Genomic DNA, 72,089 nt, shown 5'->3' with positions numbered 1-72,089 from the left:
CCAGCTATGGACTAAGTCCTATGGCCACAATATTTTGGCCTTTTTCAGTAACTGAATCCAGCGAAAGATCTTCCCCAAACAAACTTTACTCACAGCGATCCCCAGAGGCTCGGGGTGCAGGGTGAGTCATGCGGTTTGAAGCCCGTTCTTGGCTGGCCTTCACACTCATGCAGGGGGTAGCGATGCTAATCAGCCAGGGGGGAGGGGGGAGGGGGGCGTGGGGCCTTGGGGGGGGGGGGGGGGGGTGCTCAGCGTGCATCAACGACCCCTAGTAGCCAAGCACAAAGAGTCAAGACCAGACACCTCCGAAACTTAAAATGCTTTTTTTTAATTTAAAAAGTAAGTCCTTTCTAAATGCATTGTACCGCACTAGTGAAATGATGCATGACCCATAATGAACTCTTTTAAATATGCAGTATGTATCAGGTGACAAATGCACACACCCCAGCTGCTTCCAGTGTGGTGGGATACCCCAGAGTTTTGGACTCTGCAGTGGAAACTTGTAGGGATATAAATCAAATCCACATTGAGCCTGCTCCACCGAGGTTTACAATGGAATTCAGCAGACAGTAAAATATAAATCAATAAACTAACGAGAAATACATAAAGGGGGCTTATGATTTTCCACCTCGGGAGTCCTGTAAAATATTTAAGGAAGCTGTAAGCCTTGAGTAAAGCCTGAAAGACGAGCAGGAACAATACTTGCCATCAATAATAATTCCGGAGTCATTTAGCTCTGCTGGACCATCTGCCATGAGTGTGCCCCATTCATCAGATGCCATCAGCCACGTGGAAGACCATTGTATTGTGGAACTCATGTAGAACACTTGGAAATATTATTAACAATGTATAATGCAATATACATTTCAGCATTGTGATCCCTGTAGCAGAGAGAGTCTGGGAGGACAGAGCGGCGACTGGACTGGACAGATCAATGGCACATTGAATCAGAATCCGTGGCAGCACTGTGAATGCTAGCAGTTACATCACATCCAGTCAGTCCCTTCAGTGTAATGAGAGAGACCTGTTTAAACACGCCTCCTGTCCACAGTCACCCTATCTCAATATATGAACCACATTCAGGGTTTCAGATATCGGCTCCTCAACGCATCCCTGCTACTGACATCGCTGAAGATGCAATCATTCATTCTAATGCCCTTTGCTTTTATATTACAGCAAGCAGTCAGTCAGGTTTCCGAGCAGAAAGAGTTAACCTCTTGTGAAGTGCACACCACTGCAGAGAACAGTGGGCTCTTAATTCAAACTAAGATGAGAGGTTTACTCACAGCACTGTAATTACCCTCATCCATAGTAATATGGCTTTTGGTTTTCATCTCTAGCCTGATAAGTAAGCATGCTTACAGAAATGCAATACTGTACTGGCACAAGCCCGAAGCTAGACAACCTTCTCTTACAAAGACATAATTGATATTAAAATATGCATTCTGCTTCTCTGTGTTCCTCCCCCCTTCCCTCATCCAATGTGATTCTATACGCCTGAAGTTAGTCAGTTCTTTTGCTATTTGTCACGAGGAAGTACATCGCCAGCCTGGAGCGAAACCCAGAGCTGAACCCACTCGACGCTGACCCGGGCGTTTAGCCTTTTCCAATAAACATTTATGAAAAGGTCAGCAAATGCCTTGTGACAACATGCAAGCGCATCCCTCTCTCCCCCAGAGGGATCATACTCCTCATACCTCTCAGATCATACTCCCAGCTCCCAACACGTGTCACCTGTGCAGCATCTCTACAAAACAAAACACAAATATTAAAGAGGCTGTAAAACTGCATCTCAGAAGAGCATGACGAAGGTGCAACAGGATCCACTGCCTGCAGTGATTTCTATCAGGGCTCGGCTTCATACCTTTTTCACGTGGTTTGGGCATCACACCGTGAAACTGAGAGTTTTGTTTCACATGCAGCGCATTGAAAAGGTGTGCGCTCATCAGTGTTGCATTTTTCTTTTCATTTTGTGCAAGCATATAGCAATTTGCATTGCGTCTCTCTATTCACTGTGTATTTATATCGTAGTTACATAGTAAATACATGTTCACTTACACATAATGACAATGTTATTATGCTGAGTTGCAATGTACTTCACGTGTAAATATTTTTGCACGATATATGTAAGTACACAACTGTATCAGAAAATGGTTAGGGTTTAGAGTTAGGGTTAGGGTTATAACGTATCAAAAAATGAACACATTAAGTACATTGTAACATTGTAATTATGTGTAAGTACACATGTATTTGCTAAGTAACTACTATGTAAATACACAGCAATTAGCAACACTTACTGTTGTCTTGGCAAAAATAACAAATAAAAAAATACACACACACATACATACAAAGATAGTTTGGCTGAAAAAAAAAACGCAATCAGTTCTGGTTTGCTGTCTTCTGGTGAAACTGAGAATGTGTCCCTCTCCGTCCATCACTGAATCAGCGCACCAGGGTGTCCCAAGGTGGCGTTCTTCCTCTTGTCACTTTGGAGGTCCCACTCTCTCTCCAGGAGCGCGCGTCAAGCCCGCTCCGGCTAACTCCAGCAGACAGATGATAATAACAGTAAGAGGCCTCTCCTGTCCTGTGTCATGCCTGGAGAGATTAGTTCCCCTTCGCAAAACCGAGGTAATTTTCTTTCTGAAATACATTTGTAGAGGGTACAGTTCAGGTTAACCGGTTCGGGAATACAGAATATTCAGCATGCTACCGTGTAGATATTTATATATTAAAAAGCACAAAGAACAACAATACAAAAATAAACTGGAAACGGTTTTGTTACCTTCATGCAGATATATATATATATATATATATATATATATATATATATATATATATATATATATATATATATATATATAATTATTCTAGGTGATTTGCTGGCGTGTTTGTTTGTAGTTTCGGCAGTATTTAGGTGCGCAGGCATGTAAGCTTGGATGTTTGTTTGTATGAAAGATTGTGATTATTTTAACTTGTGAGTTGGGTTGGAGGTGAACAGTCTCACATGTGCTAGTTTTCCCAGACAGGAAGATGTATCAGACTTCCCTTCCTGGACGTGTCACTTCCTTTCCTCTTTCTGAAGTATTATTCTTCCACAGTGACCACTCTGGGTCGTGTAACATTACATTTATTTATGTCTTAGTTATTTAAAACCTCGCCAACTCAACCATATTTTGAAGTTGGGAGTTTGTTTTTCTTCTCCCTGAAAATGACAATTTTGTTTCCTAGAAAACATAATTCATCCTGTTCCATTAAATGTGCATGTTGTGTATTTTTCTTCTGTTAAAACAAATGAATGGCTTCAGACTGACGACAGGAAATCCATGCAAATGAATAAATTCATGAATAAATCTAAATGAATAAATATAGAAATGTGTTCGTATTATTTAAAGTATGCGACTTTTATGAGTGTGAAAGATGATGCAGAGAAGACTAAAACAATTTCAAAAACTTTAAAACCGAATCTTTTTTCTGGCTGTTGTAATTCTAGAATGAAAAGTTAATGCTGCATGTCACAGAAGAGCTGGATTTGTAATTGATTTTACCTACACAACGGTGAAGTCAACACAGACCACAAAAATATCAACGCCAATACTTAATCTGCATCAAATAGTATGATTATAAGCATTATTAAAATACTGTATTAAAAATAATTATGATATTATAAATAAAGCAACCATTTAATTTAATTCAGTGAGCAGCACCACAAGATTAGGCACAAATACATTTTGTGATGAAAAATACAAAGGGTGAAGTTCTTCTCTTAATAAGTGTTCCTACAGTAAAGCTCAGGAATTATATGAAGGTGTGTTACACTACATAGGTGCAGCTGTTTGCATTACGCAGTGCAGAGTTAATAATACCCAGCAATAAACAATAGGAATAATAATAATAATAATAATAATAATAATAATAATAATAATAATAGAAACAAATTATATATTTTTCTTTTATATATATATATAATTTGAAATCCAGATAGATGTACATGTGTACAGCATGTATGTATGTATGTATGTATGTATGTATGTATGTATGTATGTATGTACTGTATGTATACTGGCACACCAAAGTGGTTTGTTTTCCAAATCCCCCAATAGGCTTAAGATGTATTTTGTTTTGTTAAAGTCCTTTCACATTGACCTGTTGTCTCTGAATCTTCCAAAGCATGAACTAACAAACAAGATTTTCCTGAGATATTCAAACAAACCTTCCCTGAATTCTTTCAATCAAACCTCGAGCCAGGACAGGGAGCGCCCTGCGATTCTTTTTCATGGTTTCAGACTTCATTGGCTTCTAAATGAACCAGCCTGGGTTTGAGTGCTTTATTTCATTTCATTTCTCTCGATAAACAATAGGAAATTACAAGTCACATCCTAAAGCATTGCTTTTTGTTACTGTTTGAAGATCAGTTAACATGCAGAGGCTGTCCCAAATGCAATTTTACATCCACTTATGGAAATTCGTTGTAGCTTGACCATTTTACCATTCAAACCAATATATGCTCTTGAAAAAGGTCTGAGACCTCAATTATATCAAAGGCATTCTGTCCCCCAGCTGTAACATTAGCTGACAGCTTTACAGAACTGTGTCAATGCTACCCCCTTGTGACCAGAACAACTGAATCTGTGCTGCTTCAGAAAAAAAAGAAGAAAAAACATTGCTTTGTTTCTACTGCACAGGCTCAAATAAATAACGTTGCCACCTAGACAGCGAGTAAAAGGTTTCTTTATTATTATTATTATTATTATTATTATTATTATTATTATTATTATTATTATTATTATTTTATTTTATTTTTTTCATAAAATTGTATGTTCAAGATATATATTTCTGCATATATATTGCAATTTGAAATTCATGTTTAGTATTAGGATTGCTGTTCAACCCCACATGGAAATGCATATTTAATAACCGGAATTCATTTCTTTTAAAATGTATTCTGCACCTACAGTAAAGTACATATATCTTTCACAGTATTAAACTCTCATGAAATCAAATGCTTGGGTAATATGGTTCATAACAGTTGCAGTCTTTATCATACAGATGCTTTTTCAAAGAGGTATTTGTGTCCAGAGAATACAATGTGAAATCCATGAAACTCACTTTATTCTGACATTTGATACTGTAGCAGAGATTATTTTCTTTTGACTGCCTTAGGTATTTATGTTTGTATGGGTGCACGTGCGTGCATGGCGTGTGTGTGTGTGTATGTGTGTGTGTGAGTCTGTGTGCGTGTGCGTGTGTATCAATCACACATACTGTTACTGACACTGTTCAAGATCCCTCTTTGATAGGAAATCAGGAAACAAGAACAAAGTCAGATCCTGTTTCAAGACCTCACTTTGCTCTGCTTTTGGAACATTGCCTGATTGAGTTAAGAAAAGGACGTCTTCTAATGAAATACAAAAAATATCAAATGTGACTTTTCTGTAACTGTCAAAAAAAAAAGGAGTTCTTCTGAACTGGGTTTGCCAAAGGCCTCTCGTTTTATTTTGGATGTTCCTTCAAATGCCAGTTTTGATTGAAAAGACTGCCTTTTTCCAGAAGTGCAGAACAACGCAACTTTCAGTTTTAAATACATTATCTTGGATTTCCCTTGTGATAGATTAAAACCTAAATCATACAGTAATGCACATTTACCCTAACCCTAAATCACAGAGTAATGCACATTTACCCTAACCCTAGATCATACAGTAATGCACATTTACCCTAACCCTAGATCATACAGTAATGCACATTTACCCTAACCCTAACCCTAAATCATACAGTAATGCACATTTACCCTAACCCTAACCCTAAATCATACAGTAATGCACATTTACCCTAACCCTAAATCATACAGTAATGCACATTTACCCTAACCCTAAATCATACAGTAATGCACATTTACCCTAACCCTAAATCATACAGTAATGCACATTTACCCTAACCCTAAATCATACAGTAATGCACATTTAAACTAACCCTAAATCATACAGTAATGCACATTTACCCTAACCCTAAATCACAGAGTAATGCACATTTACCCTAACCCTAAATCATACAGTAATGCACATTTAAATTAACCCTAAATCATACAGTAATGCACATTTACCCTAACCCTAAATCATACAGTAATGCACATTTACCCTAACCCTAAATCATACAGTAATGCACATTTACCCTAACCCTAAATCATACAGTAATGCACATTTACCCTAACCCTAAATCATACAGTAATGCACATTTACCCTAACCCTAAATCATACAGTAATGCACATTTACCCTAACCCTAAATCATACAGTAATGCACATTTACCCTAACCCTAAATCATACAGTAATGCACATTTACTCTTTGTGAAGAAGACCTCTGCAGATAAAAAATACAAGAACGTGCTGGGTTTTGTTTGTTTGTTTGTTTAGCTTCACACAAAAAACACAACAAAAAACAACGACAAAACATAGACAACAAAACTATAAACTTCTATTATGCTTTTTTTTTAGCCACTTTTTTAAGTTCCATAGCACTCAATAAGATATTGTTGTTGGGGAAGTATTATTGCTATGATGAATTATTATTTTTTGTGTATGAACACACAAGGAATCTACCTCAAGGTAACGAGTGATACTCACAAGCCCAGTGGCTGAGATGACAATTGATTGCATAATATAAACCATCAGGAAAGAGCGTCAGTATTTAAGATTTCATTTTCAGCAGTACTACAGTGCAGTTCTAGCGGAAGGTCCTGTATAACAGCTGTGTTATCTGGTACAATGCGAGGGCACCCTCTTGGTTTTGATGTAGTAATCATAAGCTTGACCTTCTCGGCACTCCAGCATTGACACTTCCCATTGACTTTACTTCAAGCATATCAGCCAGCCTAAAGCATTTCATTAAGTGTGTGCTGGGTGCTCCAGTGTCAGACAGCTTGATTTGTGCACAGCAGCATGCCTTAAATAGGGAAGACCTCTACCTACTCTACTATGGAAATTATACATGCAATCAAATGTCTTGATATAATAACATGGCTTCAGTAACAAAATGCTGTTTTAGTTTTACACTGAAAACAGAAACCTATACGAAACTGTACAACATTTACTGTACTAGTATGTTTAATACACACCAGAATGAACATACAGTAAAAAATCTATAATGCAACGTGATGTGCATTTTTATACTGCAACAGTGTGTGCAAAAGTGTACTAAATTATTATTATTATTATTATTATTATTATTATTATTATTATTATTAGTCGTAGTAGTAGTAGTTGTACTAGTAGTAGTTCTATACATTAATAATATATTTTTATGTTTGCATCTGCACTTTTAAGAATCAGCATGTATGAAATATGGGTGATACAGAATATAGGTAGAAAGTGGAGAAGCACCTATATATTCTAGCTGTCATTCTCATTTTATTTGTATATAGTAATTGTTCAAAGCACTCTGGGTTCAGGTTGTACATATACACATGTAGCCAAAATCCATATTTAGATTTATTGCCGGTAACTTTCCAATGAAAAATATCCCTGCTTGTCCCTTTGTGTTCTTTTCATTTTCCTGTGGGAGTTTCAGTCGGAGCAGCCTAGCATTCCTTCAAGCTTTGGAAAAGAGTTTTAAACAAAGCTCAAAGCCAGAGAAAAAATAGCACGCTGTCTAACTAACTGTTTCTTTCTGTACACACACACGGGAAGAAATGGCTTTGTGTTGCCAAAAGGTCCCAGGGGTGTCCTCTGTGCAACCACGTACAGTATAATGCACAAACATCACAAATTCATCACCTGAAACACAGCACCGCTCTCTTTGAAGAGTTCTCTCTCTCTCTCTTTCTATGGGAGAAGGGAAAGACACAAGTGTGCTTGCTGAAGTGATACCAAGCCGCAAAACTGTCAGGATCGTATAGTGGAGGAGTGCACTTGTTTTCAGGTAGTGCAATGGTGAGGAACAGCACAGCACACCAAGAAAAAAATGAAACAAAAAAAGCAGAGCACTGAAGTTCTGAATCAAAAAAGTTTCTGTTCAGGCTGAATAAAATGTGTCTGTGTGTGTGTGTGTGTGTGTGTGTGTGTGTGCGTGAATGCGTGCGTGTGCGTGTTTAAAACCTGTGTTTGTAGTCTCATAAAATAAAAAAAGAAATATAGCCAACAGGATAAGTGATACAATCTCATCCGAGTCTAACCTTTTGAAAGAGAATTAACTTTGTTTTAACATATATATATAGTAAACATACCAGAAAACCAAAACCAAAACCAAATGTTAGGTAACATTTGAACACCACTAGCTCCGTCAATTCCATCAGACACATATCCTCAATATCCACCCCCAGTATCACAGACTAACTTTTACCATGTCTGCAGCACATTAGGCTTTGTTTATTCAAGTGGGGCTTGTGCGCATCGTTTATTTCATGCCTTTAAGCTCCTACTCAGAAATAACATGAACCTGCTCTCTGGTTTCAGATTCCTAAAAAGACAGACGTAAGCATCGTGTTAGGAAGTGGTAATTAGGACTATTTTAAAACACCTTTATCACCTTTCCCGAATGTTTAATTTCTTTACCGTTTAACCCTGTTATGTGTAGGATTCTCTACTGTTGGCTTAGATTTTTTACCGTGCTTACTAACTATTCGTTTTACGATTATAGGGAAGTATTTCAGTGATGCACTGGCCTCGGAAAGCTAATATGCTTCCCTAACCTCTCACTATCCGCCATGGGGAGCCTTTCCAGAAGACAGTTTGTAAGCCTGGTCGATAATAATCTAAGGAGGAACAGCAATAGCAATCGTACAGAGCCTGCTCCTGGCAGTCACTACTTCAAGGCATGCTTGTGATTTTTAACAATGCATGGAAAGCCTGGAGAGTATCATTGTGTCCTTGCCAAAGAAGTTTGTAATGAAAGCCAGCACTCTAAAGAATCTTCTGCAGCAAAAAAAACCCTACATTTGGATTCCAAGCTCAGCTGGATACATGGCAAAGCTCACAAAAATTCCAGACAAGGGCTTTGTTGAAACAACACTTGTCAACGCCCCTGAGACAGTCCCTCCAAAAAAGAACTCCACTAGTCCATAAACACGTGTGAGTTGAGTACACATCACTGTTTTACATGCTACCTGAATGGATCGTGTTCCATTTTGACACACAGGGCTAGCCACTCAATGAAATGCCTAAGTTGTATAGTCCTGATCAGGTAACACTATTGGGCTGCATTTTTTTACTTTGCCAATGACAACTATTATTATGTGTTTATTTAGCAGACGCCTTTATCCAAGGCACCTTACAGAGACTAGGGTGTGTGAACTATGCATCAGCTGCAGAGTCACTTACAACCAAGTCTCACCCGAAAGACAGAGCACAAGTGACTTGCTCAAGGTCACACAGTGAGTCAGTGAGTGAGCTGGGATTTGAACCAGGGACCTCTTGGTTACAAGCCCTTTTCTTTAGCCACTCCCTTGGAGTAAAAAGCCGAACCACCATACACAAAGACCTTGTGAGCTGATCGTGCAGAAGCAATATATTGGAAAACAATCTTCTGCAGCATTCTGCATGGCATAAGCATAGTAAAGTGCACTATGGGACAAGGCAGCATTTTATATAAGGGTCTCTATGCAGTATATAACAGAATAAAACACTTTTCGAATGTTTAGTAACTAATACTATATTGGCACATTTTAGGTTTTCGACCCCTGCACATTTTAAGCAGTCATTTCATGAAAGCTATTTCATGGGACTATGCCAATGCCATAACTGGAGCCGAGATACATTTTTTGTTCTCAGGCTTTAAAATTCTGAAATCCTGTCGGTAATATGACTCCCTCTTCCGCTGCTGTGAAAGAGTCTGTTGATATACGGAATGCACGTTTGGCGGCACACCTTGAGATAAAGAAAGCCACAAAACCATACAGTGTTGGAATGTAATGCTCTGCCCTCAAGCACTTGAAATCTTGGGAACTCATTTTATAAAGTGTCTTCTGCACACGATCCCATTGAGAAGCATTGCAGTGGACCGACTGTGAGCTTTCAGCCTCTGCGGGAATGCTGGGTCAAAAGGACCCGACCCGGAGGACTACAACAAAAATCTTTATCCTGTTAAGTGTGCAGGACTAGCCTTTTGTTAACCTCTGTGCCCTAGCTGTGCTGTAGCAGTTTAAGCCAGAAGCCAGCAGGGGGCAGCAGACCCAGTCCTCCAGGGATTGCACCTTTGTTCATGTGAGACACAGTTGCTATAGCAACAATGCTGAGATCACAGCAAGGCAAAGGAAAACACAGGGTATTAGCCCTGGAGTCTCTTATTAGTGAACTATTCTACATATACAGCATGCTGTGATATACTGTGCTGTTAGCAGGCAGATAGGAAAGAAATGGATTTGAATTGATTGTTTTTAATGGAAAAACTAAACTACAAAGAAACATTTTTAAATAACATGTTTAAGTGTACTTGCCAGTGCTTTGGTTTTATATCGCTAATTAGAGTTGACTAGCGAATCAAATGCAATCTGCAATGGGGTTATTTGGCATTGTGTGTGCATTGTAATCCTATACCAGTTGTGCCTGGCAGGTACCTGATATTTGATACATTTCATTGTATCTGCAAGTTTACGAATTCCCTTCATTGCAGTACAGAATTTCAATAAAACAGTTTGTAATGAATTGGCAGTAGCATATACTATAGTAAACTTCAAAGAAAACATATGAATCCATTGCTGGTCCTTTTTTTTTAATAATACTTCTTGCATCTAACGAGGTATAAACCATAATTCTAATCCATAAAAGAGTACACTGGAGAACCTTTTAAATGCTTTTGAAGCGGATTTATTCAAACAATGCAAATATCGTTGGCAAGCTTGCCTTACCGTACATTGAAATGACTTTGAGCTTTAAACTGTGCATGCATTCATAAACCCCATTACTGAATCAGGATACAATACACTTAAACAACTTCTGAATAGCCCATTCGGGTGCCATGAGCAATCTGATATGTCGCTCTCCTCCAATTCTAGACTTGATTCCGTTACACACAACAATTGTTTGCTAATACAATAAGGTTACGCTGTTAAAATGTTGCCATAGCCCTGCCCAATTGTTCTAGCAATAGATAGAATGTTCCTTCTGCCTCGCCGACCCAAAAGCTGGCTCTATCATAGGAAAATAGCAAAGGCATTAGAGTCTGATTCAACATGGAGACTCTGATTAATGATAATGTAGGTTTGTACAGCGCTGGGGAGTAGACTACTCTTCTAATAACAAGCTGTAGTAAGCTTTGACACAGATACACTGCGGTCCCCTGAAGTTTTCTTACAGTACCGTTTACCTAGAGCTGCTCACTGTCAGTGTATGTTGTTTGACAGGCAGAATGCTGAAACTTAAGTCTACTGTTTTGGTGGTTCCTGCCTATCTGACCATCAGAATTCAATACAGAAAAATAGTCTATAGCAAATAGCAATGTCAGATCTGTGTTTAAAAAGTGTTTAAAACACCCTCAACGAAACAGAGAGACAAGTTAGTTACCCTTGTCGTAGTTGGTTCAGTGAAAAACACAGTCGATAACTTCAATTTTCAACGATTTCATTAGAATCTGGATGAAAATAAAACAGGAATTCAGCAAATGAAAATATTTAACCAGCTACCAGCTATGAGGCCCGTTCATGAAACTTTAACTTAGGAGTTTTTTTTGTTTTTTTTTAATTGTTTTGGGGTTTTTTTGGTCCAATTCTGCTATTAAGAACCAAATGAAGTTCATTAAATTGTTCTGCATTTGTTCCGATAGAAGTTTATTATATTTTGCAACATTAGAAAAAGCAGCTTTGCACTGGAGAAACGTCACATTACCGCACAGCATTGTCATTCTGAAATCCACCACTCCATTGTTTTGAGCAGAGTTAAGCTTCTGTAACAGATCCAGTGCAGTTCAGATATGTAAAATAAGCCCCACAGCCGTGCTCGTGTCAGTCCAGTATGACTTTGACAGGGTTAAAGAGAAGCGATGTGACCAATCTGTTTTACCCAGGAAATTGATTTCTCTTCAGTCAGGGCTGCGAGGGCTATCGATTTCACCGGCTTAGCACTCAGGAAAGGCAAAGCTCCCTGCTGGGATTATATTGTATTATTATTATAGGCAGAAATCAGGACACTTCCAGCTTGGGGTTGGTAAACTTCTTTTTTTTTAAATCCTAATATAAATGTTTTTTTTTTTTTTTTTAAATCCATCCAGATTACTAAAAGGCATGGGACTGTAAACTGTAAATCGGGCACTGCATGCTAGAAATAAATACTGCTTGAAAATGAAAGACTGGGCAGTTACTTAGAAGTAAGCTGAAATGTTAGCTGAAAGCAACTATAAACTGTGTGTGTGTGTGTGTGTGTGTGTGTGTGTGTTTAAAAAAAAAACATGCTTAGCCAAGATAAAAAATAACAAATCTAGAACATAAGAATGGCAAACTGCAATATACCGTGCTAAACTTTGATAGGGCACTCAAAATAAATGCACAACTCTCCTAAAATGGCACGTAGCAACCCATGTGAGTGCCCTACGAAGCTATTCAAGTTTAACCAGGTGCTGAAAGGTGTGATTCCAGCAAGCTGCTGCTTATGAGAAGCTGTAGCTTGCATGGCACTCCGGCTTGTCTTACTGCTGAGCTCCAGGATCTGAGGAGAACCCTTGCAGATCGCTCTCTGCTTCACTTCTGTACGTGGCAAGCTGATAATCAGAGCCTAGCCCACATGACTCACCTTACAGTGACTGACTGCACTTGCAATTCATTTCAACTGCAGAGCCCCGACTTCTTATTATGAGAAATGCATGACTTATCCACAGCGCAAGGTGTGATCAGCCGGGAAGCCGTCGCACTGGGGAGACAGTAATCAATAAGGAATTGTCTCTGGTAGTTTAGTGAACAAGTTACCACGGGGGGTGGGGGGGTTAACAGGCAGATATTAATAGTGTTAATGGAAATCTGCACGCTGGCTCAATTGTGTACTGAGATGTATCCTGCAAAAACATTGCCACATTAAGCACTATGCATAATAACACTGTAATAATGCGTAAGTAGACATGCATTTACTAAGTAGCTGCTGTGGAAATACACAGTAATTGGAGACACTTCATGGAAGGTGCTAGCGGATATTCTTGCTTCAGCCAGCAATGCAGTGCTACCCCTCCAGCACTGATGCATTAGGTTCCATACAGGATATGATAATACGAGACTCGCTTGGAGCTTATAAAAAATGCATAAAAAAAAGAATAATATAAATGGAAAGCCCCAGCTTTGTGTTTTCCAGCTCTTTCTTTAACCTCAAATTCTTAGGGGAATTTAAGCAAACAACATTAGTGGCAATCTAAAGTTGCCATGTCATTGATTATTTATAACCTTATAACACTATGGCTTCCCCAGTGTAGCCAGCCAGCCTTGATAAAGTGATCATGTTAAATCAAAACTATAATATATATATATATATATATATATATATATATATATATATATATATATATATATATATATATATATATATATACCAGCAACTACCCAAGCAACAAAACCTGCTGGTGATTATTGCTAGTCTTATACCACTTGGTATACCTTCAGTATCTGTCAATCAGAAATCACAAATAAATTATACATGACTATTATTATTATTATTATTATTATTATTATTATTATTATTATTATTATTATTATTATACTTGTCTTATTAAACTAATAATTCAGCCTACATTCTCTCCTTTCTCTTCCACACAGAGCACTGAAACCAGGCTCCTGGCTGGGTATCATGACTTTCCCTGGCCCGGCTCTGTAATGAATGATCATTCTAATTGACTAGGGTCTCCCTTTGGGAGGTCTGTCTCGGAGATATGGAAAAATGAAGCAAAGTAAAAGTGATTGAGACTCTGGACGCCTCTCCCCCCTGTGAGGTACAAACACAATACAAGGTAGAAATTACTAAGATCATATTTTCACACCGCAATGATATATATATATATATATATATATATATATATATATATATATATATATATATATATATATATAGATAGATAGATAGATCGATAGATCGATAGATAGATAGATAGATAGATAGATAGTCCTTTGCCACATGCTACGAGAATGTATGTAATGGTCTTCTAGCTGTACAGAGGAAACCATGTTTTAGAGTCTGAGAAAGCAGCAGGCAGCTTTTACTGCCCATCTAGTGCAGAGTAGCAAATACAAAACACAATAAGCAAATACGAAATCTAGCTCTATATCCTGCCATCATTTGCAATATTAAAATAGGACTTGTTGGTGTCTGTTTACTACATTCTGCCACAGTGCGATGGTTTTCATTTTCTTTATATTCCAGTTGGTTTGTGTTGCTATCTGCTGGGACACAAGCCTCCTCTCCTTGCTTGCCACCACATTAAACGAGACGTTACACTCCCACTACTAACTACTCTGGGTAGAAAACAGAAAGATTTGTCTCTTGCTCACAGCTGGGGATACACTAAATGCAGTTTTTTTTTTAATGTATATATTTGATCTTAGTCTGGATTTGATCTCAGGCTTCAATTTTTACACATGGATTTCTAGGGGAAACGTAGCCAGATCACCTTCCTTCACGGAACAGATGGCCAGTAAAGGGCAGTGCTGGGATTGTGTGGAAGTCAGCGATTTCAGGAGCTCCTCTTTCCAGGTGTGTGTGACCCAGGCATCTTAGCCAGCACTTTTCACACTGGTCGCTTTGACAGGGGAATCGTTTTACAACATATTGAAGGCACACATTCTCTGTACTCTCTGTGTAAAAGTATACAGATTTACTGTGCTGTAACTGTGCACAAAAAAACCATGAAAAAGCCTATATTCATTTGTGTATTGTGGTTAATTGTTTACTGTATATCATTCCATGCATTTCTGCACACGCTTTATCTCTCCACTCATTTTAAAACCAAGTTCTACTTTCAGCAAACTGATTTAACATTACCAACACATTCTACTCTTACAGGATTCTTCTTTTAGTTTTATTAATCAAAAGAGTCTTCTAAAAACATTCTTTAAACTCATGAGCAGCGGCGCGGGAACAATTTTTAAAGTGGGGGTGCTGAAAGCCATTAAACAAAACTGTAACCCCTGTATATGATGGAAGCCATGCAAAGTCAAGTGGCCACACCCCCAGCACCCCGAGTTCCAGCGCCCCTACTTATGGGTTAAAAGGATGACATGGAACGGACAGGAATGTGTGATATTTGTTCGCGATCAGACATTTACATATTCTGATTTAAAGTATTAAAAAAAAAAGAAAACAAGCAACGGACCTAAAGATCTTCAACAGGAGGCGCTGTGATAATGCTGCTTATTTTACACTCTTGGTTAGTGGAGTGTATGAAAGTGTCTCCCTGCTCATGTGCCTGAATGCTGGGAAGTATAGAGTACAATCTGTTTTTTTGTAAGCCACAGGTTTATGACACTTTTTGCTAGCTGCATTCATCAGATGGATTGATAGTTGCAGGGACAGAGTTAACTCTGAGCTGTCTATGTCCCTTAGGGTCTCCCGGGTGAGATGTTGATAAAGCTACAACACAAGCCGTCTTTTTGGTTGCCGTGGCCAGTCAGACGTACACGAGCACCGGGGGAAAACCAACCGACACATCCCCGCGCCGCACGCCATTGTGACAAACACTTACTGGAAAATAATAAAGTGGCAAAATAATTCTGCATCGGACACACCTACCGGAGCAGAAAGAGCCTGCAAAAGGAAGGCACCGTCTTGTATCATCTATCTTCCTTAAATAGCTAAGCTGCGACAAAGTGGAAAGAGAAATGATGATAAATGTTCAGATATATTTAGTCTGTTTCTGCATTATTATTATTTTATATATTTTAAAAAAAATAGTAGCATCACGTGCACAAGTCTTTATTACAAATTAGCACTTCATTTTCATAAAGCGGGTAATGAAAGCCCATATTGTGATCTAAATTAAAATGGGCATGTGAAGGGTCAACATTACGATCGCTACACAAAGACAGATCACCAGAGGGCCTTCTGCAAGCCTTGTATCTCATTTATAATTTATTTTTTTAAAGTGTATTTTTCAGACGGCGAAAGAAACGCAGCTCTGGATTCTTAAACGGCATGCCATCGTTTGTTTCACTGCCTCGTTTCAATATGATGAATATCCCAGTCATTTATTTGTTCACAACAAACCAAATAATTGTGGATCCGTGAATTTCGACGCAATTAATCAGCGTTTTACAGCGGCAGACTGCCCGGCATTGAGCAATAAAGTGTATTAACCTTTGCTTTAAACGAAGACTTGTTTATTTAGAAACTGGAAAGTTATTTGTAACCATTCATCGGTATAATCTGAAACTGAGGAATCTTTGTTTTATATGGAAGTGTCTTTCTCTATTTTGCCCAGCGACTGGGTAAATAATAGTGAGCATTCCATTACATTCCATTATATCTGACCCAGAGGAGTTGCTCTTGAGAAATCAAGTCTTTTTTGGCAACGCACCGCATTTATATTGTCAGTGGAGTTTATTTTGAATAACTGGATGGTCCCTGAAGCAGAACAAAGAAACTGCTGTACGAGGAAATGGACAATTCAGAAGGATTTGAAGATCTCAGGGAAGTGAATTAAGAACCATTCTAAATTTTACAATGAGCTTAATTAACCACAGCAGTATGATACTGTACATATAGTCGATTTACAGCACATTTCTCACTTTAGAAAATGTATAGATAGGGTTTGAAAATAGGCTAATATTTATTTATAACACATTTGTTTTTAGGGGAAGATTTGATCAGCTATAAACCCCACTGGGATAGGCTGCAGCAGTCCGAGTTTCTTTTTAACGAGAACTTACTGCAGCTGATCTCGACAGTATTGACAGGGATAAATCAGGTGTTAATTTATGCATTTCCAACTTCTCAAACTGGGTGACTCCTGTGATTACTGCGTCAAACCGGGGACCCTGCCACGGGTCCTGCGATTACTGCTTCAAACCGGGACCATGCCACGGGTAAGGCATGGCGGGCATCTGCGAAAATGTCTTTTCACTGTACAATACTAAGCACATCCCTTAACACCAGGCTACAGCTGGGCAGACACAGCAGGAAATGATAACAGGGCGGGCCTTCGAATGTGCAGCTGCAAAGGGGCCCCAAGGACAGGCTGCTGATGTTGAAAACAGAATATTAGGACTAAAAACTGTCTTTTTAATTTTTTATTTTTTTTTGTTGCCTATACCGTGACTGCATTTTAAACATCATTAACTCAACGATATACTGTTTAGTAACGTAAACTTAATGAAATTGTTTGACTAGAGGTCCCTAGTCATTAAGCCTCTTCATTTAAAAGGGGACTTGCATAGGTGTGGGGCTGTATTAAATAGGGGTTGTTTCCCAAAGAAGCAATGACGGTCAAAGAGAGAGAGACACAGAGACAGAGAGAGAGAGAGAAAAAGAATCACTCTATCCAAAAAAAACATTTGCTGCACTGATATCAAACACTGGATTAAGGTTACTATTTATCTCATGCAAGCCAAGTTGGCACTCACATCTGGCGCTGGGTACTTAGTGCAATTATTTATGATTTCCTCCAAGATTTAAAAGCTCTTCGCCGGCCTTGTAATGCAGTAACTGATTGCGCTACTAATGTAATTAAGAAGAGATTATGATGTCCACGTGGCACACCAGATGGTGGCATTCAGGCACAACTGGCACACAACTGCACAAGGGCAGCGAGGCGAAAGCAGCTGGAGCTGCACAGCTTCCAAACACCGAAACAGAGAGGCCACGAGACGACCTCGCTCCACTTCAGCACTGAGAGAGAGAGAGACAGTGGTCAGGTGACTGCCTACTTCAACACCACCGTGACCAGATAACCTGCCTCAGCTACAGCCCTGAGCAGGGGGGTCCATTACGACATGGTCCAGAGGCATCGGTATACAGTGTCCACGCTCTATTTTAATGATCTTAATACCGCCACCCTTTATAAACCTGATTATAAACGCAAACCGCATTTAATTGTATTTTTTATTGTATGTAGGGTAACACTTTATATTAAGGTGCTACTTATTAATGTTTTATAAATATAGAATATATGCTTAATAACTATGTTATGGGGTGTTAATAAAGCATTAGAGATGGTTTATAACCATGCGATAGCCATAGACGGAATTATGTTTAAACATCCCAAAGTACAATAGGTGGCTAAAAACTGTCCCCTTTATAAAAACGTAATTCTGTCTATGGATATCACATGGTTATAAATCATCTATAATACTTTATTAACACTTTATAACATAGTTATTAAGCATATATTATATATTTATAAAACACACTTAACAAAAGGATATAAACAGTTATCAGTAAAATATATTATGAAAATATGGGCCTATGTGATGTTAAAAAAAAGAAAAAAAAATCACACGAGATTGAACGTGGGCACATTTTTTATCGAGCTACGATTGTTATGTAATGTTCCGCTTTGAAGGTAGGAGTGGCTCTTGTGAATTCAGAGTGGAATGCCGGGATGGGATTATATGAAAGATTTATAAAGGTTTATATGAAAGATAGGGTTGCACTTACAAAGGTAGGTACTTCTTCTGTGATACATTTTAAGTGCCAAGAAAACAGATGGTGTAAAAACATATTTAATCATGTTTGGCAAAGAAAACACAATGCAGGAAAAGAGGATGAGGGAGAAAAGGAAAGAGAGAGAGAGGGGGGCAGAAGCAGGGAGAGAGAGAAGGAGTGCTACAGAGGCTCCTTTGTGAATTTTGCATTAGGCGAACCCAAACTGACCTTTAATTAAGAAAAAAAAGAACAAAATAAACTATTTTGTAGTTAAAGCTCTTTTCACTGTCCTTGGGGCACACTAAATGGTATGCTTTCTGAAAAGCTATTATAGGATGGCCAAGAGATGCAGAGATTTTATATGTTTGCAGTTTAAAAAAAAAAAAAAAAAACATTTGAAATCAGGCTTGTGCACTTTTGTCCACACTGGGCTCATACTTATTATGAGGGCAAAGATACATGTATTTCCCAAGTTGAGACTGCACAATTCAAAGCAAGGTCCCATGGCATGTGGCAGTAAGTTACACGACATACAGTATAGCAAACTGTATAAATATATAAATATATATAGAAACTGCACAGTGTTTCAAAATGTTGTTAGTCTTTTAACCTGGTCTTACCATCTGGGTAATAACAGACAACCACATAAACAACCACTATACCAGAAAATGTTTCCCACTGAAGGAATCACACAAATCTGCACACGTCTTTTCCTATTTCTCTTTTGCTAGATTGCTCACACATATGAAAGGTTAATATCTAAAAAAAAAAAACAGCATTCACACATTGCACTTAATGAGAGCATTGCAAGATTTTCACACTAAATACAAGGGGAAACTATGTACAGGAAGGTGCAAGTGTACATTTCATCATGAAGGAATATTTTTGCACCTGGTGTAGACTGACATTAAACATACCTTTGGGCTGATGATCTGAATCTGTTAATGTGTTTTACAAGTTGCAGAATGAGGTTGACACCAGTAGCTCACCACCTTCTCAATAATTACATGATTACTTTAACAGGTCTGCTATTTGCCTACCTTTTTTATTCTGTCAAATGTATATATAAATATTTTTTTTGTTACTCCTGACATTTTATTTTAGAAGCCTTGGTAACACCTGATTATCTGACAGGCGACCTACAGTGTTGAAGGCCCTTTAAAACTACAAGAACAATTAACAGCTAAATTAATAATACATTTATTATAAGGGAAAAAGACTGCAAGCACAGTTCAGCTTCATACACGCATACACAGTTAGGCAAGATATGTAAGACAGGCACTCATCAGTGCAAGTGAGAAAAGCTACCTGAATCTATGGCAGTGCCTGAGCTTTCCCCCAGAAAATCAGTTCATTGATCACCATCTGCTTTCTGTTTATAACTAGGTGTTGCATTGTTATGTCTAACAGTAATGTCTGAGCTATATGTGTGGAAGCTATATTAGTGACGCACTCATTTGCAGACATCAAGTTAGTTTCTTTACAAATGTATGCTGGCTGCAATGCAACGCAGGGTTAACTGTGCACAGCCCTGTTAAACTGCCAGCTATCACCCAGCATCAAGGAAAGTAACTTGGATAAGAAGTAGGGTAGATTACTCTAATCACATTACAACTAAATAGGATCTGCACATCTCCCGTCTGTTCTTCGGGGTCAGGCAGCCTTGTTTTACCAGATGAAAGCTTTAGTTTTTTTTTTCTTCTCAACGTCCTGCAGCGAGTCTTTGGTATTTTTAACACGTGGAAAGTTCTACCAGGTGTTATTACAGATGATCTCTCCCAACCAGATAACTTGTTTCAACTGCATGCAACCTGGATTTTCAATTATAGGTACAGGACTCACGTTCCATTATGATATTCAGCATAGGCACGGTTTACTTTAGTGATCTAAACACTATGAATTGAAACATTCCTGTATTGAATTGAACCGTATTCTTGTATTGCATGCGGTAATGTTATTACGTGAGGCTGGGGGTGTTATTTATATAGGAGTATTAGTATTTAGTTCATTCCTTTTTGTCAAATTTTGTCCGATTGTCTACAACATAATTGTTCTTAGCAAGTCGAGCTCTTTTGAGAGTTTTTATCTTTTTTTTCTTCTATGTACGGTAAGTTTCAAGAACCCGAGCGAAGCGAAACTCCCGAGCCTCCAGGCACGTTTAGAGGATCAATAAGTATGCATACGAAATAAAATCTACAGGCTGGTCTGCAGAGCGACATGACAGAATCCGCTGGGGACTGTTGCTTAAGCAGGAAATCATTAAACGTTAACATGAAAACACAGAGTAAACAACACAAACGTGCTTAGGAATCCGGGTGCAATTATTTCGTATTTAGCACAGTACTGATACTTCTTGTCATTTGCAAAAGGTAGATTGCAATTAAAGCAGGCACATCGACCATGGCTTCATATCTTACTGTGAAGCATACGGGCTTAAATTAAAAGGTGCTCCTAGCTGATGTCTCAGCTATACAAGGTGCAGGCAGTTGTAGGACTGACACATTAAGGGCACATGATGGTATGTTTATATAATGCAACAAGATACAATGATCATTAATGATGGGCTATTTAGTTAAAATGCAGATGTCAAATGAGATTGAGGGAGCATGCGTTGATATCAGCTATAACAAACATTTTCTTCATCATTCAAGAACTATTGCGTCAACTACAATTTGGTATGATGAACCGCAATCGTTGCATCCCTGTACGAGTTATGTAATGGAGTATCGTGGTTATTACATTCGAGGGGAGCTTGCAATCCTGCAGGCAGGGTTGCGGTCAGTTCCTGTTGTTTTTTTTTATATTCCCATACCATTTCCAATTTCTTTTTTAAAATCAATTCCCAATACCAAATCTGTCGACGGAATTGGAATCGATATTGTAGCAACATAATAACTGTTGTGATCGTTCCACTGCTTTCATTTGAAGCCAATTTAACTGATGAACAGTGATTCCATTTTAAGTGATGTGTTGCCACTGTGAAAAGCTAATTTGAACACAATACTGCTAATTACAATAATGATCAATGATGTGCTGGAATTGGCTTAAAAAATGGAATTGGAATTGATTTTAAAAAGGAATTGGAAATGGAAATGGGGGAAAGGGGGTGTTGACTCTGCCTGCAATTATTGCTTCTGCAATTATAGAGCTACAGTGTGATGGATAAGCTGAAATGATTACAGTAGCACGAGGGCACCACAAAGACCACAGACAGATGGGTGCACCACAACCATGTCACAAGCAGCAGGCCATGCAGTCTACCAGGCTAACAATGGGAGAGACTGGAGTGCTGAGAAGAGAGCTGCAACAGAGGCCATGGATCCCTTTAAATAACAGCACTGGCTAATTCGTTGATCTAGAAAATGGTTATTTTGTTTTATTGATTCTCCTATTAAGTGCTTGAACAATGAGAAAGTTTAACAAGGTTGACTGAGGAAGAAGGCATGTGTTTTCCTGTAGGCAGATTTTTCTCAAATACAGAGGCCATTGGGGTGCATGCAATCACTGCTACAGTTCTGTAAATAATAATAATAATAATAATAATAATAATAATAATAATAATAATAATAATAATAATAATAATAATAATAATACAAGTTAAAAGTAACTTCACTTTACTACAATGTCTTTTTTGGACGTTGCTTTGGAGGAAGGATGGTGCATTTTAACAAAACAGCTGTATTCATAAAACGTGGGCCATTGTGCTAATTCTGCTAAAAAAAAATATATAAAAAATAAAAAAAATGATGTGCTTGAGGTACTAGGAGATACTGCAACAGGATGATATGTGCCCTAGCCGGGATTATATAGAAATGTGGCTTTATCTCTTGCTGTATCCGGATTACCGGTGTCGGGATGTTTATTGTAGAACCACATCACCGAGTCTTGCCCAGATCATCACAAAATGAATAATGCCAGTGAGCCACTCTGCTTCTCTACTGCAATAACAGCAACACATTCCCAGAGAACTCCATTCTCCTGCTAAAGATTATACATCCAATCAAAGTGTAATAATTAAAATCAATAAATCAATCAATCAATAAATAAATCAATAAATAAATAAATAAAATAAGATTTTTTTTTTTCAAGGAGCTAGCTTTTGAAATCCCATTTCGATCCATTAAATCAAGTTTGCCGTGCATGAACCCCTCCTTTTCTTAAACTTTTACAGAAGGGTTTATGAGTGTTTTCTCATATTTCAAAGCGCCTTCAAAGCATAAGAAAAAAAAACTTAAAAAAACATTCCATACAAAGTTGGCAGATTTAGTAAGAAATAAATGATATGTGTTTATTTCTAGTTTTGCAATCTTATAGGCGGGTGTTTTGTCTCCATGTTACAAAGCAAAAGTCTTTGCACTTACCTTTTTGGTATGTGGCAACAGACCAGTTATGGTCCACGTCAACACTGTTGCTCAGCTTTGAAAAAGCAAACAGACGGAAACACAAGTTTATATATATTTTAAAACGATGGTCTGATTTTGGAGTCACCCCATGTTTCATCAACTTGTTCATTCACCCAGCGTGTACATTTGGAGTATCGAGAGGTTACCTGTCAGCGGCAAACCGAGGACTTGGAAATGACAATCAATTCTGGCAAATGACACGAGAAAGTGCATGCTTGTAAACTTGCTGCAGGAGCCAAATGAAAATAAAGTCAACGGGGCAGATCCGGGTCGCAAATAATGGGACAAAAAAATAAATAATAATAATAATAACTTGACATTGTTCTACAGTGTCACCCTTTGTTATATATATATATATATATATATATATATATATATATATATATATATATATATATATATATATATATATATATATATATATATCCAGAATGAAACAAAAGCACACTTGGCCTACACAAATGCATAACTTTCAAATCAGCTAAACGTTTTGATAGATATATACACTATAATCAGACATGTTATTATTATTTTTATTATTATTATTATTATTATTATTATTAATAATAATAATAATAATAATAATAATAATAATAATAATAATAATATGAAATATGTATTGTAATACAATTCTAAATATAAATAAACCATATAAAACATGTTTGTTCTCATATTTAATTCATTTGCACCTCATTTCAGGGGCGCTGGAACTAAGGGCGCTGGCTTTGCATGGTTGCCATCATATAGGGGTTACAGTTTTGTTCAATGGGTTTCAGCACCCCGACTTTAAAAATTGTTCCAGCGCCTCAGCGTCATTTACATTCCCAGGTCAGGGGTATACTCAAGAGCTGCGATGTGTGACTGACACACAATCAGTCTCGTTTGATCTATTGTGTGCGGCGGCAAAGCAGCAATTCTACTTCACCAACAGAGGGGTCTCTGTAAGCAACTCGTAAATGTCAGCTATTTCGTTTCAATAGCAGTCTCTTTAATTGTTAATGATTTCCAAAAAGAAACAAAAATAGGGATTACTAATCCCGAAAGGGACGCAAAACCCGTCGCTGTGACTTGAGAGAAAAAACAGGGAGAAAAGAAAAACAAAAACAGGCCTTGTTGTTGTGAAATTAAATTGTTGACTTCACTGGGTAAGAAACAGACGATGAGTTACTGTTTTGCCTGCTGCTTTCTTGCTCCTCTCCTCCTCTAGCGGGGGTTGGCTGCCCCCTTAAGCTTCCCTTTCCCTGTCGCTTCTCCCCGCTGGAGCCTCTAAGCGAGTCCGTGGCTGCTTCTGTCTCTCTGCTGCTCTTGATAATGAAAAGCTGCTTTTGTCTCAGAAGGAGGGATGAGGTGCCGCGAATAACAGTTAAGTCCGATTAGTTTAAAAAAAAAAGAGATGTGTTTCAAATACGATTTGTTATTACATTTTACACATAAAATATGTTTGTTGTCGTAGGCCGTTCGGAGTGGCCTTTTCTATCCGATGTAGCTGTAATGTTTTGTTTATCCCCAGTGCCTCCCCGGTAGCTGTCGGTGTTTATGGTATTTTGCTCGTGTTGTGTTTACAGTGTGTCATTAAGTATTTCATTGTGTTTGTGTTTCATGAATGCTGCCCTTATTATTTATTACCATTGCACACTGCCGTTGTCAAACCTCCCGTGTACCGTGTTTAATATTTAAATTATTCGTTTGTATCGAGTAATTCTCATTATGAATTGTTATTGTTTGTGTTTATCATCGGTTCATTAGAATTTGACTTTTATTTAAACATTAAAGATTTTCTTTTGTTGTACGTTGCATTGACACATACATTTAAATGAAAAAAACCAAATCGCAGTCACAATTAAGGTTATACTAGCTATAAAGGGTGTTCTCCAATTTGTAAGACATTTACAGGATTATTATATCCTGCTGTTGAATCACGTTCAGAGATTTATACAGCAGGGCAGGCCACATTGGCATTAACTGCAGTAGCAGTCAGTACTGTAACGTTACTGTAAGTGGAAAATTGTGGGGCTTCCAATATTTAAAACCATGTCTACATCAGGATTAAACCCAACACAAATGTGTCCAGTTATGTGATTTACCAACAGAGCCTTACAATTCTGTGTTTGTTTATTTATTTTTGGTTTCATAGTTGTTCCTTTGTTTTGTTTTGTAATGCTACAGTATCATGAGCTTTGGTTGTCTAATATATATATATATATATATATATATATATATATATATATATATATATATATATATATAAATATATGCAAGAGCTTTTTCAACAGAACAGAGCAGCATATAGTACATATGCTGGGTTTTGTGCATTTTAAAATCTAAATCTTTTAGACTAACACGCAAATGACTGTTGCTAATGTGGTAGAGTTGATGGACATCCCAGAGGCTTGTAATGCAGTTAAGTGAAAAAAAACAGATTGGCCAAAACTTTGTCATCTGTGTTGTTAGGATAACCTATTTTGTTTAAAATGAATAGGCACAAAGTTAGGCCAATCCCACGTTTTTTGTAATTTCTGTTTTGCTGCTAAGTTTCAGAGTGGCAGGCAGGTTTAGTGTGTAAACAAACTGGATTATCAATAAATTCTGCTTCATGATTGTGTAGCTATAGAAGTGTACAATTTAACATGGCTGTGGAACTCTGCGTCCTTTACCTAATTCCTGCTTGTCAGTAAGGATCAGTGCCTTAAACTGAAACCCGCGTAATACTATCAGGAAAATCGGACTGTATTATCATTCACTTCTAAGTTAATTTTCAAGCCCTGGCTGATCTCTCAATAATTCTCTCCAACTAACTTTTGTAAATACAAAGAATTCTGCCATACAGTCGGCCTAAATGACTGTAAATTCAATAAACCAAATTACAATAAATCCAGTAAGACGTTGAATGCAATAACTCTGTGAATCACTTGAACCGTAACTTAATAAAAAGTACAGCAAGTAAACCACTGTCCGGACACACATTTCCTCACCAGTAAAGTCATTAAGAAACTTCAGTCCGTAATAGAATTGGTGGACATAATGAAGTTTAGAAAGTATACAGAAAACTGCTACGTGTTCTTAGTGGGTGATCAAAGCCGAAGGATTCTGAATGCCTGACAATATCAAACTCACTGTCGCTTCATTCTTTGCAGCCTATTTACAGCATTTGGAGTACAGCTGCTGCATGGCAATTTTTAGTAGCTGGCAGTGGTGCTGTAACTAGACAGTATACTGCTACCGAGAAGGGTGAAAGTTGATGGGCATGCAAGTGTTTGATTAATAATGTGACTTTACAGTAGAGGATTTCACTCTCCTCATCATTTCCAAGACTTTGAGCTCCTCAAGTAACACTACATTAAGAACAGTAAAATAACTTATTACCTAATTTCAGTGGTTTTACACTGAAATAAAAATGTGCACAAATATGTTATTTTACCAGTATGCTGTTTTGAGTGGTGTCATCTTGCATATACTACGATATTTGGCGGAAATAAAGATAAAATGTAGGTTGTTTCAGTTGATTCCATAGTTGGGTGGACCTTTTGAAATGAAAAGAACTGCTAGTACATGTAATGGCAAAGAAGCTTACTGTAATAACAACACTACTGCAATTTTTTCTAGTAATATAAGGTGTCAAAAGATGATGCACATACCTGACGAGGCGAAACAGTATTTACTTTTTTATAGTTTCTACTCCAAATAATTCCTTAAGTAGTTAAGGGTTACCAAAAGAGTTTATAGTCATTTCTTTGCCATGTGTTGAATGACATGCTGGCCGTTTGATCCCTTCCATTTAAGGCTTGCTGTTCTTGGCATGGCAATGCCCTACCAGCCAGGATGTGTGTGCTCCCACAGCTTTGCTGTTAACATCCTGCAGGGTGTGATGGGAAGAAGTCATGCATATCCTAAAACTGGAGACAGGTTTGAGTTCCTGAGCAAAGAACCGCACAGTGCCCTGAGTGAGACCAACTGTATATCAAGGCATCGTTAATTATAATACCCTTTAGTAGATCTGAATACGTACGTAAAATACACTAGCTTTCAACCGCAAGTCTCTTCTTCAGGTGAGAAGTGGAAGCTGAGGTATTTCGATGCACATCGCTCAGTCTTAGAAGTTTGTTGCACGGTACTTGCTTGTTCACGAGTTTGCCCAACAGTTATGAGATTAAAAGGGCAGAGGCATTTGTATTGGTATTGCGGGTATTTGAATTGCTTTGCTTGCTGAAATCAGCAGTTGTGCATGTGCTGTACTATACCGTGCAACCCTTTTATCAGAGATTGTGTTCAGCAAGCCCTGTCCCTTTCATAAAGATGGTAAGTGTTATCACCCCATTGCCTTTGGGAAGATGGTGTTTAAAATGAGTGCCGTTCACAGATGATTTTTGTAGATCTGTAATAATGGGAAATTAATAACTGCAGCACATTTTAAACAATTAAACTGAGGTTTTGTTCAGTTTTCTATTGAGTGTTCGAAGCCCTTTGGGATCAGAGATATCAAGAATGTAATTAGATAAAAAAAAAGGCTAGAAAACTGGGTTAATTTCATTTTTTAATGCAGTTGATTTCGTACTGTGTGCATCGTGTAGGTGGTAAACCTATTAAATGAAGGGTTAGAATTTAAAACGCCTGGTTCGATGGCCGTGTGGTATCTTAAGGTTGGATAGTGACATGAAATTACTTTACTGAAAGTGAGCAGATGAAATAGATCAATGTTTTCCTTTCTTGACATACTATCAATCCCATCACATAAAGTATTTATATTCAGAAAACACAGAATAACCACTTCAGTTAATAAACAAATTTTATTGACATCTTTTGCTTTGTCTTTATTTTATTTTTGTATTGCACTCTTCCTGATGTCAGTTGATTGAAAATTAAATAACAGCGAGAAGTTCTGAGACGCATATTCAAACAAACATTACTCAGTGTATTCGTAGGACAAAATCTGCTTGTTTGTTTAAGATGAGTATACCAGATTGTACAACGATAGCAAATGAATACAGTATCGAGACTGCTAAGATGAGTGAAACCCATGAAAAACCCATATTCAGCCCAGCACATTTCACCTTCCTAGCTTTCTGCATTTAAGATACCAGCATGTTCATTGTTAAGCTCGTGGAACTTCATCCTCTTCCTCTTGTGTTGCAGAACCAACCAATGATGCCTGAAATCCGAGACCTGTCTGAGGCTTTGCCAGAACTGCCGATGGACCCGATTACTGGAGTCGGTGTTGTGGTCTCGCGGAACCGGGCACCAACTGGCTATGAAGTCGTGAGTACTCTTAATAAAAACATGCATGTCCGTGAGATTCACCCCCACCCGTAGCTGTTAATACAAAGCATGTGCTTGACATTCATTCCTCTGACAAGTACCTAAATTAGAGCCATCAGTAACTGTAAAAATGTGTTTACACTGTGACCTACCTCCTCTGTATGTTCATAGGAAAATGAAATGCAAAGTAAGACTCCACAATATAACCCCCAGGTTATGACACACTCTGGAGAAGATCTTCAGCAAGTTTCATCGCAGTTGGACAAGCAACTCTCTGTATGTGCAAAACTCTGAAGAGTGGCGTTCTGTACGCGTGTGTGCCTCCACTATACCCTGCTGTCGGAATATGCAGTGGGGTATATAAAGGCTAACATTGCAATGTAGTGCATTGAGCCATTGTAGATGATATTCAGTGCTCATACCCACTACTTACTATGTTGACAAGTTAACTGTCAACAATAAATTAAACACAATATATTGTCCAAATGTAACAATATTTCAGTTTGTGTCTTTGGAAAGTACAGCACTATATATAGTTCTGCAGGTGTGTTTGTGTGTGTTTGTTTCCTTCCCCTCGAAACCCAACTTTTTTCTGAGAAGTGAAAAATCATGTGTTTTTTTTTTCCTCACAGGTGGTAGAGGGGGCTTTTTTTTTTAATGAGCAGTTTAATAATCATTTAAGAGAAACTCATCCGTAAGATAACGTCCTGTCGTTTTCAGTATTTAATTTGCTTGAGACCATCGGCTTTTATACGGTCTATTTGACACACAGTAATAGGCTCTCCCCGCTTATCCTAGGACCATGATGTGCTTAACAAACTGGTCTCTAATCTCCATTGTCAAGCTCTCTGTGTTAGATCTTCTTGTTTACTTATTATCACTTTCCAGAAGCGTCACCAGATGTCCTTGTTGCGCTTGCTTCAAGTTTTTACAGTTACATTTGGGCAAAACTAGGGCATTGGTTTTAATAGCCCTTGAGAATGGCAGCATCTCGAGCTGGGGTTTGCCTGTGGATTTAACAAAGAACAAACAACCGAAAAATAGCATTGAGCTGGAAGTGAGACTTTCAGACAGCGCTTTCTCGTCCAGCCCCTTCCAGTAGATCCTTGATCGCTATGCTGCTGGCATTTCAATGCACAGTCTCCGATAGGGTTAGGCTTGTTTTTAGCCCTGGCCAAAGTAAACCAAACCTAGATTTGCAGTACTGCGGGGGTAAAGAAAAAGCCAGAGCAAGATGCTGTTTGCTTGGAGTCCTTAAATGAAAGCTTTTCTTTACAATGAAAACAAAAGTAACATACAGTAAAAAAAAAAAAATCCCACTCCTTTATAAATATAGTGGTATTATTATGAGCAAGGCTAATGCCTCCTCGTGTGTAATAAAATATAACACTGTATCCAAAACCTTTTTGAAGCTTTATTGAGTTTAACATCTGAATTGATGTGATTCTGTGTTTTTGATATACCATACAGCTGCATATTAAACCAGCTTATTCCTGTCCATACTCTTTAAACTTTAACCCTATAACCAAAACAATTTAAAACAAAAAGCATGAGCCAGAACTGTGGGTGGTCTGTCTGATGGAAACTTTCATTTGTGTGTCCCCCAATATGCGTGTCTGTATTCAAAAACTATTCAAACGTGCTATAAGAATATGTATTGAAATACAAAGCAATAAGTGGTGGTTTATACATATCCATTGCAAAGGTGCAAAAAATCTCTACCCTGAGTGGCAGGTATAGTTAACAGTACCTCTAGTTTATTTTGCTGGGGCTATTTACCATGCTTGTGGATAGACAAAAACATCATGCTCCTGCGTTTTTAAATTCCTAATCGGACTTGGCCACAGTGCTTCCTTGAATGGCAGATTAGCGGAAACCGGCAATGCAAAAATGAGTGGAAACGCAGGAAATATATTTGAATAAACCAAACCAAGACTGTGTGTTGCTGCGGAGTAAAGGAGAACCCCCAGCAAGTTCAGAGCAAGCGCTGTCATTGATTCAGGGTAAGCGAGCGAGCGTGTTCGTTACGTGACGTGGCTGTAGAGAAGTCTGTAGAAACGGCCCGTTGTCGGGGTGGCTGGTCTGCTCCAGATCCCATTGTAAAAGAGCAGTGTTGGGGAAAACAAATGAAGATTTCAGGAAAAGCTGGCTCAGAGTAAGCTGTTTTTATGAAAAACAGACTTGTGGGCTTAACATGAAAAAGAAATGACATTTTAATTACTTTTTATTAAGTTGTCTATCCTCCTTTCTTTTCTTTTTTCTTCGGCAAACTGTTAAAATGACATATTTTTTATTTATTTATTTATTTTTTTTTTTTTTAATTCTGGGGTTTGGAAGCCTCTCCTTGCTCTGTGTTTAACTGCATCCTGGACTGGATCACCAGTGTTTCACAGAGCTGGTTCCCTTTCTGAGATCATATTGCGTTTTTAATTTCCTGCGTTGTCTTTTTACTGCATCTCTTTGATCATTTTACAGCTTTGCTTGAATGGGAAATACTTATTTTTTTTCAGAGGGTTGTATATTAAAAGAGATTTAATTTTGTCAGAAGTTGAATGAAGCACAACCAAAAAAAAATAAAACCAAAAGCGTTTACTTGCCTAGGACTCCCAGAAATGATGAACAATGCGGTTGGGTTTTAATCCTTGTTTTCCGATACTTTGGGGGGTTTGTTCATAGCCAAAATCTTGATTACGACATTCATGACTGTCATTCAGAACTTCAGTGTAACTAGCAGTTGAAAAGTGCCATATCCTTTCTGTTTCCAATGTTACAGCACAGTATTCATCACCAGGTCTTACTGTAAAAGATGAGATGCGGGAATGATTACTGGCAAAGGATGTTGAAGCCGTGTTCTGCTGTATGTGTTCACTCAACAGCAAGTACTGTAGTTCTGCATCTGGAAATGCTGAACAAAAATCCTTCAATGTGATTGTGGTATGATCAAAGGAAAATGAAATGCAGACACAGCAAGACTCCACAATATATCCCCCTGATTGTGGTACGCGCTAAGTTGTGCTAAAGAAGGTCCGCAGCAAGTTTCATCACAATTGGACAAGCAACTAAATATAATTGAGCTGTTTGCTCTGTTATTGAGGCAGATATATTGAGAGCACTGTTTTTAAGCTCTTTCTGTGCATGAGTTGGCCCCTGCAGTATCTGGTCTTATACTGTATGAATTTGACTCCATTAATGCATGCATTAGGTTAATTATTTTGCTTATTAAACTTCAGGACTGGAATTGCAGGTCGGTGCTGTGTCTGTATTTTTAAATCACTGTCTTTAGCGAGATTTGTTTCAGTGTAATATGTTTCATTCATACCGCATGGCCCTCCCAGTAAGAGCTGTCCTGCTGCTGAGATGCATGAGGTGCTGTGAGTGAGGGCGAGATGCTCCTGCTAAGTAAACTGCCCTTTTTAATCCCTGCTTGACTTTGGTTTTCAGAGTACAATCCCTTTGTTTACTTTGACAGGATGTGGTGTGTACTGACCTGGAAAAAGTGGCCGAGACTGTTTGTCTTGCGCAGGGTTTTGATGTATGGCACCTCCAGGGACCGTGCCCACTGTCTGAGCAGCCTTGTCTTCTTTCTCATTGCGGTTTGCATCCTATTCTAACGGGCTCCCTTTAACCACTCAGGAGGCAGCGTGACCTTTCAGGGTCATTCATCATAATTGTCAACAAAGTAATATATGTAGGTGTCAAAGGCTGTGTCTCCTTCCGCAAGTCTGCGAAGGCCTAATTAAAATGTCTGTTCCCTTCTTAATCACATGTTTGCAGGATTTTGAGCTAGAATTAATGAGATGGAGATTTCTCATCACTTAAAAAAATAAATAATAATAATAATAATAATAATAAAGCAATTAAAATAAATAAATTAAGCTGTTGCGGTCAGGTAATAGTATGGTACTGAATTTGAAGATGCTGCATCTGCAGTGCCCTCAGTTTATTATTACCAGGACACCCTTTGAATCATTTTGAAGAACTCGGGGATTCTTGGTTTCCTGGTAAAACCAAAAATATTGGCTGTGTTGCACATGCAAAGAGAAAATATTTGATCTGGTGCGTTGCATATTTGAACAGCATTTGAATCGAACCCATCACAACGCCCAGATAGGCTGCACTCTGAATTGGCAGTCTACCGCAACTTGGCTGCACAGACAAAAACTTTGTTTTGACTTGTACGTCTCCTGTTTTTCCATCATCCTTTTATATGTTAACTGCCACGAACAATAGACAAGTCATGCCCATGCATGTCCTAGCAACAAATACTGATTCAATGTTTTATAGCTACTTGTTTACTGTAAACAAGAAGTAGCTATTTACGATATTCATGTACAGTAGTGCACATTAAGCTGACAGAATCTGGATATCTCTACAAAAGAGAGAATAATGAAATAATTCTCACTATTATTTATTTACTTACTTACACATACGCACTGTGCATCATTGAATACCATGTGTTGTAATAGTCTTGCTTCTTTTTTTTAGTGCTTGTAGTGTCAGGACTGCAAAAAGGGCTGCTTTTGCAGGATTGCAGGGCATATGCTGCATTAACAACTTTGTCGAACTCGTGAGGATAGCGCAGCGCCGTGTCAGTTTTTGATGCATATCCTCAGATATGCACGCATTGCATGTTAAGTTTCACACATTGTCGGAGCTGGCCCAGCCTTAATAAAGTGTAATCCTTGACGAGCAAGTGATAATAAATGGCTTAATTTGCTGACTTTTTTTCCAACAGCCCCCCTATCGCCCTCCCTTTAAAAAAAAAAAAAAAAGTTTTGTTATCCTCGTTGGAGCAGATTTCTGTCAGGCTGTCTTTAATCACCCTGGTCCCGGGAGAGGTTATTTTTAGTAGGATTTTTGGAGTTTCAGTTCCACTGTGTCTGGTGCAGTGAACTAATGAGATGCCGTGAGAGTACGGGCAAGCGTTAATTAAGGAAGGCCTGCAAGTGAAGCGTGGCGTTCATACATTAACTTTATTCCACCTCACACGCGTGTGCGCTCGCTCTTGTTTTCACAGGTTTCACAAACAACAGATGGTTTAGATGCCGACCTCTGGAAGGATGGCCTATTCAAATCCAAGGTCACGCGGTATCTGTGTTTCACAAGAGCATTCTCCAAAGAAAATGTAAGTTAACAGCCTGTTACTGTACCATTTCAGTGTGTCGTCATGAACTGTAAACCTGTAAAAGACACTCGCCGTGTCTGAGGCACAAACTAGAGAGCTTGAAGATTCAAGTTTCAAATCTCATGGCGGTTCATGGCTTGCTGCTGTACCTGCCTTTTTGTTCAGCTTTGACCCACTGGAAGTAACGAAAAAAGACCCAGTTTCACAAAGCACTTCTCAGCAGACTGCTAACTAACTAAAAAAAATATCTCAGATGTCGTCTTTCTACCCGTTTGACAGAACTGTATTTCAGGACAGAACAGCGTTTGCTTTTCGTAAATTATCTCGGCTAGTGTAAATGATTACAACTTTTTCTTTTTCAGATTATTTTTTTTCTGTAGAATTAAACAGGGTTTAGCAGACCTGTCAGCTAGAAGTGGTTTCTGAAACTGAGGCTTGGTATAACTTGCCACACACACACACACACACGCACAGTGGGTTCGAATTAAGTTCATCAGGAGTATGCTTACCAAACTGCATTCCAGGGACTGTTTTGTCTTTGATTTGGAGTTTCTCTCTGTAGTTGTACTTTATAGCAATCACTATGTCAGGTCTAGTTTGGGAGTAGATAAAGGTGAATTTAAATCTGATTTCTAGTACTGTATCTGTCTTTTTTTTTCTTCTTTTTTTTTTGGTGTCTGCAAGAATACAGAAATAAAGCAGCAGTGTGGAGTAGTGGTTAGGGCTCTGGACTCTTGACCGGAGGGTTGTGGGTTCAATCCCCAGTGGGGGACACTGCTGTTGTACCCTTGAGCAAGGTACTTTACCTAGATTGCTCCAGTAAAAACCCAACTGTATAAATGGGTAATTGTATGTAAAAATAATGTGATATCTGTATAATGTGAAATAATGTATAATGTGATATCTTGTAACAATTGTAAGTCGCCCTGGATAAGGGTGTCTGCTAAGAAATAAATAATAATAATAATAATAATAATAATAATAATAGTAAACATGTTAGAAATTGAAGTTTGTTCCGCACACAGTGTCAGAATGGAACACGATACATCTGCTAGGGTCTGTGTTCACACTCTTTATTCATTAATGCTGCTTGTAAAGCTGAGAAATGTGCAACACTAACACTACCTTTTTGGGGAAGACGTTAATACATTAAAGCTGGAACGCGAATATTGATTAGAGTTTTAGTTTTCTTTGTACCCTAGTTTCTTTTCCAAACTGGAAGGCGACAGCAGACTTCAGAAAACAACCTTTGGTCTTGTGCTTGGCCACCACGGGAAAAGGATCATGCAATTTAAAAAAAGTGAAAAATAAGTGGAGGTCCTCTCTGCTAACAAACAAGCAAACAAAGAAAGTAGCTTATTGATGGCACAGAGCACCCCAAGCCACCCCTATTTGATCATTACAAGCCATTTGTCATAGTTTGTTTTTAAGCTAAGCAGGTATATAGGATCAGTACTGAATTGACTTACTTGCAATTCAAATAACCCATGCTGCAAAAAAAAAAAAAAAAGTAATAACTTAAAAAATACATTTAAAAAAAAATGGATAAGGCAATGAAGTGGTATTACTGAATTTGTTTCATTTCGTTGCTGCAAATGATCTGTCATCAGCCATCCTAGCAAATAAATTCCATGCACAATATTACAAATGTTTGATTGTGAAATTTGCAGCGTGTGCAGTAATTCAGTTTAATATACTATTTTAAGCAGAATGCAGAGGTTTAGGTCTTCGGTATTTTAAAAAGTGTGCGTGTTGAAAGAGCTGTTTCTTTGCAGTAGGGTTTTAATATGTATCGCACAATTACTGTTCTCCAGTGTCCGTGTACCATTCGAAAACGAGTGTCCATGCTAGTTTAAGGAGTTTGATAGAAATAAAACATGACAGTACCATCAACAAAATCTATTTTATCTGCCAGTCAATATTTCTACGGCTGTAATTATCTATGACAAAAACAGATTCTGTAGAATTAGCCATTGAATTATGTGGTTGGAAGAAAAACAGTTTGTGATTTTTATCATGCTGTAGGTTGGATGTAGATGGGCTTTTGTCAGGTGTTGAGAGGGGGGGAGATCTTTCTTGTTTACATGCATAGTAATAATGTCCATCCGTATTCTGCCTGCCTAAAAACTATGCATACAAATGTTTAAAATGGTAATCACACTGCATCACAGTGCACATCAATGAGTCCACGGTTTGTAAAATGGTATGGAAATACTGAAATGTTTTTGTTTATTTACTGAATATCACACATGTTCTGTAAAATACATAGGCATGCATTAAGTGTACTGTAGGTTTTCAAATATCCCCACAAAAACAAATATTGAACTGTATACAGGCCTTGGAAGATAACCCCACCCAAAGCAGCAGGCCAGTACACTGATATAATATACTAATAAGTATATCTGTGCCGTTTTTCATTTATTTTTCCTTTTTATAGGAGTTAAGTTGCAGAAGATTGTCTGGGACAACAACTTTTACATCACCCGAGTTAAATCCTTGAACACCCCAAAAATGTTTTTTTTAAATGGATTTCCTAATAAGTAATGCTGAACAAGTATTTACTGTGTGTATATATATATATATGTATATATATATATATTGTTACCTCTTGTTATAGCCATGCTTTCACTGCCTTTTCTTCTATTGAAGATTTTTTTATCTTATGCATGAATCTTGAATTTCGAAGACCACTGTCTGTTATTTAACATTTTTGTGTAACTTGAATTAACGACAAAAACTAAATATTCTCATTGCAATATGAATAGGGGCAGTGAGAGTGTAAATAAAGCTTAAGAGGTAAAAAAAAAAGAGGCATTAGTGCATTGTTGTTTTGAATGCTTGGCATTTTCCCATGCAACTCATGTCATTTTCTGCTACCCCGTAGTGAAAACACACAGTACAGGAGTTTAAAAAAAAAAAAAAAAATGTCTTGTGGGAATTCTAGTCAAAGAAAGTCGTAAATGTCATTACAGATTTGAATATTGTAATGTATGTGTTGTTTTTTCTTTCCTTTCATAAAGAGCCATTTAGGTAATGTGCTTGTCGACATGAAGCTGATTGACATAAAGGACACCTTGCCGGTGGGCTTCATTCCGATGCAGGAGACCGTGGATACTCGTAAGCAAACATTTTTCCTGCAAACTAACGTTTACTTTTTAATGCTTTTCATGTTGATGATTACCTGCAGGGATTGCTTGCTTGCTTGCTTGCTTGCTGCTTACTCCCAGAAGATGTGTTAACTTGAGTTTCTGAATATTTTATAGCACAGCCCCTCCTAATTTATGAGAATCTTTGGGGATCAAATAAACAGCTCATCCCAAGAGCGTTGTAAGGGAGCTGCGAGTCGTTCTTTATATGAGCATGAAGGATGATTTTTGTATGGGGGTGTTGTGATTTATTTTGGTGGTAATCTAATATTGATGAGACAGTTCCACAAATGCTTTAGTACTGGTACTAAAATTATGTATTTTACTGTGCATTTTATAGGTATCTGTCCATCTCAAAGTTTAATGCATGGATTATATGTATATACATAAGGTGTAAAATACATAGGGCCTTTGCGTGTAGATTATCTCATAAGGATATTGCCGTTCACGTGCATGTGAATGCAGATATCCAATGTTGGTTAATGCTCTTGGGCTGCTATTGATTTTCTGTTTGCTGCCTGAACATTTTTTAATTGATCCGCAGCTAGGAGTATTCTTGGTATGCACATCCCCTTCGGTTACAATTTTAATTACATTTTTTTAAAATTTTAAAACGGTTTCTGTGAACTCCTATGGAGTTCGAGAAGTTGCCTTGCCATAACTTTGAAATAAAATAAATAAACATATATGCATTATACAATAGATACATAGATAGGACACCTGTATGACCAAAAGGGATATGCCATTTCAGAGTTATCTTAGCTAAGGCATTCCTGTTTTTTTTCTCCCCACTTTTGGCATTTTCTTTTTGAGTCATCTCAGCCTGGTCCTGGTAAAGTTTAAGCACCCCTGTGGTCTCAGTAGAGTTCTCAAAATCTAAATTGGAAGTACATGAGGTGTACCAGTGTTAACATTAACCTAGCCCCCCTCCCCCCACCTCCAACACAGCCACTAGTTTATGTAAGCAGGACCACATTTGCTCGATGTGCTATTTCTTACAAAGCAAGACTGAGATGTGAGTGAGTTTTTGCTCCGCAGCTCTTGGGTCTGTGTGTAAACGGTTTCATTTTGTTCTTCTTCTTCCTCCTCTTCTCTAGAGGAACCAGCGTTCAGGAAGAGGAGGCTCTGTATAAAGTTCATTCCCCGGGACTCCACTGAAGCAGCTATCTGCGATATCCGAATCCTTGGGAGATCCAAACAAGCTCCCCCACAGTACACCTTTATAGGGTAAATGTCTACCACTGGATTGAATGTGCTTCGTTTGGTTTCCACCTCCCTCTTTATTAATCGTGTTTTCTTTTACATACATAAACACCTCTTTTGTTTTTATTGTATTTTCTGTTTCGTAGCGAGTTGAACAGCATGGCTATATGGTATCGAATGGGAAGGGTCCCCAGGACACAGGAACCCCTTGAGATTCAAACCCTGACTTCTTCTCAAATACCAACTTCAGCACCCGCTCCAGCACCTAACCTGCCCAGGTTAGCATTTTTCAATTGAATTGCTTTCTCGCCTATACATATCTAGACCAAGAAATGCAGGCGTTCTGACCTGAATGCAAAGCTATGCAAATGTTCAAAACCGAACAAGAGAAAAAATACTGAGATACATGCATGTGTCATCTGTTTCTCTTCTCTATCCTGTCTGAAATAATAAATACTAATGTAAACATCTTTTAGCTGTCAGTAGCTTATATAATTGCATACAGTACTAAGAGACCTAAACAACACTTCAGAGAAAGCGGCACGAACAGTAACTCCCTTAGCAGGGTAATAATAATATGATGAGAGGGAAATGGTGAAAACCCAGAGGAGTTCAGTGTATTGAAGTGTAGCGCAACGTATGACTGGTGTTTAGAATCGCTGTTTGGAACAGAAGTTCATAAAGGCTACTTCCTGCTATTGGCGGCACTCCCTGAGAGTGGCAATCAGGCCCTTGACTGAGTGAAAAGGTGAACCTGCGTTAGCGGCACTGGCAGCCCAAGCCTTCAAGCAGCATGGTGAATCGCAGCTGGACGAAAAAGGAAGCGTTTGGATAGATGATGGAGTTTATAGCCATTTACTGTACCGTTTACACAGGCTGCAAGGGGAGAGGAGATCGCTTTGTACTCAAGCCAAATTAAACAAATACATCATGTATTAAAAGAAAGTGCTCAAGGTTTGCTTTGCAAATTCTAAATAAACAATTGGATTCCTTTTTAAAAAAAAAAAAAAACTGGGCATAGTGTCAATGTTAAGAGTAAAAACGGTTCCCTTCTGAAATAAATTCCAGACTGAATTACGCGCAGATCTTATAATAATGGTTTATAAGTGTTGGCTATTTTTCTTTTTTTTTTTTTTCTTTTTTAATAGCATTCAGACTTTCCAAACACCAATAATTGCAGCCAAGCCTTGAGATCAAAGTTTGCATTAGCAATGTTTATTGTATCTTTCACCTATCAATAAAAAAAAGCCTTGCAACTAGTTTGACTCAATTCCTGAATGCTATTTCATGTAACAAGATTTTGCAATCGGCACAGCAAAATGTAGTTTTGCATAAAATAAATGAAAGCCGCAACGCAGCTCTTTGTAGCAGAAGGCTATATTTAAAATATTGAAAAGAAAATCGCCACCCTCAATGGTATGAAGAGTACCAGAAAGTTCAACCTGCTGCTTGATGGCAGTGGGCAAGGTACCACATGGTATTCTTAACACAGTACAGAGTGCACATGTGCTCAGTACTGCTTAAACCTTAGCATTCTTTTTTTTTTTTTTTTTTAAGATTAACAGGTTTGAGGTCTTTTTGTTTGCCCATTTGGATTAATATCAATCGGGGCTTTCTTCTTTCTTTTTCAATTTTAGAACGGGCCAGCCGTGGAGTTAACTCCCTAATGTGAAAAATGTGAGCTTTAAAAGCCGTCTTTCAGTGCGTCGGACAGGCTCTCTCTCTTTGCTTTAACAGTGTGCTCTTAGCTGCCAAGTTTGCCATTTGTTTTCCTGATAAAGCTGTCATCAAGAGGCTAACTCCTGACCTCTGTGCTATTCGTAGCATAAATTAGCCATTTTCTTTATATCCTTTATTTTAAACTCATTTTCGGACATTTTATCCAGGAACGATGCCTAATTTAAATTCGGGCGTATTTTTTTTTTATTCGAAATCAAGGCAGCGCAAAGCAGATTTAATAAATACTCTTGTTTCGTACTGCAGTAAGGTGGAACAAGCTCTCTGCTGTTTGCACAAGGCTACTTTTTTTTTTTTTTTCCTTGCGTCGCTGAACTTTATTTTGCAAAAATATTGATTGATTTCTGACAACGAAACCAAATAAAAAATGGTTTTCAGCATCGCTAGGAGGTTTTCACATGTCTCTCTTAAGGTAATTCTACAGAAAATGGACTTGAATCGTAGAGCCAAAAGTCCCCTTTGCTGTAAGTCAGTGATTCGGGTAAACCCAACAGTCCAGTTTTTTGTGTCAACCAAACATTACCTCTCTGTCATGCATTGGTTTCCACTGCACACATGGCAGCTCTTACAGGCAGCCTCTGAGACTTTAAACCGTACTTGAAACAGTCTTCTAGTACTGGGGTACACTAGAGAATTAGAGTTGAAAACCATTGCTGTAGACTGCAGCACAAGTTGACTCAGAGTGTAGGGAAAGACCATTTTGAGTTGCAGTATACAGTTACAGTTGGGACTTTCTATTTTTTATATATATTTAGCTGTTGCTGAGTGTTAATCGGTGGCTTAAAAGAATAAGCTAATACTCCAGTACTGAAGTGCCGGTAATCTGACCCCTGCTTCAGAGCTGCATTAGCCGTTCCAGGCTTTTCTGTCCGATATAGTTGAATTTGTGACTGCTGAAGCAGGTATGATCGGGATTAATTAAGCTTGCAGTGCCGTGCAAAACATGGAATGGCTCAAACTGCTACGTAGAGGCATTGAGACTTCATACCTGTAATTGCTTAGGCATTTAGGGTGTTCTGCATTTAGCTGGGAATGAAGGGCATCCACTGGTGCAGATCAGCCCCTCTGAGCCTCTATCGATGCAATTAGCAGCTCAGCTCTTAAGGGTACGGTCCTAAAAATAAGTCTCAAATGTGCAATGATGTTGCATTTCTGTTCTTTGATGGCCAGTGCAGTGACGCAGTTGGCAGATGTACAGTATCTGATAGAGATTCGTCACTGGTGCCTTTGTTTTCTTACAAAGACATATAATTATATTTTTTGGGGTGTGTGTGGTGGGGTGTACACTAATAATTACTGTATCGCCTTGCAGAAAGTTCTTGTTGAAATGTAATGTCTGATGCAATACTTAGCTCAGCAGTACTGCTGCATGCGTGAGGAATGCAAATGAGCTCCCATTAGGCATCTGATTCTGTCTCTGTGCTGTAAGTGTTGTGATCGCGTTGCAAAGCACGGCAAGATTTGGGGAAGATTGTCAAAACATTGCTTCAGTTCGTACTGTGTGTCTGCAGGAGGTTTGTACTTCCTTTTTAATGACATTGTAATCGTTCTTTATTTAAAGATGTGTCCTCCTAAACCCCCCCCCCCCCCCCCCCCCCCGTGTGGTTAAGCAACTGCTTGTTAGGTCCCTTGAGTAATACGGATACATGGTTTCCCAGACTGAATATATTTCCTTGAATAAAAGTACTGTTTCATTCTTCAACAAGAAGTTTAATTCCATCTGAAAGCAGAGCAGATTTCCTAAACTTCAAAAACACAGTCTTAAATGATATGATAAAACATATTGAAAACTAAGTACGTAAAAGTGTGTCTGCATGGTGTGCATGATGAGCCATGCTTTCCAGTATTTTAGCAGTCAATTACATAGATCCTTCCAAGTCTTCACAGTGTACACTTAATTGTTTCCAACGCTGTGAAAGTATTAATCTGTCTCACTAATGTTTAAAAGATGACTCATGATTTTGGAGTCACAGACTTCATTTAACGATGGAGAGAAAAAAAAAATGCAGTCTCTCATTGAGGGACTAAGCTGCCCATCTTTAGCATTACAGTAATTTAAAGACGTCTTGTGTTTGCCAGAGGGTGCTGTGCTTCAGAAGACCCTGACACTTGGCAGTTCTCACTCTACGTAGAGCTTAATAGACGTATTAAATGCACAGCAGGTTTTAGATTTCCTATAGTGCATACTTAATTTTGTTGTTGTTAGTAATAGCACTATGCATTGACTTTGTATACAGGTGGCCCATATTTGTAGATCTGAACCAAATAAGAATATAATGAAAACTATTGTGTTTTGTCTGGAAGTAAATTTGACATGGATCCCGTCTAGGTTTCAGACTTGCAAAACTACAATTAAAGTAAGCTCACTTGATTCCACAGTATCCGTGTCTGCGTACTGCTTTGCCGTGGAATAAAACGGATCAATACTAGGAATGGCACTCCCCGTACTTCACCGAGTGTCGGGTAATATCCGAGTACGGCTGCAGTTTGGAGTGACACTTCTGCTTGTGGAATATTCAGTTATTTAACTCCAGATTTGGTATTTTCTGAAACCTTTGAGCAGGTGGCGTGGCGAGATGTTTTATTTTGTTTTGCTGAAGAGGCTGCTCGTTATACTGTAGTGTTGCACAGCAGCTAATCCATCTGATATCAGCCTCCCCCGGTATGTAATCTAAACTCCCGGAGGACTGCCGCCGGTTAACGGGTTAAAACCTGTAATTGTTTAAATCTTCCAGGCTGCGCTCCCAGTTTCCTGGTAATTTAATGAGGAACTACACTGTAATTAAATATTCAAATTAGAAATAAGTGTCAATATGGCTTCTCGTTGCTTGGAATGATGATTAATTGTATTCAAAACTCTAGTGGCCGACATAATCTGAACAAAAAGCGGTGCTGTTGATTATGTAGCAATACACTTGCCATGTTTTTGTTTTAAGAATTAGACCTGTAATTGATTCGCCATATGCTGCTCTTGTGTGCGCAAGTAAAAGATATGTGTTTAGGAACCTCGGGATTTGGTCCCAGTAATTTTTGTTCGGGGCGGGAACTTGGCTTTTTAATTTCACGTTCTGGCAATTTCTTTTCTTGTTTGCAGTCTGTTTGTTTGGATCTTGCTCAGTTTTGCAGGTTTTCAGTTTGGAACAGATCTGGTCTGGACTTTGATTTCATTTCAGTTTTTCCACACATGTGAATTGGATTGTCTTTTACATGTTTTGCTGAAAGAGCACATTGTCAGTGTCCCCTGTTTGTCTGTATCGTTTGTGAAATGCCTGTCTCTCTTTCAAAGCAGTGTTCTGTGTTTTTATGTTGGAATCAACCTTTGCAATAGAAGGGAAGCCTTCATTAAATGTGGCAAACGGTTCCAGAAGATTGATGCCAACCTTTTAAAAATGCACAACTGGCCTGGATTTAACACCTCTGAATTTAGATGTAAATGAACAGGAATAAGTCAACCCCATCAAAGAAAATAAATCTGGGTTTCAACCATCACTTCCTAGATGCCCTATCCTGTCTCTGTAGTGTGTGTGTTTTATAAAACCATTAAAAGATTTACAATGATACCACTTAGCATCCAAAACGAAAAATGCCTTTCTGTTAGCTATTGTTTTCTATTTGTCATATTCTCTGTGCTAAAGTATTCTTTTTAAAAATGGTTGTATTTATTTATTTATTGTTTCTTTATTAACTAAAGCAACTGCTTCTAGTTCCAGATTTGCATTTATCCTCTGCTTCTTCTACAGTCTACAAGGATTATGGATGAGCAACAAAGTAAATCTAAATATTATGGCTGAAATTGCTCGTCCTTGTACCATTAGTTTTTTTGTTTTCTTTACATTCAAGCATCTTGTTGTAAATGCATTTGAATGATATTTTTTCATAGCACATACTGCCACCTGGGTTCTACTGTTGTAATCGCAGCTGGGGAGTAGATGAGCCTGACTTTCCTTTGCACAGTCTTCTCTGAACATGCTTTTTGGGGTTATGGTTAGGGTGAGGGTTTTTATTATTTCTCAGTGGGGTCAATTCTCTTATCCCGAAACCTCTTCATGCAGTCTAAGCATGGACGCCACTGCTTTCAATCTTTTAATCGTTATTTTTTATTTATTTATTTTTTCTTGCAGGCACATATCCATGACCCTCCCTGCCAGTTTCCGTGGTAAAAACAACACCAGACCTGACTACGAACACCAAAGCTCAAACCTGTATGCCATATCTGGTAAGTGTTTGTTAAGAATGCGTAAGCTTAAATGCCAAGAGCTGAATTAAATTTCGAAGATTAACGCAAGACTCATGCAATTATAATACAGTACCATATATTACCTTTTTATCGCCCTTTTTAAACACAGATTATAATGTACTTTACGTAGTTTCTTTTCAGTGACTTGACAAGCGCTCTCAATCGCATTTAACTGGCGTGACACAGATATTAGACCTCCTGATCTTGTGCTCCAAAGTTACATCCATTTCATAACCAGGATAACTCTCTAAATGTATACTCAAGCTGGATAGGAAACCAACCAGTTGATCTAGTGCTGCATATCAGTTACAGTTCAGTTTCAAAAACAATCGATGTTGTGCATAATTAACATGGATCTGCAGGAGGATCTCCTATCCTCTTCACTGTCAGTGAGACACTCGGGTGCTGAACAGATCAGCTGTTCAGTACTCTCTGTGTGTTGGACTAGTTGCGCTGGTTTTGCCAGTCAAAGCTATGTAGCTTGCAGCTGATGCTACTGTCCTCCGAATACTCTAGGTAAAACTTTAAATAAAAAAATAAAAAAAGGAAATAACAAACATCATTGACATTTTTTTTAACGTTTATTATTAAAAGTTTCCAAACCCATTTTTCCTTTCTGTTTTTTAGTTGTTAGCATTGTATTAAGTTGAGTATTGGACGTGTATATAAACTGTTTCAGGTTGCCCTGTGCTGTTTGAATCTTGCTACAGCAGGACCTTCTTATTTGGGTGCACAGAGACACCCTGTGGTGACTGGAGCCACATTCTCTCTCTCTCTCTCTCTCTCTCTCTCTCTCTCTCTCTCTTTCGCTTTCTCTCTCTCTCTCTCTCGCTCTACGATACTCTACTCTCTTTTGACTCAGCTTCAGAGGGGTCTTTATCTGTAAGGCTCTGGGCTTTTGTCTCCTCAAATCCTGAGAGCCAGCTTCAAGTTTCAGACCAGGTACAGATTACTCCTTTATTGAGCTCTAAGGTTCCCCCCTCTCTTGTACGATACCTTCGGTGACCAAAGAGAAAAATGTGCATTGAAATAAATGAAATTGGATTGAATAAACACAATATTTTTTTCCTCTATCTCTATCCATCCATCCATCCATATACATTTTGTTTTAAAGCCTGAAAACAAAAGTAAAATAACATTAGTAATAATTCAAAAAGTTGGGATCCCCTTGCTACCCTCCAGCCATTCTTGACAGATGTCTGTTCAGAATCAACACCGTATTTCTTTACTGTAGTATAATGATAGAAAACCCCCCACCTCCTCCATGAAAAGTAGCAGCGGTGCAAAAAAATGAAATAAACAACAAACGGTTGAAGCAGACAATGAGATGTGTGTTAATTGTAAGGTGTTTTGTGTATGCTGTACAAGTGTAAAGGTGGTGTTGACAGGTGGCCAGGCTTCCTCTCTATAAAACCATGTGTGTGTTGTCAGGACTGTGCAGGCAGCCCTTTCCTGATTGATGAATTGCCTGCTTTCTCGATTTAAACCTTCCGTCGCTTACAAAACAAAAAAGCCTACGTAAGGATGGCAGAAAGGAACATGTCAAAAATAAAATAATCTTGTGTGCTTTACCTACGGCATCCGCAGATGTTGAACACAGGCTGTGTGACATTTATTACCGAAATATACAAAAAAAAAAAAAAAAAAACTGTTGCTGTTATTGATTTGGCAGTGCCTCTGGAGAGAGTGTGCGTTCTGAACCGTGCTCTTTCAGCACCAACAGCACTGACTTGTCCTTTTCACAAGCGATGAAGCGATTTATAGAAACGTTTTCAGTTTGGACTTTTTGAAACTTATTAATATGCTTCTGCTCTGCTCGGTAAACAGACAACGCTTCTGAGATGCCTTATCGGGGGCCAGAATAATTGAAGGAGATAAATATGCAAATTGCCATCATTAAGTACGATACAGAGAATGCAGATAAGCGGATGTTTATCGATTGTTCAGAAGCGACGTTTAAAGCCATGTCTGTGATGGATTTATTTATTTTTAAAGGATTGTGCACGAACGCGCTGTGCTGCAGCAGACAGTTAACAAAACAGGCCACCAGACTGGTGTAGCGATCAGATAGATGTCTTGTCATTTGCAGTGCTTTCAGTAAATTAACATCCAGTCCATTGCACGCTAGCAGAAGGAGACATGCAGCTTTTAAAAGTTGGTGCTCTGGTGAGCACCCAAATAAATAGGAAAGGAGTTTCACTCCCCAGGTGTATTGATGGATCTCCAGAGTTAGGCTGCACAGCTGTCAGCAGCCTCACTCTAATGCTTAGAGTTTCTTGGTAGTTCCACTGTAATGTTGTGTGCCGAACCACCAGGGTTATAAGTAGAGACAGTCCAAATCTGTGGATAACGGAATTCCTTGGAAAATCGCAGAATTTTACAGGCTCCCGCAGAATTCACAGTCTTCCACAGATGAGCCATATTCTGCAGCTACGTCGTCATCATAATTATCCTAAACAGACCGCCAAAGTGACTTGAAATAAATAACTTAGTTGTTGTTCGCCTGCTAGTTTAGTTAAATTAACAGATGTTTCCAAAAGTAGGCGTTGATTAAAGACTGGAGTTCAGGCTTAGAAAATGTGACCCAATAAGAAGTCTCATGGGATGTGATGTTTTTATTTGACATATCACATAGGAAGTACTTAACCCGTAAATCGTGCACTTTGGAATGATTTCTGTTAGAATGAGAAAACCTCAGACGCCCTGCATATTCCTTGATTGGAACATCACAGAAATCACCATTTAAGGTTTGATTGTTTTGCCTCTTTGATTTTTAATGGCTCTTTTGTACTTGTCACATGGTAGCACTTAATGGATGAAATAATGTACTAAATTGTTTTTCTATCAGTAGTTTATTGGCAAGGTGTACGGAGGCAGCAATTAACTCCCAGAAAAATGTGACCTCACGCATCTAAGAAGATTGCGCAGTTCTAAATGTGTAGCACTTAAAACTTTATATATCATTAAACACTGTAAAAAATAGCAATAACTGGGTGTTTTTATAATTACATTTAAACTGTCGCCCCAATTACCTGTATTGTCAAAGAAAGAGGAATTTCACAAGCTGTCACCTTGTAGGAGTTCTCTAGGGAAGACGAGTCAAGTCATGTGATCAGCTGTGCAGTTGGGAGGAAAGTTAGCACTGCCAGAATAAAATAACACATCCTAACAAAAAAAAAAAGAAAAAAGTGTACCAGGAAGGCAGCGTTTTTTGTGTGTGGCATACAACTACGAATCCCACTTCAACAGCTTCTTTTGATGTGAAGCAATCTTATCATGTTTGTTTGTTTTTTGAGAGATAAGTAATGTAGAGCAAATGAAATCACACAAAATGATAAAATAATAAAAGGGTTACATTTTTTTTTTAATTGTTGCAAACTGAAAATACCTGTTGCTTTTAAAAAAAAAAAAAATTCTGGGCTCATCATTTTGTTGCAATTAGACAAGTCAGGCTAACCACAGGCATCTGAAAACGTATCTGGCAGTACAGTATTTACATGCAGATACTGAATAGGAATCAGAATAGCCACTGGGGGCCGTGTTTTGTTAATGCTCTGTACTGGTGACTAAGTGGCTGCCGTTTCCACCGTCTCAGGGTGGGTAGATTGAAGTTTGAAATGGGCACAGCTAGATCACAGTCTTCAAAGTCACAGCGTGACATTCGCACCGATGAGGGGAACTGGGAGCCCTGGAAGGGCACCAAGGTATATCATTAATATGGATAGTGCAAAATACAGATGAAAAGATACACCAGCTCTTAGGAAAAGGGATGCCTGGGCTCGATTTTTAGCTATTTTTTAAAGTTTATTTTTAACCAGAGAGGAGGAGGAGGAGGAGGGTGTTAAGAACAATATTTATTTTGACTCGATGAATACATTTTTGTATGCTGTGCATTCAATGAAAATAAATGCTGCTTAATATTCACCCTTTGTGTTGAATTAACTTGAAAACGTCCTGAGGTGCTTTTCCCCTCACAAAATAACTTTTAATTGTAGTTCTTGGAGTGATCCCTACTAAATAGTTAATCCCAGTAGTAGAAAAAAAAAATGAGATCACGTTGGACAAAGTCTGCTCCATGGGATTCCTCTCTCTTCCATAGCTTTCCAATGTAGAATATTTACATTTCATCTTGCTAATTGGGCAGGGGGAATCAGTAACACAGGTCAGAGCTACAGTGTAGCCTCTATGATTTATAACCATTGCATTCTTTCTGTTTGAGGTGACTTTGTTTATGTGGAACTGGAACATTTCTAATCTTGATGTATTGCAATGCATGCACCTGTTAAGTAAAGTATATAATTAACTGTGTAAAACATGAACCTACACACACAAAAAAAAAAAAAATCAACTTAATATAAAAAATGCCAGAATGTTTTGTAAGATATTATCTTTTGCGTCTCCAAAGTGAAGATTCACATTCTGATTCAACCTAATGTGCGTTTCAATTTGAAGAATAAAGGGGAAGCAGTTAACAGAAGAGGCAGGCAGTTCTTTCTTTAAAAAAAAAAAAAAAAAAAACTAAAAATGAAGTTGATTTTTGTAAAATTTCACAGCAGTGTAGATGACAATGATTTTTGATTCCCCGGAACCGATATTGTAGTCCTTATTAAAACATGTGCATCTGCTTTTAATTTACTCCAAATAATTGGAAAATGCAATGAAGCTTTCCAATTAAAGCACAGCTTTATGCTGTTTAATAATACCCCCATAATATTATAGCTTATGAACGAACTGACAGGTGAGCTGGTGTATGAATAAAACATAAAGTCAGCAATAAGGGACAGTAAAATGGAGACAGTTGTTGGGGGGCTTTTAAATGCTCGATGTAATTTGCATATATTAATCTCCTCTTTTCAGGCTTATCGGGCATTCTTCAGTATTTGAAGTTAAAATAGCGATGACAGGCAAGGGTATGCTTGGTTTTTTCAAGGATTTATTACTTGTATAATTCTGGGTCTTTTAATAAGCCGATATGACTGATCCTCGTAGTTCTGTAGAATTCGGTTAATTGTTCCAGATGGTGTGTAGTGATTATGCTAAATTACTTTTTTTTTTTTGTTCCTCCTCCACACACACCATATTGTGATTGACTAACATAGAAAAAAAAAAAGTTTTTTTTTTTTTACAGCACTTTCAGTTTTGATATAGTCTAGAGCACGTCAGGAGTGGTGTAGAAAATATGTCCTAATGCTGCTTGCTTTATTTATTTATTTATTTATTTATTTATTTATTTATTTATTTATTTAGTTAGTTAGTTAGTTATTCCCCCCCCCCCCCCCCCCCCCCCCCCCCAATGTGTGATGTCCTGTTGCACAGCAATGTCAGTAAAAAGAGATTTGTTTTAAAGAACTGACTTTTTAAAAAAAAAAAGTCCACAAGTAAGAATAATTTATTGTAGGTGGGGGTGCATGTCTGGAATAATGCTCATGTTAGTAAAGAAGTCTGGTTAGTTTCCCATATTTTTATTCTGGTTTATTTAATTAATCTTGCAGTAATGTAACATTCTCACAAACATTACTTTTTAAAATGTTTTTTTTTTTTCTTTGTGTTTTTTTTTTAAATGACCATGAATGTATTTGCAGGAGGTATTCAGTAAGCCCTGTTTTGTATAGATACAATCTAAATAAATAAATAACTTGAGCCCAAGTGAAATGGTTAAAATGTGTAGTTTTGTGTGCTGGCGGATGACAGATGTCTTAATACTGTATTTAATTTGCCAACTACTTAGGGATCATTTTCTTGTTTTCATTTTTTATCAGCAACAAGACAGGACTCACTCTGTAGATGAGCCCTGACAGAATTTTATCATTTTATCCAAGAGAGAGAGAGAGAGGGGAAAAAAAAAAGTAATCAGCTTAATATCTAATTGGAATTGTGTATGTTTCAGAAGCCTAGTCATTAAATATAGTTTAAAGAGATTTATGCTCAAATATTCCTTAAAGATCATTTAATGGGTCCATTCACTTGTTAAGTTTGCTATTAATGAGATCCTAATAAATACAATGACAAGAATCTGTAAATGGAAGTAATTTTATAAGAGGGCATTTGGGGGCAACATGCATAGCAGTGTAATCATGAATGCCTGCTTGTTGTTTCACTTTGAGCTTAATTAGTGATGCTTTTCTGTGTTAGCCAAGGCGGTGTTTTCAGCTTATAAGAAAACCTAGAGTGACTCAAACCGCTATGCAACGAGAGCATTATCCCTCGATGGGGATACATCCCAATGTCAATACAACCGCACACATGTCGCACTTTAGAGTAGGGATGTCCAGTCACTGTCCCGGAGGGAGGGCCATTCCACTCCACGTTGAACAGGTACAATGAGATCATTAACTACTCTCAGGGTCTGGAGGGAGGTTTAATTGGTTCAATTAAACAGTTTAGAACAGGGCTGGAACACAGACCATTTGTCCAGTTGTGATGAAACCTGTCTGTCCTACTGTCGCAGATTTTAATAATGGGATTGTAATTGCTCATCAATGTATGGTAGATTTGTTTTTAAGCTGACTTGATGTATTGGAGACCACAAGTCAAGATAATTAACTTGCAATTAAGTATAATTTCAACATATTCTATGAATACCTGTAGCTATATTGTCAGTCCCATTGTCTGGGATTCACAGTAATAAAAGGTTTACAGCAATATGAAAAAAATACTATAATTTGTAATACTAGAAAATGAATATAGTACTGTTCCCATAGTATAAGCTAGCACAGTGGTGTTTTAGTAGGAGAATGCAAAGTGTTTTATGTATGCACTTTAGAGCTGGGTACATCTATGTGCTCTTGTAAGAATGTGGCGTGCCAGTGGTGTGATAAAGATTTCATGACTGGATGGTTGAATACTGGAAATAAAATCCATTCATTTGTCACAGAATCTTTAATCTACTGAAAAATCCCTTCTGGGCTTTTGCTTCTGGAGCCACCTGCCACTGAAGTATATGAGATCACCCCATAGGGTAATAGACATTGTGAATTTCCAAACAGACCCAGCATTGCCTGCCTGTTGCACGAAGTCCCTGTGTGCCGTGCCACTCTGTTTCACAAGTGCATTTTCACTCCCGTTAGTTATGACACCTCTCGACTCATGCATCTTCAACAAAACACAGCAGCGGAACAGTGCAGCGCGAGATGCAAGCGACACGCTAATCAATGCAAGGCATCTAAGCACAACCGAAACCAAGAAGAGAGAAGAGTTGAGAATGATTTATACGAATGGATTGCGACACGGGAGAATAGGACCCCCCACCCCTTGCATGGTTAATGAGCTTTTTGTTATGCAATTAACAGAATGTTTTTTTTCTTTCTTTCTCAGTTGACTTCATAATGCTTGTAAGCTTCGGTTTTAGTCACCAAGAGTTTGTGGGGGGAGGCTGCCTTTTTTTATTTATTTATTATTTTGTCTTATATAATTGCCAAATTGGTTTGTTAGAGAGGCGATAAACAGTGGACTTCTTCTCCTGATAATTGGAAGACCTGTCCCTGAAGTCCGAGGGCCTACGCAGCACTTGAACACTCAGTACGTTGTGCGTTTGAAAAGCCATAACTAGCTAATAACTTATAACGGTGTCATCGGAGAGTAATGGTATGCGGATTAGCATAATTAATGACAAATGGCGGTGCGGAATTGGTGGATTGGTTTAGCGGATGATGAATGAGTTAAAAGCCGAGGTTGGAGACTGCCAGGGAGGCCTCGCTGGCTGTCAGCCCTTCTGTTCCTGCTTTGGCAGACCTCATTAGTCACCATGTGAGGTGCCAGTTTACATTCACTGGTACCGTGAACACAGAAAACTTAATAACACCAGCAAACAGAAACACGACTGCTGCTTTATGTAGAATCTTTTCTGGGACTCTTTCAAAGCCAGCCGTATAATATTATTATTATTATTATTATTATTATATATATATATATATATATATATATATATATATATATATATATATATATATATATATATATATATTAAATCACTGTTGTTTAGTTGTCCTTTCCCTTCGATTTATTTCCAGTTTCCATGTCTGCACCCTTGACATTGGAAAGGCTGTGCATTGGGGAAACGCTCACTGCTTTCACCAAAAAGCTGTTGAGAAAAAACATAAAAAGCTTTATGTCAAAACTTTTCTTTAAATGTATTGCCAAGTTTCTGTTTTAGTAGTACTGCTACAGTATATATCTTGTCTTTTTAAGTTTTAAGTGATGGATGAAAAAATTTCCAGTAGTAGGATTTATTAAAGCCAATAGTGCTAATGTCTTAGTTACTATTCACTGATTAGAGATAGGACCTTTTTCAATTGAAGTTTATATGTGATTAGTTTATATGTAATTAGCATAATTATATATGTAGTTGGTTTTGTACAGACATTTAACTAACTGTCTTTCACTGTATATTGACCACATAGTCATACAGAATATGTGAAGAAATGGCAGTTGATACATTTAGCCACTGGGAGGCACTGTGTGCTATGCAAAAATCCCAATTGCTGCCTCTTATGCCATCAAGTCAAGCAGTTGTATTCAGGATCACCTGGAAATGAGATGTAGACCTGAACGGGTTCCCATCCTGGTTATACAATATCATAACTAAATTGTATTGCTGTATTTTTTAAATATATTTTAATGTCTTGCTTTTTATTAACAAACTAATAAAAAAAAAAAATAGCATGTAGATTCTATTTGGCGTTCTACTCTGCATTATTTGCACAGGCTGTTGTGTTCTGTTGTACATATAGTACAAAAACAAAACAAACTTTACACATTTTAAAATGACATATAAATGCTCATTAACCATGTCTCTTGGAAGTCTTGAAATATGTATCTTTTTAGCTGGAGAGGATGAATTATTTGATAGTCATTTATGTAAATGATGCCGATAAAATTGATTTATGTCGACAGGATCTTTCTTTCTTAAATTACCCTTTCGTCAAAAAAAAAAGGCCACATTGATAATACCATGAATAAAAAATAAAAAAGACAGGGGAGAGTGCTGTAATTATATTATTCTTTTGTGCTTCGGGACAAGATTACATGCTATAGAGCTGACTGCTTGTGCCTTATTACCTCATGAAAAAAAAACCTTCATGTCGGTGGCACCATATCATTACTGCTCTGGGCGCGGGAGTCAATAGAATAATCTGAAAATAGCAGTTCACTATCATCTGTGCTCATAGCACGGGTCACAAGCTGCAACACCTCCAAAATCCTTCCTGTCAGGGTAGGGGCTGGGGGCCGGGGGGGGCATTTGTATTCTCTCTCATTAGGCAATTTGAATAATGACTAGCTGTGGCAGTGCAACTATTCAGGGACCCATCGCCTTCCTCTACCACTCTCCAAGCAGCCTGCAAAGACAGCCTCTATTGCAATGGCACAGATGGCAAACCCCAACGACAAAATAAACTACAATATGTCTTGGAGACGCTGTCAGACCGGAGCCTATTTGTCATGTCACAGCAGCCTATTGGGTTCGGGAGCAGAGACAGATCCTCCCCCCCCCCCCCCCCCCCCCCCTTGACTATCATTCTTTATGTGTGCCCCCCCCATCCCTTCACCTCCACTTAATCCCCTTAGGGCTACCCAGAATTTTACACAGCAACTTACACACTGTAGTAGTAGTAGTAGTAGTAGTAGTAGTAGTAGTAGTAGTAGTAGTAGTAAAAATAAACTTGAAATAAGTCTTTATCAGATATGTAATAAAAAATAAAAAAAAAGGATAAAGAATTCTCGTCTGTAAGATGGGGAATTTTGCCTGCAAGTGACGGCCGCAAATGAAATATTTAGTGTGGCAGAATTCATTTTTTAATGAAACTACAGTACCATAGGGTATGTTTTGCAGAAATACACTTTGTTTTTTTCCCCGGAAATGAACTTGTCACAGGATTCGATACAGACGGAGGGGAGTGGGGGGGGGTGTATGAGAACGTGGACAATAGACAAGTTAATTTCTCTAAATATGTCCTATTGTAGTTCCTTTTGAAGGTGAAATGACTGCCAATGAATATTTCATTTTTAGCTGTCGGTTCTTGGCAAAATTTCCATCTTGTAGAGAGCTTTTCGTCCTTTTATCTCAATTTCTTTTTACTACTATGGCATAGCTTCTGATTGCCTGAAACGACTCTACTATAGATATTACTCTGCCTTTGTTTGCCTTTTTATTCTGAAAGAGGAAAGTTACTGTGTCCAGGGTGACCATGTGCAGGCACTTCACACAGTCTTCTATATACAAACCTGCAGAGTAGCTTCTATCGTATCAGCATTCCTTAGCAATATTGTGTTCTTTAAGTGTGTCCCTGTAGATAAAACTAACTAACATCAAGCTTTTCAATAATGCTATTAAAAAGTACCACTACAACCCATGTTCCCTTTCAGACACAGAACCGTTATTATATGGATCTGTAGAAAGTCTGGTTTGGGAAGCATTTACTACAAGAGTTCTGCTTGCATTTAGATGGTGCAAAACACTAATGCGATTTCTTTTGCAATGCCCTGCTTGCTAAAGATACAGTATCTGCTTAAATCCAAAACCTGAAGTGTAAAGCCTTTTGTTTTTGTCGTCGGTAATACACAGTGTGTCAGCCTGCTGTTTTTGGGTCACGTTAACTTCCATTAATAGGGGACTTGTCATTTATCTCTTGTCTAGACCCCACATGCTCTAATGACCGTAGACTTCCCAATGGTGCGATTTTGAAGCTCATTTTATTGTTGTAAGCCATGTATTAACACCAAATATAAAGTAATTCTCACAGTTATGGTGTTTAAGAAGATGCTGAAATTGCCAGAATGCTGCAGAGGATTTTGTTAAATTTGAAATGTGTTTTTATTTGTTTGTTTATTTCTATAAAGCACATGTTAAGCACATTTTAATAGTTCATCCATCACTACTGTATAAAACACTCTCGTGGTGAATTTAGAAATGCTAAAAGAAATGTAATAAATTCACAGACTAAAAGTGGAAATATTTTGTCTTTGAATAAATTAAGTTTCTTTATTAGCTGAATTTATTCAGTTTCTTTTTTTATTTAGTATTTCTATATTTTAAAATCCTAGAAGCAAAAAACTAAATAAAGAAAGAAATGTGTTATATAATCCTAAACCAAAAGATAGAGTATTGTGTGTTGGCTACTAATTTATGTCAATGCTGTAACTAGGCCTAAATTGACTCTTAACCCAGTGCGCAGTGTAAGGTTGGTAAAAGGGACTAATGGATTTTTTTTTTTTTTTGCATCAATGATTTATTTTCTATTGTATGCAAACACATGAAATAGTGTGTGAGGGGAGGGGAAGGGGGCTCAATCCCTTTATTTTCCTAGACTGGTGCAAACTAGATTTGTGAAAGCCGACGCATTTCCCAGGGACCTGTAGGTGTGTAAACTCCTACATCGCAGAGCATCCAACAATAGAGGTGTGAGGGATTAGTGCTCACCGCAGTGTGGAAGCAAAGCCCTCGGAGTCCTGAAACAGCCATTCGTCTATACCCAGGAGCTAAATATGACAATGTTAGCATTTTTCATTTCCCTGACGTTACCATTAATAAAGCAATGATCCAAAAGGGGCTTTGCTGACTCTGTTCTTTATACTTCCATCACTCACGACTAGATCATTTCGCACAGGATCATTTTTTAAATTAAGTGACGATTAAAAAAAATAAATAAATAAATAAAAACACTGGGCTTCTGTCTTTCTTTTTAGTTCATAGGTTTCTATCAAGTCATTAACGTGCCGTGACAAACAGCTACTTGGGTATGTGGATTATTAATTATCTCCACAATTCCCCTGCCCCTCGTTCGGTCTGAAAAACTGAATTTTAGTACAGGACGCACTCTGTTGAAAGGTTTCTGTTTCATCTGTACCTCGAGCAAGAGCTTGATCTGACTTAACACTGGGACTAGCCGGAAACTGGTTTTGCTGCTATTTTTGCAGACAGTGTCCCGGTGTAAGGTCCTACTGTCCCCCCTTTTTTTTTTATGGATGAAAGTGTTGTAGCGGTGGTAAAATATGCTTGTATAGTTTTAACATACTGTACAAACTGCAGCCACATTGGTTTTCCTTCAGTGATTCTAACCCTTGGACTGCAGACCCCAGAATTCTAACAGAGAGACAGCGGAGTGAGTGAACTTCTCATCCTTGTTTGTGTGATACAGTACTATTTACGAACACTATTTACGACTATTTAATTTTTTTTTTAGGTTATGATCACACTCTCTGTGCTTCAGTTACAAGGTCATGCTGTCTCTTGGCATGGGTTTTTTTAGCCAAGGGGAGAAATGCATCATCAAGTTTCAGAATCTCAGTCACCCTGGCTTAGGGGGTCAACTGGAGAGGAGAGACTTACAGTAGTCCCCATAATCAGTACAATTAAACCATTTCACTTTCTTGGTGTATGTGTTTTATTTATATGTTTTATTTTATACAAATTTACTCACCGGAAAAGCCAAGCAGCTTGCTTACAAAGGCGTCCCAGGGGGAAGGCTTGCAACACGTTGTAGTTTCATAAGGGCAAGCTTACAGTTAGGAAACAATCCATTGTGATGTATGTATATATGTGTGTACAGGAATGTCCAAGATAGTATAAACTTCAGGAGGATAGCTCCTTATAGTTCTATTACTAGATACTAGTCCTTAAATCCTGAGCGTTGTAGTCCCGCTGTGGTCAGACAGTTTGGAGGTTAATTCTGTGTTTGTTTAAACTTTGAAAGTATTTCAAAGCCCCACCTCGTGACTGGAGCCCAGTGATCAAGAGGACGTGAATGAACTAATTGTTTTCCGATCAACAATTTCATTTTTTAATGTATTTTATAAACAAAGAGCTTTGTTCAGGCCTGACAGTCTCGACGCGTCAGTGTGGGGTTACTGCATTAATAACTCACTTCCCCACATCGCACCATTTTTAACCATGATCATTATGATAAAGGGCATATACTTAATTACAGGCCAGCTTAATTACAGCTCTGTTGAAGCTCGTTTGTTTGGGAGAATGCTAATTATACTACAGAGCTCTTGGCACATCCTCTATCCGCTATCATCTCCTTGTCTCTGTAGACTTGGCTTATTTTATGCAAAATAACATTTTTATCTAGCGAAATGTATTATTCATTGAATTATGTATTTTACTGACTAGTAAAGATCTTCTATACAGTGAAATACAAGTTATTGTTACATTACACATGTAGTCTACATGAAAATAACATGCCTGGTTATATTCTATACATCTGTTACATTGTGAAAGTTAATCTTCTGCATTTGTGTAAGTGTACCTGTTTATTTCATTTCTGTCTTTCAGCAATGGATGGTGTGCCTTTCATGATTTCTGAGAAATTTGCTTGTGCATCCAACGACGTAAGTTATACAACTTTTAATTTTTGGTGATGCATAGAAACTCGTTGAAGCAAAATCTGTTCAGCGGTGAGCACAATGCCAACACAGTGGATACATACAGTAAAAGAGGGACGTTGATCCGTATCCGCTGGGCTCTGCATTAACTGTAGTAGTTTTATTGCTTAGTCTGTCTGTTTTTATCTACTTACTGAGCTGTAAAGACAGTAGTGCTTTGCAGTATAGTAGCAGCAGACAGGAGCCATGAATGAGTACAGTAATAATCTCCACCCTATTTGGGACTTTTGTATTTTAAATTGGCCTCACTATTTCATGATGTTGGCAATCAATCTGAGTGGTTCCGGGTTCTGCTGCTCCAGTATTGCGCAATGTTAGAATGTTCTCTAAATCCGGAATGGAATGAGGAAGGTGGGTCAGTACAGGTACTTAGGATCCCCAGAGAAGCACAAAGCCAGGTAAAGGCAGATTCAGAAGAAAATGATCATTCGCTGTTGGAGCAGCAGAACCCAGAACCACTCAAAATTATTGCTCTGTGTGTGTGTGTGTGTGAGTGTGTATGTGTGTGTGTGTAAATGACACGTTCTATTATAAGTTCACATTCTAGGATGAAAGAATGTATATACACACGCACACACCCGCACACACAGTATTTATAAAACTGATGATGTGACAGTTTTAACTTCTTCATTTCCATCAGCCAGTTTTGCACTTACACAGAGCCTCCTGCGTCTTTTTATTATGAGGGCCATTGGGTTTTATTTCCTGTGCTGATCTGACCTGGTTTTGCAGCCCTGTTCTCTGTGTCGCTGGCTTTTCTACAGCCTGTCTCTGGCTCTCCTGTTTCCAGATCCCAGGCTGGAAAGCTTTGAGAGGAGAGGTAGTAAAATCCGAGCCATAGAACAGCTGGCCATTTCAGTTGTTTGAAACCTGAGAAACAAATAAAATCAAATTCTTGTATAGCATTAAGTATTAATGAAATCCCTCCCCTAAAAAAAAAAGGTTTGTTGATTAGTCATTTAGACAAAAATGCATCATTAATACATGTATAACCTTGTAAATCATTGCCTGTTTTTGTTTCAGATTGCATTCATGTACCTAAATGTCAAACATCTGCCTTAACCTTTTAGCAATGCGCCTCTTAATTTTAGCCTGGCTTGTTTTATTTCAATCTGGTAGTGCAAGCAACCCCTTTAGTGAAACCCTTCCAAGCATAATTGGCAGAGAAAGAAGCATTGATTAAAACGCTGTACTCCTTTTCTCCGTGGCTGTGTGTTTGAGAATCTGAGCCTGTGTCTCATCTCTTGCTGAATATTGCCCCCACATGATTCTGCCGATTCTGTAATGATAATAAGCATTAGTGAGCTGGCTGCGGTCTGGTTGATGATGCAGTCCACTTGAGTGTCTGCAGCCATCGCGGTAACCTCTGTATGTTGACACAGAAACAGGATGAAACATTTCAGGCATGCTTTCTTAGTCATGCGTCTTAACTCCTGTGCTTTTTCCTTTTGATTTCAGATGCAGCAAGTTGATTTAATGGGCATTACGATCAAGTCCCTGGCAGAAATAGAAGAAGAAGTGAGTAACACTGTAACGCTCTGCGGCGCTGATGCCATTGTGCTAGAATGCAAAGCAGGGATTTGTGGAATTACATTTCTAGCAGTCTTGTTGAGAGAAGTGCCTCTGCTTGACCGAGTCTCCATTTGAATTAAAGACGCACTCTAATGCACTCTCAGAACTTAGCGTTGCTTTTTAACGAGACAGGTTGATTTTTTATTTTTTATTTTTTTTTTATTTCCAAACTTCTCACTACTTACCCAATAATAAACCACAGATCTATTCAAATTTGCCTTTTATAAATCTCATACAGTTTTTTTTTTTTTCTTCCCAAATTGCAGTTTGCTTTCACTGTAGGCAACTTTTTAATAAGGTTCCTGCTTCCTTTATTTATTTTTGGAAGTTGAACATTTAAAAAAAAATTGAAGCTGATATATTGAATTACTTGAAGTACATGAATACATGAAATGTGGTGGGCGGGATTGCTTGTGCTCAAAACAACTGATCCTTAAAATCTAGTTACAGAGAACAGTGATACTGTCGTCATGACAACTCTGTTCTGTCACCCGGGGGTGGGGGGGATAAAACGAGCTCCCCAATTAGGAGTTTAGCCCCCAGATTACCAGGATAATAATTGTTACTCTGGCTGGATCGGCTTATTCAGACTTGAGGTCCCCTCTAAATGCAGCCTGGAAGTTCAAGCATTAATTACTGAACAAACAATTACACTGAAGAGCTCCTAGGGAGTGAATTGAAGAGGCACAGGCAGCAGCTGCATGGGGGCGGGGCCTTCAAGCCCACAGAACGCCTCTGAGCAAACCGTGTCGACTCCAAGAAGATCCGTTCTCTTATAAAGAAACATGAAACAAAAAGTTACAGTAGTTGCTGGCTTTTGATAGTTCAAGCTGATTGCAGAAGCCTGTCTTCACATGTTTTGCATGTGTCATTCCTAATGCCCAATTACATTTTACCCAAAGTTCAACTGTGTGACATTACACTCTGTTGATGGTGCCTGGAAACCAAACGGGTGTTTGCTAACCCACCATAATATACCTGCTGCAAGTGGAAGATTCAGAGCAAGTTTCTTAATCAATTTCCATGAGATTGTACTGCAGTAGTATATTAAGAGATGCCTACCTGTCCTGCATTCAGTTTGTGCATGCAACAGCTTAATACAATATAAAAGTCCACAGACCATATTCACAGGATAGCCTTTAATTGTGTTTCCGTGGTGAATACTTCCTCCTTTCTTAAGTATAGTTTGCACAAGTATTATGCAGTGACACCGTTAAGAGAAAGAACTGTCTTAAAGTGTACGACAAGAGTGTTGAATGTTTATATTTGCACACGGCAAACAGTATATGTTCAAGTATAAAGGGTACGAGATTGTGAGCATGCATATTGAGAAGGTGCAACTTGAAAACCATACAAAAAAAACGGTATGTATTGATTTTAGCTTTCAGACAGAACTTGCTGTTCGGGATTGATGGGTTACTGTAGTGTTTGCTATACGGTTTTTTTAGTCCTTTTTTGTCTTTTCAATACATCAGCACGTCTCTTGGGGTTATTGCAGGGTTTTTTTCTTTCTTTTTCTTTTCCTTACAACAGAAACGCTGCTCTTTTTAAGCTTATTTTTATGCACTGAATATGTATGTCAGATGTTTGCAGATAGCATTCCTATGAGAGGGACATTTGTCTCAAACCTTAAATTGGAAAAATCGTTTCAGTGCTCCGTATTCCCTTCAGGTTTGCGTTTTCACGTTTTAAGAGCGCACTGTCCCTTTTGTTGAAAGATTAGAAAGAGCCAGAAGAGGAAACACATTTCCCAAACAAGTCGTAATACAGTTGGTACTGTATAGCATAGCTGTTCCGCCTAATTAAAAGTGAACGTGTTGCAAAAATTGCAAAAAAACGACCATGTACCCATTGCTTGTTGCTGAGACTCCCCAAAAAAGACTGTAAAACCACACAACAGTGCAGAATACCAGCCACCTGCACTGGTGTTGGCAACGCCTATTGCAAATCCTAGAAAGTCAGGTTCTCCAGGTGCTTACCGGAATGCTGTGCTCCCGACGGAGCCAGAAGGGAATTAGTTTCATCATCCCACACCGATGAAACGGATGGAAGTTAAAAACCCAACAATGCAATGGATCTGATATAATTAATTCTCGTCACACATTGGTGGATCATATTGTCACAAAATGTGAGATTTCCCTCACTCTGGAGGGGAGGGGAGGGGAAGGGAAGGGAAGGGAGGGGAGGTGGGGGCAGCAGGGTACGGTAGGGATAAAAGCCCCCCAGTTCAACTACTGTGAGGCAGCACCACACTATTGACTCCCCAGGCAGCCTTACCTTAACATTGTATCTTTATTTTCCCAGACTCTGATTAGCAGCAGGACATAAAGAGGACTAGGAAAGCTCCCAGAGTATCATTAATTATATATGTGCTGTACATGATTAAGTAAATGTGAGGTACAGTAATGTGCTGGATTTAGTGAAGTGGCGGACAGAGTAGATTAATGAACTCAGAATGCAGATTGGGATGAAGTCCCACAGCTTCATTTGATAATTACTTGGTGCTTGAGGTTGGCTACCTGCAAGTCCAGTGATAGCTCTGATTTCTTCTTCTTTGTTATGCTAAAGTGCGTAACAATTTTACAACCGCTGCTGAAAATGATTTTATTTAGGCATTGATCAAGCATTGTTACATACATGGACTGACATGCATCTCTTAGAAATTTTAGAAAGTATAATGTGGCCTGAGGATTTATTGTTTTGAAGATGTTACATACATAGATTTGTGTACTTTTTGCTTCAAAGAAAAGGATTCACCAAATAGTATTTTGCGTCATTTTAGCTAAGTGAATTCTCCTGATTTATAATATAATTATAATTGTCCTAAATAATCAGTTTTGTTTCTGAAATTATCCCAGAAATGATAAAGACTGCAAAAAGAATGCATTATAAATTCAGAAACAGGATTCATGTTTAGTATGGCTGTGGAGTTCCGCGCTGATTCGTGAATAAAAATTTGGTTTGAATGACTGGTCTGCAGTCTTGAGTGCCGTTACCTTTCCTAGACTTTATATAATTCCATCACTGCAGACCTGTGTACAAGGAGTAAGACTGGCTGAAGGGAATACATGCATGCTCCTTCTCTCTCCAGTAAGGGTCGCTATTGTTCAATAAATTCATTGCTTTCATTGCAGAGGGAACTGTGCCACATATGATATGAATAGATTACAATTTCATTGAGTGTTTTTAAAAGCAAATAAATATGGACACAAAATATTCAAAATCTAAATATGCAACAAAAATAAAAAAATTAAATGTTCATGTTTGTTGGAATGCTCGAGTCAGTCTTATGAAATCTTACTTCAATATTTGCTAACTCTTGATTTCAGTTTTTTATAATTATTATTATTTATTTATTTATTTATTTATTTATTTTTAAATGCCAGTTCCAGCAATTAGCCGTTTTTATTTATTTTTATTTTTTCCACCCAATTCTCAAATGAGTTGAGAGACTCGTCTGGATTATAATTGCTCCTAGCCACGCATATCTAATGTGTGTCTTTTTAAGCGTTAATTAGTAAACGATTTGAACTGACATCTTTATGTATTTGTATGTTGAAAAATGAGGCTTGTTGCTCGCTGATAGTAGCTGCCTGCCTGTGACGGCAGGCTGCTGGAGGGGCAATTAATGAAGACGTACGTGTCAGGATTGAGAACAGGGCCAGGAAATGAAGGAGTTCTCATTCTTCTAATACTGCCGCTTTACATCTCGGTGTCCTGTCATTGCCTTGCAAACTGGCAGACAGTGATGCATGGCCTTCCTGATAAGACCCTGCTTTACTGCAATTTATCATTCGAATTTCACTTTTTCCGAGGTGGTTCTGCGGTCCCTCTTGAAATCACTACTGTAAGCGTCACACGCTGGCACGTGTTTGTACAGCTGCAGATGTCCACATAGGTAGGCACTGTACTTGAAAGATCTGCAAGGGTGTTGATGGCACTAGCCTATTTTAAAGCTGCCACAATCTGGAGGGATGGGACCCTAATGTGTGGTCCTGCAGCATCACCTAGTGCTGGGGTTGTGTACTGCAGGTGTATGAACGATCGGACACTTGTATTGTTAGTTAATACGTTGTGTGTAGGCTGTCTCCTATTGTTACAGGAGATGCCATCTCATGCAGTTCGGGTGAAAGGACTGTGAAGCAAAGCTGAGGTGCTCTAACTGCTATGTCTTATAAGAGACTCCCTACACATGACATATTGGCTCATTATAAGCAACGCTAAATACTGCTATTAAACATGAATGGCTGGTTTGATGCACTCTGATAAAAACTAATCTTGGAGTACCAGGACCAGAGGACACCGTTGGGGATGAAGTGGACAGAGGGAAGGGGACACTTACTCACACACAGAGTGGTGAGGGGCTGGAATGGGCTGCCTAGTCATGTGGCACAATCGCTGCTAACACTATAGTGTAGGGATCTGTTATAAACATGTCATTAGTTACGCTATTAACAACTACAGAATATGATTAGAAATAATAAGACTATTATACACTTTTGCCATTGTTTTTTTTTTATTTTTTAATTTTGCTGTTGTTTATAATCACTTATAACATCCCTGTCGTTTTGTCTTTCTATGCCTGTCTGTCTGTCTGTATTTTGACATGCCTTTATATGTCTCTCTCACCAATTGCATGGGGCTGCTTCGCTGTTGCAATACAGTTATTGTACACTTTGCCATTTTTATTTTATTTTTTTTGCTGTTGTTTATTATAATCACTTCTAACGGATCACTGAAGTGTTGCTGAATCATTGGGTTCCTTTTAAGACACAGCTTCACCAGGTGCTGAGATCAGTCCACTACTAGGAACTGGATGCACTTAGATGGGCCGACTGGCCTCCTGGTTCGCACATTTTCTCATGTTCTTATGTAGTGTTATATCTTTGGTAAGGTAACGCAGGGTTAGTGCAGGCTGAGGTCTGCGAAACAGACAGACAGAAAACTTTTAATGACTTTTGCACACAGGATAAGATTTGTCTTAACAGTGATTCATTGATTTCTCATCCGTGATTAATCATCTTGATCATTGCTCACTAATGAGTAAGGCATAAGGGAAAACTTTTAGCTAAAATCTTTAACCAGTTGTGCATCCCGGAACAACAGCCAGAATTCCGTCACTTTGATTGTGCATTCCATACGATCCACAATATTTTCCAGTTAGCATGATGTGCACACACAGGGATTGAAGTACAATCTGACTGCACTGTGGGGCTGGGCAGGGATGCGACTCAAGAACAATTGAAAGAGCACATGTTGGTGAGCTTGCTGCTCACACCCTGTCTCTCTGCATTGAGCAGACAGACACGTGCAATGGGGATTTACTTGCTGCACGAAACAATTCATTTTATGTTTTGCGCTGTTCAGGCTTGTTATAGCGTTGATTATTTCGCTCCAGATTGCCCCTGTTTTATTTTCATAAAATAAAGCTGAAAACAATCCAAATGCTTTATGAGCATTTCTTATTGCTACATCATAAAAAAAAGTTAGACTCAAAACAGCCGAACCTGAAACTTTTTAAAAGCTGGCCTCCTAAAAGGAAATAAGCAGACTTGTGCCTTTTTGTATTTGATCTATAAAATAAAAGTCTCCTGTTTTGGATTTTACTAGAACAGCTTGTTCTTCCACTAAATTGGGGTTTTAATGCATCAAATACCAGGTTGCTTTCTTGTGTTTCTCAAGGTTTGGCATTGTGTGTGTAATGGTAAAGCAATGCCGGATTTGACCACTAGGGAGCAGTGTTCTCAAAGAAATGGTCTTAACTATTTAATCCCATTTGGAAAGCTGAGTATGTGATGGCTTTTAACTGTGATTGCAATATAAAATGACTTGTCCCATCTGATGGGTATAGTGACAAGTCATTTGCATAAACCAAGAGGAAATATATGGGGCATTTATATAAGCTGAAACCTTTATTATTGTCTACACAACGTGTACTTTTTTTAAAATAGTAGCTCTTTAGAATTTAATGTGCCTCTAAGGATTGCAGCTTTCTGTAAAGAAAGGCTTCACTGTATACAGGTACATATTCATTTCCAAAAGCAATATCTTTGTGACGACAGACAGATCTTTGAAAAATTACTTTAATCTCGTCTCTCTTCACATACCAGCAATTCAATAAAAGTAAAAAACAAAACCAAAAATAAAAGTAACAAAAAAAAAACCCATAACAATGTGACCTCGTTGGGTCTTGGGACTTTTTGTTCTCTGCTGCAGTAGCCTGATGGATGTTTGTTCTTTTTCCCTGCAGTATGACTACAGCTTCCGAACAGAACAGAGTGCCGCTGCCCGCCTTCCCCCGAGCCCTTCTAGAGGACAACTGAGTCCAGAATCCTGAGGCGAGGAAAGAGAAGGAAGCATGACTCTGAAGAGAGCAGGGTCCATACTACTGAAAACAGGCTTGCAGAAGCAGTGTTACTGGAGTAATCTACCTTCCCTCCCTCCCTCTGTCTCTCTCTATCTCACACCCCTCTACTAACCGATACACCACTGAAAGCAGGAGCCGTCTTGAGTCTTTATAACCAAACCCTCATGTAAAATTTACCACAAGTTCACTTACTCGTCTGTCTGTGTAAATAAGAGCCCCCACCCTCCATGTCTGTTAACCCTTTGTTTATCACTTACTTTTTTTAAAGAGAACCTTTTTTGAATTTCCGCATCGCTAATCTGCTAATGTACTGGCTGGTCTTTTCGGATGAAATGCCGATGTAACTGACAACAGAAAACTCTTACCAGTTGACTGTGAGTGGTCTTGAGAAGATTCCAGCATGTGCTGCTGAGCCACCCCAACCCCTGGAGAGAGCCAAGATCAGGGGACGAGGTGTCCGTGGCACGTACTGGAAGTAATAAACTCTCCTCATCTCTCACATCTCTCTGCCTTCAGTGAGCTGCTCCACTACAGAGAAGCCAGGGTCGTCATCTTTAGACATGAGATCCTCACTGGGCTTCCATTGTCACCTTGGCTCACAGTCTCCAACTCTCCATGGGATTCACAGTGTGTGAGATCAAAGAACACGTTGCACTCTGTACCGGAACTCCTGTCTGTGTCTATGACATCACAGAGCCCAGCGCCAGTCATCAGACCTGTTAATCAGACCACTGGAAAATGTGGAACACAATAATTCCATCTGCAATTTTTTTTTTTTTTTTTTTTTTTTCAGCTAAATCAGTTAATTTGGGTTCTATGCAGGGCAAAGTATTGCTCCAGGTTTTTATCCAGTGTTTTTTTTTTTTTTTTTACGATGGAGAAAAAAGAGACTCTCTGCATAGATATCCATGACCAGTTTTATTATGGGGTTAGATGAGCTTAATCTTGTTACCTGTCAAATAGGGTTCTTATGAATACTTTCCCAATAGATCAGATGTCCATTCTTTTGTTATTTATTTAAAAAGAACAAAGTTTTTCAGTAATAAAGAATAGAGATTTGATCTACTATCTATTGGTATCATGATCAATGTTGGGACGTTTGGGAATCTGATCACGGAGGTAGCACCCAGTAATGGAAATAATTGCATTATAAAACAGTTGGTGTGCGATTTTAATAGCGACATGGTGTGGACTTCATATGAAAACTTGAAATGCCTCAAAATACTATGCAATTCTGTGAATGATTTACAACAACACTGGCTAACAAGATTAAGCACTTCCAAATCTCAAAAGTTAATTTTTATTTGTGTGAAGTGTTTTAAGTAGGAACAGGGCTACACAGGTATCAAACTGACACAATCTTCCTTCAAAGTGGCAAGGTCTACTGCTTGCAATCCCTGTTTGTGTGAAAACGGTGTTCTGATTTTGAACATACACAGTCAGAAAACATTTCTTTTTATCTATCCCAGTGTTAAAAGATTAAATAACTAGTAGTGTTTTTCATAGTCCGATATCGTATTTGCCATAATCCTGTACGTTGATATCATAACCTCGTTTAAATTCGATTAGGTTGTAACAATGCACTGAATTGCTTTGCACTGCTCAAGTGTTTTTGGTTTGTTTGTTGAGCGATGGGGGCGGGGTGGGGCGAGGCGGTTCTCTGATAGAATCTTAACTTTATTGTTCTGCTTCCTTTTGGATTTTATACTATATGAATTTTAACAGCCCCTCTGATTCTGACTGTATCTTAGTCATGCCACATAAATATTTGGTACAGGTGGCCCCTTTTTTTTATTTTTTAAACAGAAGTAGTGTGAGAAGTATATAGCTAGTTTTGCACACCTGTGAAAAGTTTTTAAAGTTTCGATTCACCTTGTTGTCCTCCTGGCTCCAGAAGAAAAGAATACTAGACACTTTAGCCATTTTGATCCTGATTTAACACAAACACTGCCGTTGTTTTACCAGAGTTACCTCGGCCGATTGAATATGCTGCATATTAAATACTGATTATTAGATATTCTTCCTCACAGGGTACCGGAGAACCATGTTGGTGCTAACTAACACACATACAAGTTCTCCAAGCATCTGTCTTCATGGGACGCAGGGCATCGTTTTCTGCTGAGTTCTGGATTCTATCTAAATGATTGTGCCTCAGACGGAGCTGTAGTGGTATTGAGTAGCTCTGTAGTGGTGCTATTGCTGTTATTCATTTAATTTAATTCAGGTCTTAGCTGGTAGCAGCTGCAACTGCAGTTTTTGAAACAACAAGTGTGCTAGTGATTCTTTGCTCGATTCTCACTGACCGTAGTTTTACTCCTGTGGTTTTTAACTTCACTTTTTTTTTTTTTTCAACGTAGGTATATTTTGTTTGTCTCTGTAACAACACAGGAATATATGAGCCAACCCAGGCAGACAGTAAAAGTAAAACTTCACCTCGTCTAGTGTGTAGATAATCCCATTTCCTTTGTTTTATGTAGAACTGTGAAAGACTCATGCAAAGTATTGTCTGTCCATTGGTAGGTGGTGTCTGTGTTTAGAGCTGCATGCATTGTAATACTGGATCAGCTGCTCCTCCATTGTATGGGCTGCTGTATTTTATTTATTTTTTAGCACCCTGTAATCCATTGTTTGCCAATCTGGCAAGAGTCTAAATGAAAACTTTTTTATATTAGTCTCTGGTGCAAGGCATCAACGCCAAGCTCCAGTACCCAGTGATTTTTACAAATTAACGATACGACTTCTGTTGAAATCAAACTTGGTTAATAGCAATGTGCAAACATTTTGGTTTTCTCATTCATATATATATATATATATATATATATATATATATATATATATATATATATATATATATATAGACACAGTTAAACTGCACCAACACCAGTATTAATGTAAACTGACTGGCAGAGAAATAATTAAAATTAAGGCTGCTATACATTTTTGGTTTTTTTTCTCTCCTTTTTTCTTTACAGATGCATTACTAAGCCACTGCTTGTGATCAAACTATAAATAACTCTGCCTAATCTAGTTGCTGCAGTTCAGTGTGTACATCCCATAATCAAAAAGCAGAGGCTGTTCTGTCAGGTGGGACGGGTCCAGACCTCAGCAGGTGACTCGTTTTGTATCTTTCTTTTCTTCTTCTTCAAGACTCGTGCAAGCAGATTCAATCCATATTTTACTACCACTACCACTAACTATTTTGAGTTGAACAAATGAGAATATCAATCAGTTTGCATATTTCTCTTAAAACCGCTAACTAACTAACTGTATATAAATCTGCTAATTCAGTATTTAGGTTGAATGGTTTTTGCAATTCAGCAAAGATTTTTTTCTCTTTTCTGTGAATAAAACCTGTAGTTATTGTAACTTTTTTTTGTATTTATTTTAGAATTATTATTTTTTTCCTTATTTTACAAAGGGACATTTCAATGTGTGATTATTAGCCTGTATTAATATAATTTGAATAAAATGTTCTTTAACTGTTTGTTTCTCTGTATCTTTGTTGGATCTGTGCAAAAATATATGTTTTTTCTTTATGAACTGTAACAGGTCTGTAGTGTGCAAATTTATTAGGAGTGGGGGGGGAACTGTCTCTTCAAACATAACCATCTGGTCGCTTCTTTCTTGTTTCTTCAGCAACATGTTCAAGACTTTTACTGCATGTCAGCTTGTGTCTTCTCAGAGAATCCCAATGGACTGAATGTGTCCTTGTTGAAAAGCAAATCCCACCAGAGTGTGGCTGTGTTTATGTTTAGGAGTCATCCGTCACGGCTATATTCATGGGAAGCCTGGTTTAAAGCAGAACTGCTCCCAACGGGGGCTTTGTTTTAAAGCACAACAAACTGTTGTTAAATTGTCTGTGAGTTGCACAGATCAGTTTGAAACGTTCATTTTTCTTTTCGAGTTCTGGACGTGACATCAGAAAGCCTTATTGCTTAACAGTTTTACAGTAACAGAAACGTAGGCCTTGTGTGAGTGTGGAACGGATGCAAACAACCACTCACTGTCAAAGCAACATAACTCTTAAAACAGATGAGACACCAAAGGTCAAGACACAAGTGAAGGCCAGCTTCGACTGGAACGATCAGCACTTGAGCTTGGGAGACGTCTCTCCCACAGCCACCTCTTGTACAGATGGCGGAGCTAGAGACTCAGCTGGTCTTTGTCAAAGCTCCTTCATCTATGGCCAAACTAGTGTTTGTAAAGTACAGTATATGCAGAGAAAGCTATGCAAATGCTGAATGTTTTGTATGCATGTGGTTCTGTAACTGACAGATGTTTTACTTGGCTTTAATAATAATAATAATAATAATAATAATTATAACAATAACAATACTGTTTGATATGAAATCTAGACCCTTAGCAGGACTCTATAATTTCCGCATACAGATACCCCACCCCACCACATTCACCACTCGACCTGGGCTGAAAACTCTGCTGGCCCTGATACTGCGTTTCCATGGTCATTTAGCCAACCCGCATTGGCTGCCAATCTGTGCTGCCCCAGATCTTTTTCTGACCCTTTCCCAATACAGGATGGGTGGAAGTAGTCACAGCGCTGACCAATCAAGTGACGAGTGGGCCTAAACATTGAATCCACATCTGGGGTGAGCAGGTTTCAACATGCTTTAATATTCTCAGATGCTTTTTTTTTTTTTTTTTTGTAATCAAAAATCAAAAAGCACAGCAACAGCATCCATCCTTTCGGGTTGTTTTTTTTTGTTTTTTTTTTGTAAAATGAATGAGACCTTAGCTGCAAGGCTTGCTGTGATAGAACCGATAACATCCGTGTCAAACTCACATTGCATGGAGTCTTTTCACTCAACTCGGGTAGACTATCAATGGGGGTTCTGGAGGAACGCGGATCAAGCCATGCTTATGGAAACGAGGTAGAAGTAGCTTGAAGCTGGGACCAGGATGCAGAACAAAGGTTTCTTCTCTTTGAACCAGGGGTCCTGGGGACGAAAGGCAGACCTGAGAGAGACAGAGAGGGCTCCAGATGGGCAGAGCTGTATGCGATTAGAAGAACCGCAGCTAGTATCCCCTTCACGTGGTTTTTCCACATGCTTTGTTGCAAGATGTAAAAATTCACAGACGCCACATTATAAACAATTCAAAGTCTTTTATCTTTTGGTTTTGATTTATTATATTTTATTGGGGAATTGGAAATCAAACTATATGTGTTTACTTTATGATGAGAAATATATGTATTTGACATTTGCATTTAGATTTGAATGTGTGCCCAATTATCTGATTTGGAAATTAGCAAGAGAAATAAGTCAACAGCTTGTCAGATTCAGACAGGTTTTCTTTATTAGAGGGAGCCAGTGATAAACTCATCTGCTTCCAATATTTATAAAGGGTACAGAGGGCCATTAATTCTACTGGTTGTGAATAAAACCATCTGGCATCTCTCTCTGTTTGATGTGTTTTAGTTCAATGTTATCAGCAAATAAGCAAAGCGAGCTATTAGTTGGAATGGCACACTCTGTGCCTCGGGCTGAATGGCTGAATTATACAGCTCACACGGTCACAATGGAGAAATAGTAATCACTACATTTTTAAAGCCTATTTTTATCCTTTACATGGATGTATAAGGATCTGCTAAGTATTATTATTATAATTCCATAGCAATCAGTTTGAACAGGAGCTGTGTAAAGCCATTCAGGAATCGGGCTATAGAACCTGTAAGCTATTTCATGCTTCAGGTCATTCACTTACAGGCCATGTGACTTCTGTACACAGGATATGATGTACTGGAATTTTGACGAACCTTAACGGTAATTGGTTGATTTCCCTTGCAGGGTTTCTAAACTCTGTTAGAAGTAATTTGCCTGAGCTTGCAATATGTTCTGTACGAAGTGCACTTGGGTTTGAACGTGTGGTCTTCCGCTCACTTCTCTTTTTAACGAGCCATGAATACACTCTGGAGGAGGGGATATTAAAAACATCTTGCCTGGCAAATTGCAGAGCGAGTTCTATCAAAGTGTTCGGTTAGCCTCTTAACAGACCATCCTGACTGTGAAAATGTCCCAGGCACGTGAAACTGATTTGGATCATTAGGGAACGATGGGGCGAGGCGTTACTTGAGTTTAACTTTTTAAAGTAAAGATACCGACCTCTTCTACGGGACGTGTACTAGACTTTTTAAATAGCTGGGCTGAGTAGTTAAGCACTCCTTTCTAGCAAGATCAAAGGTCTCAAGCCCCTTTCAAGACGTTTATAGAACCTGTTTCCTAATGATCATACAGTTCATTATTTGTGTGTCTGGGAGAGAAAAGCTCAGCTTGTAGCACGTGTCATGGATTTGTAAAAGTATTAGTTATCAACAGACAGGGATATGTTTGATCATTATTATTTTAAAGGAATAATTCGAGCAATATAACAGAAATGTACTGTGGAGAAGAATCGGGCATACAGGCGCATTCTTGCAGCGCCCCAAAAGAGTATTGGTAGACTTCAGGCATTTTGTTTATTGCTATTTTACAAACTGTAGTGCAGGATTCACTGGGGCTTTGGTTTTGCCACTTGAGCAGATACCAGAAAGTCTGCACTGCAGTAGCCGGTACTACGATGGGCGGCCCTCTTTGCATGCATTTCCATTTGGAATCTGAACTACAGCTTTCAGTACCGCCGCCATGAAACTTGTTTTATTGCAAGAACACATTTTCGACAAATGCTTCAACTAGAATTTGTCTGCATTCCACATAACCCTTATTACGTTTACCAATGTATTCTTTACACAGTATGTTTGTACCTTTCTTTTACCATGCATTTACCATAGTTTACCCTGGTCTGTTTAATAATACGCTTTGCCGTACCTCGTTATTCTTGACCATGCTTACCTATGCTTTAACATGCTTTCACTACGCTATGCTTTTACTATAGTAAACTTTTATAAGGCAAGTGTCTTTTTAGTACCGTTCTACCCTTACTATAAAGACTGGCAGTATTTAGATGGGCCCGTGTTTAGATAATTAAAATAACCCTGTAGGTCTGCTTCGTCTTAGGACGAGAGAACTCATGCTTCATGGAACGCTGGCAGGATTCTCTTTGAAGAGTGTGGAGTGGATGGCAGTTCACGGAAAGCCAGAGAGAGAGAGTCTCACATCTGCCGCGGAGGTGTTTCAT

The 72,089-nt window shown here is 38.4% G+C and overlaps 1 protein-coding gene across 2 annotated transcripts; it reads left to right on the top strand.

The window, feature by feature from the left end:
• The first annotated feature begins 23,703 nt into the window (after positions 1-23,703).
• Positions 23,704-68,442, top strand: LOC131702895 (multivesicular body subunit 12B-like). 2 transcript variants are annotated; one of them, XM_059005342.1, is made up of 10 exons: positions 23,704-24,297; positions 28,066-28,188; positions 33,206-33,313; positions 36,334-36,430; positions 37,557-37,686; positions 37,809-37,940; positions 43,521-43,615; positions 56,910-56,965; positions 58,478-58,537; positions 64,842-68,442. In XM_059005342.1, the coding sequence occupies exons 1-10, from the start codon at positions 24,247-24,249 to the stop codon at positions 64,926-64,928; spliced, it is 939 nt and encodes a 312-aa protein (XP_058861325.1). In that variant the 5' UTR covers positions 23,704-24,246; the 3' UTR covers positions 64,929-68,442. The 2 variants fall into 2 exon arrangements, with proteins under 2 accessions (XP_058861325.1, XP_058861326.1); XM_059005343.1 differs by having other exon boundaries at positions 23,707-24,080.
• The last annotated feature ends 3,647 nt before the right edge of the window (positions 68,443-72,089 follow it).

This window comes from Acipenser ruthenus, chromosome 31, assembly GCF_902713425.1.
Source record: "Acipenser ruthenus chromosome 31, fAciRut3.2 maternal haplotype, whole genome shotgun sequence".
Lineage (NCBI taxonomy): Eukaryota > Metazoa > Chordata > Actinopteri > Acipenseriformes > Acipenseridae > Acipenser > Acipenser ruthenus.
This window is presented reverse-complemented; position numbering and strand designations above follow the sequence as displayed.

Excerpts from the sequence above, each read along its gene's own strand:
- LOC131702895 (XM_059005342.1), top strand. The coding sequence starts at position 24,247 with ATGAAAAGCTGCTTTTGTCTCAGAAGGAGGGATGAGGTGCCGCGAATA. Across the intron at positions 24,298-28,065 it reads ATGAGGTGCCGCGAATAACA|AACCAACCAATGATGCCTGA; the intron begins GTTAAGTCCGAT and ends CTTGTGTTGCAG. Across the intron at positions 56,966-58,477 it reads TTGCTTGTGCATCCAACGAC|ATGCAGCAAGTTGATTTAAT; the intron begins GTAAGTTATACA and ends TTTTGATTTCAG.